Source organism: Macrosteles quadrilineatus, unplaced genomic scaffold (genome assembly GCF_028750875.1).
Source record: "Macrosteles quadrilineatus isolate MER2022 unplaced genomic scaffold, UCM_ALF_1.0 Scaffold_1__1_contigs__length_201487025, whole genome shotgun sequence".
Taxonomy (NCBI): Eukaryota; Metazoa; Arthropoda; class Insecta; order Hemiptera; family Cicadellidae; genus Macrosteles; species Macrosteles quadrilineatus.
The window spans coordinates 149002479-149069032 of NW_026542594.1; the positions used below are offsets into that span (position 1 = coordinate 149002479).

The 66554-nt window shown below is 35.6% G+C and overlaps 3 protein-coding genes across 4 annotated transcripts; 1 reads left to right on the forward strand and 2 right to left on the reverse strand.

Moving 5' to 3' along the window:
* The first annotated feature begins 908 nt into the window (after nucleotides 1–908).
* Nucleotides 909–5334, forward strand: LOC128983099 (uncharacterized). The gene is made up of 4 exons (XM_054402260.1): nucleotides 909–1044; nucleotides 1723–1907; nucleotides 2344–2540; nucleotides 5127–5334. Exons 2-4 carry the CDS (start codon nucleotides 1723–1725, stop codon nucleotides 5288–5290), a joined length of 546 nt encoding a protein of 181 aa, XP_054258235.1. The 5' UTR covers nucleotides 909–1044; the 3' UTR covers nucleotides 5291–5334.
* Nucleotides 5335–5650: 316 nt separating this feature from the next.
* LOC128987196 (uncharacterized) lies at nucleotides 5651–38430 on the reverse strand. Of its 2 annotated transcripts, none has more exons than XM_054407943.1 (9): nucleotides 37971–38430; nucleotides 28249–28545; nucleotides 26837–26986; nucleotides 26072–26185; nucleotides 25389–25613; nucleotides 19293–19394; nucleotides 16537–16651; nucleotides 13831–14050; nucleotides 5651–13106 (listed from the first exon to the last, which is right to left on the reverse strand). In XM_054407943.1, the coding sequence occupies exons 1-9, from the start codon at nucleotides 38286–38288 to the stop codon at nucleotides 12803–12805; spliced, it is 1845 nt and encodes a 614-aa protein (XP_054263918.1). In that variant the 5' UTR covers nucleotides 38289–38430; the 3' UTR covers nucleotides 5651–12802. The 2 variants fall into 2 exon arrangements, with proteins under 2 accessions (XP_054263918.1, XP_054263925.1); XM_054407950.1 differs by having other exon boundaries at nucleotides 5651–13097; nucleotides 37971–38428.
* Nucleotides 38431–45417: 6987 nt separating this feature from the next.
* Nucleotides 45418–65767, reverse strand: LOC128987212 (E3 ubiquitin-protein ligase RNF181-like). Its single transcript, XM_054407962.1, has 3 exons — nucleotides 64969–65767; nucleotides 63117–63243; nucleotides 45418–45855 (listed from the first exon to the last, which is right to left on the reverse strand). The coding sequence occupies exons 1-3, from the start codon at nucleotides 65130–65132 to the stop codon at nucleotides 45817–45819; spliced, it is 330 nt and encodes a 109-aa protein (XP_054263937.1). The 5' UTR covers nucleotides 65133–65767; the 3' UTR covers nucleotides 45418–45816.
* Between the last annotated feature and the right edge of the window lie 787 nt (nucleotides 65768–66554).

Consider the following 66554-nt stretch of genomic DNA (forward strand, 5'->3'; position numbering starts at 1 on the left):
ATATAATTGTTAAGTTTTAACGCAACTTCTAAATTCATTTTTCAAAGGAGAGATATTTTTAAATCAACAAACGGTCAATTGAATTTTGAAAGCCACTAAGCTTTACTAGCTAGAAAGGATTTGGCGCATGCGCAGAACGTTTTGCTCCTTGAAACATCAAACATCGTGCTGTATGGGATCCATTCGTCGAGCAACTGCTCAAATGTTTCAAGGCGTTTCGAGGCGCCTCGCAACGTTTGCTTGATCAGTGTGCGGCGTCCCATTGAAATACATGGGGTGCTCGTACCCAGCGAAACATTTTGCCTCGCAACACTTGCTTCAGGTGAAATGCTTGATCTGTGTGCGTCCGGCAGAAAGCGACCTCCATCCAACATTGGTTTAGCATTAGCGCGCTGGTCGTTTTCTAAGCGGCCGAACTATTGGTAGGTATCGCATCGCTTACCAAACAACCCATTCAAACAAATGTTCATTTTTGCCAAGACTCACAGAATTTTACCCTTTTAGATTTATTGTGAAATTAACTAACTGAAATCCTAGGAATTTAGAATGAAGGATTAAGTTCTTCATTAATCCATATGTCACTCCCAAAAACAATGAAACTTATGCTGCATTCAAGATATCCAAACATATGCAAACATCAAACTTCATGTTTTAAGTACCGTATGGTGCGGAGTATTTTAATCAATTATTATATCAAATGTAAAAATACACTTGGTGCTTTACCTAGCACAGGGAAATTTCATTCCGTATCCTTTGTAGTTGCATCACTGGGTCTTTGTTGTCGTCCGGTCCAGTTTCCATGCCGCTTTGTCCTTGTTCTTATTCTTCATTCCTGTAGCAGCACAGATGGTGCACAGCGAGTGAGGGAGGGAGGAACGCCATCAGTCAAGGTCATCACATATTCACACAAGAGGAGAGTGTGGGCGGTCAACGGTCAACCTCTGATAGTCGGCAAGGAAGTGTTTTTATCAGTCCTCTATTGTCAGTTTTTATTGTAAGTTGGAACCACTTTTCAATTTCAGTCTGCTGTTCCATCAAAACAGAGTAAGTTACCGAGATGAAAAGAAATAACTAGTATTAGATAAATTATATATGCCCAGTTCAGTAGGAAATTTTATTAATACAGTTAAACTTTGTTTTTATAGTGCTTAGTAATTTCTCTGTGAATGTTATGTAAATGTGTCATAACTAGCTTAAAATATTCTTTATATTTTATGGCATTGTATGATTTGTTTTTTATATTCCTTATTTGTTGTAAAATAATTTCAAATATTAAAATGTTATATATTTTTTTTATTTTACTACTTTAAAACATATTATATTTTGTAAACAGTAATCTAATGATTTTTATCCATCTACAAAATGTTGTTCATGTAAATAATTTATCTTATGTAAGAAATTTAATATTATGTAGCTATTTAATCAAATTTTAGATTTTTTAGATCTAAAATGAGTACAACTATTAAGCCTAAGTAATATCTAAAACATGTTGTAATAAATGTTTGTAGGCCTATTTTTAAATTTAGAACACAAACAAGCTTTTTCCTTAAATGGCTATTTTATAATAAATGGGTACTCAAACAGTTCTTAATTAGCCATAGCTTTCTTTTTACCCAAACTTTTTATTAATCATGAATAGGTACTTGGAACAAAAATTAGTCCAGTTTGATAAGTGTTTATTGTATTATTACAGTATTAACTATGTAGTGTTATGCTTTGCAGATGAGGACTGTGTGGAGCAAGAAGAATGTTATACTTGGGTGTATTGTTGGTTTTATCTTATGGTTGATGCTTCGAAAACAACAATACAGGGCCAAGTTTGATGCTTTAGTGAGAAATTCCAAGCCCATTGAAGTATGGGAGTATGTTGCTGACTTTAGTAACATGAAAAGACTGAATCCAACAATGTAAGTCAGTTTTAGTTAATGTTTATTAGCAAAAACTGAAATTCTATGGGTTGCGGCATTTTCTTGCAATGGTAGAAATAACAAAATCTTTTTGATTCTTATTATTTCTATTGTTTAATAATTGTTCCTCCTCTTCCTCACAAAGTGATCAACCAAAAACTTTCATCATATATGAAAGTAAAATTTCATCTTTTAAAGTCACAGTAAAACTCTCAATAGCCCAGCCCTATCATTAGAAGCTCCCCATATAGAAATAAGTATTAATTCCTTTAGGATTTGTTGCTTAGGAGTTAGGAATTTTTACCTATTGTTTCCTACAAAAATTACTTTCTTGAATTAGGCTATTACCTGTCTTGCGGTTTTGACCTATGATTTTGTAGATCTCTTATCATTGTTCAAATGGATTTTTTATTATATTGCATCTGTTTTTCTTCAGTTTAGATTTTACGATTGAAGAGGAAAGTGGAAACTATGACCATTGGAAGTACACAGTCCACTACACAGAGTTCCTATCAAATTTGCCTTTCATGTCAAATTATGCAGAGGCGAATTACCAAGTGAAACCTCTCTCTGAGGGCACCTACATCATCCAGTCAACTCACACAACGTGTTTCTACTCGTCACTGGCCTGTGGTGAGTTATCAACTGAAAATTAGTGGTATTTATTAAGACAATGAATCATAACATACTAATATTATAAATTAATGTGAAAGTTTGTGTTTGTTTGAAAAGTTCAATCACGCATAAACTACAGGTCGGATTGAGCTGAAATTTGGCATGATGGTACCACACATTCCGGATTAACATATAGACATATATATTTTTATTTCAAAAATCCTTTTGGGCTCCACCCCAGTGGCTCTGTAGTTTTCCATGTTAACCTTATGAGTATTCATATTTAAAATACGAGGTAAGTTCGGAAAGTAAGTTCCGTTTTGAAATAAAAGAATAACTAGTAGAGATACAGGAAATAAATTTATTTTAAAAATCTACAGCTCTTTCACTATTTTGCAACATACTTCCCGCGATTTTCAAGGCATTTTTTTGTCATAGCGTGGGTACAAGTTGAAATATACCCTCCTTGTAGAATTTTGCCGCCTGTGTAGTTAACCACCCAACCTCGTCTGTGAGTACAATTTTACGAAAGTCAAGTTATTCAGTAACAATCTCATAAATTACTGTTACTGAAACTTGTGGAAATTCACGTGCAAGAGCACTTATGGTAAACTTACGGGTTTCTTTAATCTTCTCAATGACTGCACTAATCAGTTCATCGTTTACCACGGATGGACGTCCACTTTGTTCCTCATCATGCACTGTATCTTGCCCTTCTTTGAAATGTTGAACCCATAATCTCACCATTGAATCACTCATTACATTGTCCCCACAAATATCACAGATTTGTCTGTGAATGTAAGTTGCTTTAACGTTTTTTTGCATTAAGAATACGAATCACCGATTGAATTCCACGATCGGTGGGTTTCTCAATTAATGCAGCCATTACGAACAAGCGCTACGAAGTGTACGACAACAATAGAGAGTCCAAAATGGCGTCATTTCCTTCCTGTTAACACAAAGTAACTACTGCGCATGCGCTAAACTGCGATCACAGCACTAACCCATATAGTAGAGGAATCGAAACTTAACTTTCCGAACGTCCCTCGTAAATTTAAGAATTTTGTCAGCTGTTCTTACTAACCAAGTTAGTTTTATGATATTCAATAGCATTAAAAAGTTATAAAGTTTACCTGTCGGTAAGTTATTAAGTTTACCTACTTTCGTATGGTGGACTTCAAAGTAAAGTATTAAAAACGCAAATTGGAATAAAAAATTTTGCAATTTGTGTTTTTACAAATTAATATAACTACAAATATTAGTTCATCAGAATAAGATAAAACATATTCAAGCATGTGCTGAAAACGTGCTTAACTGACTAAACAGCATTTATTTGAAATTTGTGACATTATTTTTTACGTCTCTACAGTTTGTGAAATACAGTAGAATGTTTGTATACTTAAACTTGGTCATTGCACGGCCGCTCCGCAAGGCACTTTCTTTTGATAATCAGAAATATACATACAATATATATATTTCAATACAAAAAATATGTATATTTCAATAGAAATAGATATACAATATATATTTCAATAGAACTAGATATACAATATATTAGTTAAAATACAGTAACAACAATCTGACTTATACTTTCTCCCATAAGCTTGTCAACAACCTTTATCATGGGCTAGCGTTGGGAGTAACTATGATATTTGATGGGGAAAACCACAAAAGTTGCAATAACTTTTGAACCGTAATTTTTACAGCAACGGAGGTTGAACCATTTTGTTTAGAATCATAAGGAAATTTTAAATTTTTATCAAAATAAATCTGATTTTCCGTTATTTTATGGAGAGAAAAAATCACAAAATTTCCAATAACTTTTGATCTATAAATTTGCACACCAATGGAGGTCAAAAGGAGTAGGCTATAACATACTAAATGTTAATAACAATCGTTCAGGCCAATCTTGATAAAATTCTATCTTTTTGTTTCATTTTTTTTTGTGGGAGAATTACCATTAAAAATAAAAATGAAAAAACCCCTTGATATACCATGGGATTAGTTCCTACATACCAAATTTTATCAAAATCGGACCACAGGTGTCGTCTGGTTAACTTTGAACACATAGAGACAGACAGACACACACACAGACATCACTTCAAAACCACTTTTTTGGGTTCAGTATAATTCCGTTGTTAGGGAATTTTATATTAAAAAAAGTTAAGCCATCATAAAAATAAAAATAAAATAAATAGGGTGTCTCTTAATAAATACATCCACCCAAAAATCAAACTCGAAAATGTTGATCTAGACAACACTTTCTCCATATGTATAGAGAAAGTAAAAATTACGCATTTGCTGAAAATGCAAATCCTTTAAACAATAAAAAAACTAAATTTAGCAAGATTGTAGAAATATGTAATATTCATGATCAGTATTTTTGTTAACAACTTGTAACGTAAACATTTCAGTGATTTTAAACAAGCCAGTTTAACCAAATTATTATATTGAATTTACATTTTTTTACTGTAATTGAGTGTGATCTTGGAAAGATGGTCCAGTATCTGATTCAAAAAAGCTACTAAATATTATAGGACATATCAGATAAGCATTGCAATTTTAAAACTCAATTAATTACAATACCTACTTGTCTGTTTTCAGTGAATTCCGTTTCATCGTTCACTTTTGAACCAAAAGCTGAGTCCACGTTGTGTACAGAAGATGTAATTTACGAATGTCCAACTATATTTTCAAAGTTTTGTGAAAGAGAAGTTTGGTTCCAACGCCATGCTATAATGGAAAACTTGCAGAAGCATTTTAAATAAACTGCTTGGGAGAAAATCTACTTCAATAAATTTATTTACAATAACAGTTAAATTTTATTGCCCTGGTGTTGAACTTGGTGAGTCAATGTTATCAATGGCGACTGTTCCTAGACACATCAGTTGTAATGTGTATTTATTCCTGAATCCTTATAAGTTACATGCTTCAGCAGCACATTTATTGTTACACAGCACTTATTGCACTTATTGTTACGGAGAATTGACAGTATTTGTTTTAACATTGTACCGTAGATCTTTTTGAGATCTGTTGGACTAAGCAGCAGCCACACAAACTATGAGGGACTTCACGGAGTCAACTATACTACAATTAATTCTCATTTAGGATAAAAAATATTGACAAAATTTACCAGATTAACATTTTATTCAGCACTTTAAAAAATATCCCCTTTCTATTCTATATAGAATACATGATTGGTCTAGTACATAAGCCATATTCCTCATACAGTATGATATGTAAGCTAAACCTATAAATACTATAATTTTATTAGTACATAGTCAAATTTATTTGGTATAATCTTAGTCTTTAGAGGTGAAATGAGTGAAATAACATTACTCCGCAAGCTTTGAGTTGCAAGCATATCATGAATTACTACTGTATTTACACATCTCTACACTGAATATGTGATTCGATGAAGGAAAAATGTACAAGGTATCTTTAAAATATGTTTTTTTTTCTTTAGTCAGGTATGAAATCTTTGCCTATCAAAATAATATTTACCATTCGTGTATTTTCCCAGTTCAGCATTAGAACACAAGAAAGTGATTAAAAGGGATGCAGATTAACATAAGGGATTTTAAACTACAAAATTATATTTTTAACTGTGGTCTCTGGCGATGTACAATCATACTAATATACATTTTAACACTTCTTAACAGTTCCAATGCTTTGTCTAAATATTGATATATTTTGAATAGAATATTTAATTTGTTGGTGTCAAGAAATTGTGTTTTTAATGTGATCTGGTGAAGTAAATTCATTGAAAATTCATCCAAACTGGAAAATTAACGACCACACGACTGCTTATAAAATGTATGTAACATGTTTGTATAATGTTTTGGAGACACTCAAACATCAATATCCAAGCTTATACCTTTGACTATTAATACAACTAGACATTCCATCCCCATGTTAAATTTGTAGACAGATTTTTTTCAAAATCGTCGTAGTTGATGTGAGCCACTGACAGATTGCGCTGATCTAAATCACTAAATTCTGTTGAATACACAAACTTTTTTACAAAGTCAAACATAGGAATTGACTTGTGGTGAGCTATAGCCACTCTTATGACCCATCAACCTGGTCAGCAACAAAATATAGAATTTTAGACAATAACGCTTTCTGTGACTGGCTCACACAACTACGTTTTTTTTTTTTTTAATGGCGTCAGCTGATCCAAATAGATGGGATGTCTATTTCAGTATCCAATAGTTAAGATTTATACTATTAAAGCCCAGCAGTTAAAAAATTCAGATGATACAAAACATAGGATAAAAAAAGAATTATTAGTTGGTTTTACATTACGGTACCCACAAAAAAACACTGTTTTTTTGTAAAAGGGAATGTAAAACCTACAGTTACAGATTGGCTACTACAATGAATTTAAAAAATATGATGAATATATTTGACCATGTTTTAAAACCAGGTCATCATTAAATAAACAGCTTTGGAGGCCTTATTTTTTTTAAATTATAGAATTAGGCTACCTAAGTTTTTAATTTTTAATACTAACTTACTTTTTTATGTTCTAAATTATCATTTAACCACTGACATCAGTTTAAAATGACAACTTCAATTTTGATGGTAATTACTTATTAAATTTCAAACAGGTGTAATTTGTTCTAAATACAGTATGTTATCTGCAATAGGTAAATTCTTAAACTTATTAATAACTAAGTGGCAGTATCCAATAGATTTCTCAAACCTTTAGCTGTCTATCGTACAAAAGTAAACTAAAATAGTTTTTTTTAAATAGGAATCAATAAGTATTACAAAAATGATAGTAGCTTTTCTTTTAAACATATGTGACATACCTGACTAGAGCCATTACACAAAAATGACCAGAAATTTTTAAAAGCAACATAAAATCAATACCGAATTGTTGCACAAAAAATGTAATACCCAAAAGGCAAATCTGAATAAGGCAAAACTATCTAAAGGAACTTATAGCCTTACACTACATTGTGTTATCAAGAACACGAGTTTTGATGCAAAATACAGAAAAAATGGTTCCACAGTAATTAATCATAACCATTATACAAAGGTTGTTGGCATATGAGAATACATTTACGCTTATACAGCTTTTCACTTGCATTATAGTTATAGTACATAGTATAATCTTTTGCCCTGTTTCCAGTCGCATAAGTGAATGCAGTACAGTGAAAAAATATTTTCAAATATAATTTTTGCTAGTTGTTTTTTGTTTACATTCCATCCTAATGCTGCCTTTATTATAACAGTGCAGACATTTTGCATGATTTGTGAACATATATAATGGTGAATTCATGATTTTAAACAATACAACTGTGGTCTCTTACTATACAGGAACTTAATTCTTACTTGTTCTAAGAGTACCAATATGATAAAATCAAACAATTATGTATTGAAGTATACATTTTATATGACCAACATGTCAAATAAATGCTCAATGCATTGTCTATTTTTAAAGTTGCAAAGCATTACAGGAATATTCGAAAAACGATTGTCAATTTTAGTTTTAACAAATGCTGGTGCAAAAACATGTTCACTTCTAGTCTAACACTGAACCACAACACCAATTTACAAAAAATGGAAATAAAAAGATTATATCTTGCGAGTGAATATAATATAAAATATTTAAGATACACCTGACGACTGATGATAATGTAAAGTACATGTATCAGTCATGTTTACACTACATTATATAAAAATAACTGCTAATTCATGAAATGCACATTTCAGATGAAACTATGTAGCGTGAAAAAGTGTCTTCAAAAAACCTCTAGTGATCTGGAATAGCTTTTTAAAGTTAAGTTACTGTACCTTATTAAATAAATAAACAATTGGAATTAGATAGTTTGCCGTTATTAAAAATATATAGCGATTGATCAGCACTCTGACTTTTTCACTGGACAAAATGGTGTGTTGGCATCATAATACAGTGAATTAGAGAGTAAAATAACTTATAATTTAGGACTTGCCATGCATCACTATGCTTGCAGCCAACTTTATTGTCAAAATTTATTATTATGAAAGTTGGGTTATGACCCTGAAGCAAGTGTACATATTAAAACATAAGTTGCATTCTACCAGACACCCAAATACATAAGTTATCACCACAAAGCAAATTATGTACAGTAAAAATGTAACCTGAAACCTCTATAACTGGATATTGCAAAATTATTAAGTGGATACTGCGACCTAAACCAAAATACATTATTTGCATATTACTTACTGATATCATCGCCATATTTCAAACTCAGAGTAAGACAATGCACATTGAGAAAATATATAAATATACATATACATCGTAATCCTGTGTGAATGGAAAGTATACAGGACTGATTGTCAATGTCTGTTAAAAGGAGGACAGTGCTGGAATTTAATATATCGACTACATAATATTTCTAAACATTATCTACATAATCAATAAGATTGCACAAAAATGGTAAGACAATGAAATACTGATAGCTAACACAGAGTGAAGGTGGAGTCATACCTTTGGCCAGTGACCATCTTAAACTAGCAGTGGACAAGTGTCAAGTTAAAGCTGATACAATCAATAGCAGTTCAACCAAGGTTCTGTCCTGATAATACTGTACAGAATTCCAAATTTTGCGAAAAATGTACAAAACCCCTTTCAGTATTGGTGACATGGCACTAAGTGGTATAAAAAATGAAAATGGTGGAAAAACTACAGGTAATTGTAACACACATTAAACATTTTTAATTAATTGGCATTTAAACTCTTAAATTTTCAGGGGCTTATGTAAGAAGTGTTTTTTTTTCTTTACAATGTAGTGTGTTATTTAATTACCGGTATTGTTTTTAGTACTGTACGCTCATTTAAGAAAGTATTAATTTCAGCAAGTCTGAAAAAGGATGTATAAAAACGGCGTTTCCACTCTGCTTTTTCAAAAGAACCTGTAGAGATTGGTAAGCAAGCCGTATTTTCCAGCATCTTGGTGAGTGATCCCAGTTCCCACACTGGAAAATTTATGACCACACCACTGTAAAAAAGTGTTGGCCAACAACTCTTTTGGTGTAGAGCTGGATGGACTTGAATGAGTTAAGTACTCTTTAAATCTAATGTTATTTAGACCTAAATGGAGAATTAATATGACTTGTTTATGGAAATGTTTTTCTTAAAATCCAATCGGACAATTTGAAATTCGCTTAGACTGCAGGTTTGCTGCATCTTGATTATTTTTCTTTAGTTATGCAGTACAATTTGTTATTTTTTCACTATTACCTATTAAATCAGCTTATTTTTTTTAATACTTTGCATTGCACATAGGGTTTATGTGGAACTATAATGTATAGTTCAAGAATAGTATAAGATTTAGTGAAGAGTGAGTGGTATTTGGCTGAAAAAATGTATATTACAGGTACACTATAGCCTGTTTTCATCTCAAGTTTTGTGTTATTTGCCACTTGAAAAATGTGATTTGTGTGATCACAACAATAATATGTGTTTCTGAAATAATGGTGTGAGTGTGAAATATATTAAATATATATATTAAATGCTTACAAGAATAATATTGCCTCTTGTTAAACGTAGTTTTACCACGAGCTATTCCAATTTCTCAAAACGCTACATAGTAAATGACTTAGGTAACTTCAACAATCACACAAGACCAATGGATGAACACAACTAATAAAAAATAAACAGAAATAAACTAATAAAATTCTAACAGAAGCACAGTTGGATCTTGTGGTAGGATGGACAAGCGCTCTAAATGTTGTTGATAATGGCGCAAAAAGTCAGTGACCGCTTCCAAATAACTCGACAACTAGGATCTAGTCTACTTAAGAGTGGAGGTAAATTGTTGAAACTTTGTACGAGTGAAGTCAACCAGTCTTGGACACTATTTTAGTTCTATAATTAAAAGCTTATTAAGCTTAAAAACTAATATGTTTACTATTTCAAATAATGTTGGCACTTTCATATGACTTTTGAAATACGATTTAAAAAAGTTTGTTCCTAGGCCTAGGTACTACTTTTTACTTTTAAAAACTATTTGGTCAGATAAGTTTAAAAATGGTAGATTTTTTAGGATGTCCTAATAAATTTTTTTTACATTTTTAGCTGATGTAGAAAAGGTTTCCCGCTGTACCGCAACGCGTTGTGCTTACATAATAACAAGTGTAGTCACTCGAGTTGAGCTATACAGAAAAGTAACTACACTACTTGGAAAAACATTGAGTACTTTAAAATGTTCTTAGTTTGATTCTATGTATTCCTATGAAGTAAATATTTTTAGTTTGTCTATAAAAATTAATATGATAGTCGGAAGTCAGAATGTATAAGAGCGTTAAGAGAGCCAAAAAACCCATCTTATGACTTTTAAAATTTGCACAATGTAAACCAAACATCGACTTCATCAATTTGAATTCAACATAGATACCTACATTATGAATTAATTTGTATCCACCCAAAAAGTTTTTTTTGTTAATTATGTAAATTAACTTTTTCTTAAAAACAGCAAACGCTAGGTAAACCTTAAAAAAGTTTGATTTAAAGGTAATTGTCCAAATCATTTATAATATTCATAATGCCAAGGCATATTGTCACACATTGATATAAATTAATATTTTATTAGTACGCCATCTTGTTGCAGACATGAGAAATTGATAACATTGCATCATGTCATATTTCACATACTCTATCTATTGGTCTAATGTGATTGTTGGGTAACATTCTCAAGGGCACATACTTAATGTGAGGCCTAAATGAAAAAAAAAATCTAAAATGCTTTTACAAGACCCTAGAGTAAGTTATCTAAATTTTATAGAGCAATCAACTAGAAAACCCCATGTACCTTTAAAATAAAATTGCAAACATCGTACCAAACATATGTGATGTGCATTAGCAATATCATAACAACTGTAATGCGACATTGTTTTTCAAGCTTCATTTATAATGGAATAAAATAGTAATCAAATATATTTCACAAATAAAATGTACATTTATTTAAGATAATTTTAAAACTATAATACCATAATTAATAATTAGTTTACTTGATTTGACATTGGTTTATAGAGATCAACATCGTTAAAATATATACTAATAAAAAGTAGTATGTAAAACAGTGCTAAAATAAATAAAATATAACTTATTTCTAATGCCTATTTAGTTTATAACATTAAAAAATACTTTTCATAATATTTTTTATAAATAAACCCACACTTAAATAAAATATCAGTGCCATTATAGTGCTGGGATAAAATATGTGACTTTCAGTGATAAATCAACTAAATAAAAATGCACAATAGGTATTCATTTATCCTTTGGATATACCTATTGTTATTTGGTATAACAAAACAGATCATTTAGTTTGATGTAAATAATAATAGGCTACACATAAATATATTTACAATAATTTATGAAAACATCTCACTAAATAATAAATTAATATAATAAATAATATAATTTGAAGAAAATGTAAGGTATTTCTAAGCCATCTCTGTTTCTTTTAAAGAAAACCTAAGAAAATGACAGTGTGTTTTCATTTCACGAATAACATTTCTAATAAAATAATTTAAACTAAATAACTTTATATAAATAAAATAATTTACTATGTCGATTCTCTGCAGTAAATGCAACAAGTTCCATTGTATCATCGAGTAACACTTTTAACAATAACAAACAAAAGACACTCCACTTTGGTTGGGATTACATTCATCATCACTTGTCATAAATGGACAATATTGACAGAACAGTATCATACAAACCTCACGCGTTTGTTCAGTCTTTCAAAATAAAATAGTCTACCTACTGCTAAATACTCTGTTCCTTACTTGCCAAGCGACTAACCTACTCTGCTAGTCTCATCTCAGCAGTGCGGTCACAAGGCTTTCATTATAAAATACAGAGGAACTGGTCAATGCGACAACACGCCAAACAGATGAGAATCATTCCAGCAATATATAGATTGACAACGAGGATACCTACACAGCTTAATGATTTGTAGAGCTAAGTATTTGGATGAACAAGTTCAACAATCAATAATAGAGTAAACTGAATACTTTTTTCAAAATATTACAAAAACAAAAATATATATATATTTTTTATAGAACATGTTAGTATGTATCGAAGAATAACCCTTCAAGAATACTTGTTTTGAATTGTTTCCCTCTTTTTATCAATACTACATGCAGAATGATTGTATTTCCAATGTAGGCAGGTTGTTACTAAACCAGACGTAAATCTGTTAGAGATAATCCAAATATGAACCACTACAAATCAATAAAGGCTAGTATGTTGATAATCCCTATGCTGGAATGACCGTGGGTGTTCATTTGTTACCGTTGAGGCTGGGCGTGGGGGCAGACTCACGTTTAACGATGGTGATGTCAGGGTTGTTGCTGAGGGCTTGTCTTGCTGATGCCAGTCGTTCACTCTCTGTAGTCTCCTCCTCTTCCTCCCCCTCAGACGAAATCCCGTCTCCCTGCCTAAGGGTGCTCAAGTAGTTGGCCAGAGTGGTGACTGTGACATTCAGCATCTCTGCTGCCCGGAACAGAGTCAACTCCTTCCGCTGCAGCTTGGAGAGAACTTCGGCTGGGCCTTGTTCCAACCAGAAGTCCCGCACTCTGCCACAACTTAAAGTAAATAAGTGGATACAAAATTCCTTGTTTCCAGAAACGATTCAAACTTCAAAAGACTTGACCTATTTTTTGGTAATAATAAACAAAAATTTGAATATGCTTAGAAAATAAATATGTTTACAAAAATTATTTTCAGATTCATGTCCTTTTACTTTCACATTGAACTCCAATAAACCTATTTTACAATATTCTGTCTATCCTTATGGTTTTGACTTAATAAATCTACTACTCCCACACGTCTAGTGTTTAGCCAAAAAACAGAACCGAGAGTTCTTGAAAAATGTCGGTTTCAATTTATTGGTTGTTGCTCAGTAATTTTGCTGTACAACATTATCGTGTAAATAGATCGTACAACTTATATTATTATGCAATGAAAATTATGATTGCAAAGAATTCACGCTTTTACCGCAATCACAGGGGAAGAATAATAACATTTCTGAGATTGCGGAAGATGATGTTGATGCAAGGAGTAAACCAACACACAACTAAATTTATAATCCAACAATCCAAGTTTAATTTTAATCAATCCTGTATGGAAGAAAATTGTAAATGAAAAACAGACAGAATTATATTGAGTATAAATAAATAAATTGATAAATAAATGTTCATACCATGCACAAACACAATTTTATCATGGATTTTGTAAATTTCTTGATAAATAGTTAAATAAAATGGTCATTTTTAAATTGTTAAAATAAAATAATATTTGGTTATTTACCTGTAAGGATGTTTAAGGCAACCATAAGCATCACGATATCTGCCATACAAAGTCCCATATGACACACCTAGGATTTCTGCAGCTACTTTCATTTCTAATTCTTTGTTTTTTATTCCTTCCATCACTCGTTTGGTAAAAATTTCATCCCAAAACTGTGGCCGTCTTCCACCATTGGCTAGATAATCATTCATTTTAACAACATCTTGATACTGGGTCATATCTGTAAGAAAAATAATTTTAAATGCTGCTTTGTCACAATAAGTTTTTTTTTTAAGCAAGTAGAACAGAGTTGGTAGCAATCGGCAATTGTCGGACACAATCGGAAACCATCGGAAGCGACGGGCTGTCATAGGACATGATCGGCAGACGTCGTTGCACCCAATGGAATTAGGTGACAGGTTATTTGAATTTTTCATTTCATTTTAATTATTTTATAGCACTGGACCATTCTAAAATTAAATGGAATTTCTGCCCAAGATTCTTTATAAAAGAATATTTATTTCTAATATTATATTTTTTTAGTTTACTTTGAAGTGAAGACCATAGTAATTATCCATGACAGTTACCTCCATGGATGTTACATTTTTCTGTTCAGTCACTTGTAAATCCTAACCTATAGATTCATATCCAGAGCTTATGTTTTCTGAAAGATAAGAGGTGTCTGTCAAATAAAAAGTTAAGGTTAAAATTTTAGCTTATGACATGCATTATTTGTTGCACACATGGAGATTACAGGTATGTACTCGCCTTGTGAGAAAGACAACCCTGTTTATTAACAGTAAGTAGGACGGATGAGCAGAAAACAATTAACAGAAACCTCAATCTGGCTGCCACCTTCTTCATCAAAACTCCACCAATGGACAGTGCTGCTCTCCAGTGAGAATTTTTAGAACTTTTATGTATGGTCCATGAAGGTTACGTCCAACCCCGTGGACAACTTGTCTTTAAGTTAAGCTAATTACTGTAGATATTTTTGTAAAAATTGTTAAGCTGGTCTTAAGTCTAGGTTATATCTTTTTTTACTGATATTGAGAATTTGTTTTATAATTCAATGATTTTTTTCATAAATCACTTGTCAGTGTTGTAGAAAACACGGGTGAGGACTGGGGACATTCCATGGTGGTTACATTTCGGTCCTTTGCTTTACAGATTTTATCTCTTAAACGTAATATTATTTTAATAAAATAACATTGGCATCTCTTAAATTCCCTCTTGCTTCATTAAAAAAATATCTAGTTTATATTTTAGTATTTTAGGTAGAAAACATCGAGGGACAACAAATTCCACTTAATTTCAAAATGGCCCCACTACTAAAATGACAGAGAGCACAATAAAATATAAAATGATGGCCCACCTGACAATTTCCATGTAACACTCTAAAATTAGTGGTATTTTTGCTAGCCTATCAATAAAGCCTATTTTTAGAAGACGTTCAGTGCACAGCTTAGGTCCCAAACGGGCCAGATTAATGAGATTCTACTGTAAATACACTCAAATTAGCAACACTATTATAAACCAACATCGTAACCACAATTAGAATACTCCAGTTTGTATTTTCTTCATTAGGGGAGAGTGGGGCACATTTGAACATGGGGCACATTTAAACGGTTTAAATTTGCCGTCATTTTTATACTCGCAGGCCATTAGACCAGCTGTAAAATGTAGCCTTCAAGTAGGACAACAGGTTGCATTCATCTCCCTCCATTTCTGATCAGTTCTTAGTTTGTTGTTGGGAAAAGAAGTTTTAGAGCGCCACAAGAAAACTTTTTTAGCAGTAGGGATTTGTAAATTTTCCACAGAAAAACTACATCACAGATAAATTTGATCCATTTACCTTATGGCTTATACATATTTAGATACGATTATGCATTTCACATTGATAAATTACAATTCAAGAAAACATAATTTAGCTTTTTGTAAGATGGTGCTTAGTGGGGTAGATTTGAACAGGAGTCTGAGGGGTACGTTTGAACAACATGTTTTCCCCTGGTAAGCATGTCGTTCAAATGTACCCCCAACTGATTATATTTATTTCCTATACAAGACAGTAATGAATAATAATAATTTAAGACTATAAGCTTCCTCAACCAACAATGAGTGTGAGAACTGCACTTGCAGCGAACGAATATAATTTTGCTATTAACTTTGCAATATCTAGCTACAAATAATGTGAATCTAAAACATTAAATGAAGAATTAGTTCCAATAGAAATAAGAACTGCTTTTATCAACTCGCATGCATAACAATTTCTGTAAAATAAAAATTTTCATTTTACTTAATTAGTGTGTTCAATTGTACCCCACTTCTTGTTCAAAAGTGGGGTACTTTTGAACGATTTGCATACCTTTGTGAAAACAGATATTGCACACTAACATGTTAACTTGGAGGGTTTAAAAAATAACTAAATTAAAGCTAACATTATGTTACAACTAAATGTAATAATGTTTTTATTTAAAACACATAAATTCACCTATTAAAAAAATAACGTTTAAAAAGTGTTCAAATGTACCCCACTCTCCCCTACTTATGTTAATAGTGGGATAAAATTTATGGTGAGTAGGCTAATGTTGGCAATGGCTGCAAAATACCTCCAGTAGAACAATAACCACCTGTTTCACATGTGAACAGGTGAGTCCCTGAGATCACCTTAAAAAGTGTAAGCATTAGTGCTGGTAATGGACAAGTTCTTTTAACAATGTGATTTACCTGCAGGCAAGTGAGATTCATTGAACACATTGACAAGTCTGTCCTCTTCATTGGTGTTGTTGGTCTGAGGCTGTTGTGACAAGTGGGAGGGAGTTGATGATGTGAAGTTGGCATTCTGCATCACAAACACAGCTGATTAGCACACAAGTATTTCACCATAAAGGATGTTGTATTTGCCTTAATAATATGAGATGTATCAACAACTGTTGGCCAAAAACCATTACTACTATGAAAAAGTGAAATGGCAAAACATTTCATAGATATTACTGAATGTATTGAAGTGAAATATAACTTGCAAGATCGGTTCTTAAGGGATATAGTTGGTTATTTACAAATAATTGAGCGAAGCTCTTATACGTCGACTTTTATGCATTTCGTAATACGCAAACTCCTCCTAGACGGCTGAATCAATCGTTTTCAAATTTTGCATGGTGATAAAGACCATACCGGTGAGTGCCAACATCTATATGGCGTTAAAAAAGTCTCTCAGGAATCCGCCCCACTGGGTCTGAAAGTTTCAATGTAATCCTTATGGAAGCAGTATTTGACACATAAACAAAGACATATGATCAGCTGTTGACTTTTGAATGCAGTAGGTAAATAAATAGCTGATAGCATTATTCCACAGTCATTAGAACATAAACGGTGGTATGGATCATAAATGTAATCAAATGACGACACTAGCTTGAGGTCCGTGACGTAGGAAGTGGTGAAGGAAATAGTAATTGTGAGCAGTCTGGAGTGTGGAAACTGTTTAAGACGATTAGATTTAGGTAGGTATCTGCATTCCTAAAATTCTATGGGAAGGGAGGAAATCGGGTGCGTGACGTAGGAAGTGGTGAAGGAAGTAGTCAAGGCGAGCTGTCCGGAGGGTAAGAACTGTTTATGACAATTAGATTAAGGTATCTGCAATCTTAAAATGCTATTGGAAGGGAAGGAAACAGGTCCGTGACGTACTGTTTATAACGATTAGATTAAGGTATCTTCATTCCTAAAATTCTATGGGAAGGGAGGAAAACGGGTCCGCGACGTAGGAAGTGGTGAAGGAAGTAGTCAAGGTGAGCTGTCCGGAGTGTGGAAACTGTTTATCAAGATTAGATTTAGGTATATGCATTCCTAAAATTCTATGGGAAGGGAGGAAAACGGGTCCGTGACGTAGGAAGTGGTGAAGGAAGTAGTCAAGGCGAGCTGTCCGTAGTGTGGGTACTGTTTATGACGATTAGATTAAGGTATCTGCAATCCTAATATGCTATATAAAGGGAGGGAAACAGGTCCGTGACGTATGAAGTGGTGAAGGAAGTAGTAAAGGCGAGTTCTCCGGAGTGTGGGAACTGTTTATGACGATTAGATTAAGGTATCTTGGTATCTACAATCTTAAAATTCTATGGGAAGGAGGGAAACAGGTCTGCGACGTAAGAAGAGGTGAAGGAAGTAGTAGGTGAGCAGTGTGAGTTTGTGAACTGGAAACAGTTTGTAGCAGTTAGATTAATGTATCTGCAATGCTGAAATGCTATGAGAAGGGATGGAAGCATGCCCATGACATAGAAAATGGTGAAAGAAGTAGTAAAGGCTAGCAGTGTGGAGTGTGGGCAATGTTTGTGACAATTAGATTAATGTATCTAAGATACTAAAATGCTATGGAAAGTGATGAAAACAGGTCCACGATGTAGGAAGTGGCTTAGGAAGTAATGAAGTATGGACATATTGTGAGAACCGTCTGTGGCAGTTAGATTAATGTATCTTCGATCTTAAAATGCTATGAGAAGGGAAGGAAACAGGCCCCACGACGTAGGAAGTGGTGAAGGAAGTAGTAACGGCTGGTAGTGCAGAGTGAGGGAACCGTTTGGGCAGTTAGATAAATGTATCTAATACTTAAATGCTATGGAAAGGGAAGGAAACAGGTCTATGACGTAGGACATGGTGAAGGAAGTAGTAAGGCTTGCAGTGCAGAGTGTGGGAACTGTCTTTGGCAATTACAATGTCTGCAATCCTAAAATGCTATGGGAAGAGAGGGAAACAGGTCCACGACGTAGGGGTGGTGAAGGAAGTAGTAAAGGTTGGCAGTGTTGAGTGTGGGAATGTATTAATGTATCTGCAATGCTAAAATGCTATGGGAAGATACTGGTTAAAATTATTATGAAGCACGAATCGTTACATATTTCGATACGTATTCAACCGTTTACAATATAAATTTACAACTGAGTTGACAACAGCTGAGTTTTACTCCATAGAGGCTAAAAACGAATTTTATTTCCTAAAGAGTAAAAATGCTACTTTTTACTCTTGCTACTTTTTTAGACCCGGAACGCATGCATGCATCAATGACAACTGTTTTTACTGCAGTATGACAAAAACAATATAATATGAACCCTTGATGACTCCGCTCAATTTTGTGGATGCATCTGCGAACGCCACCTAGTTATAAGAAACTAAGTCAAGACTAAGGCATGCAAAGTCCCTTGCTATCGATAATATATTCCTAAATAAAAATTAGAAAATTAGTAAGTTAATTAGACATATTGACATCATGTGAAAAAATATTCTTCTTTATTAAAATATTTGAAGTGAAACTTGATTTCATCAAATTGAAAGGTAATTTCAATTTTAAGAACTTATTTAAGATAATATTTAGTAGTACATTTCTGGTTTACATTTGTGAAAATATTGTACCTAAGCTGAATTTAAAGGAAAAACTATTGTAAGTTGATGCAAATTAGGCAACTTTATTTTAAATTTAACGTAATCTTGTGACTTACAGGTGGTTTTGGTGATGTCTCATTTTCATCCTCAAACTCATCCACAGCTGCTTCTGGCTCCCACATGGTCACCTCTGGTTCAGGAACTGGCTCATTTTGTTCCTTCAAAACCAAACATTGTACACACATCAGCAAAACATAACTGTTTAAGTTTAAGATTTTGATTAAAAATCAATTATTTTAGTTATCTTACATATTAAACTGAAATCAAAGTAGAAAGCCCCAGTTTAGAAGAGGTCAGTGAAATAATTAAAGGACTGAAGAATTACAAGGCCAGGAAGAGATGGAATAAGCTCCGAAATATTAGCCTAAAGGCTGGTGGCATCAGGGTAGCATATCAACTGCATAAGCTCATAGAAGATATGTGGGAGAAAGAAGAAATGCCTTGGGAATAGTATGAAGTTATTGAGCGGAGCGAGCGAAGCGAGCGAAGCTCTTTGGGATCAACTTCAATGCAAACAATATAACCCCATCACTCAATAACGGCTGAACACATTTCAGCCAAACTTAACAAGACTACTTAGACTAATAATGAGATGGTTTGTAAACAAACAAATTTCAATTAGATAATTGCTAATGCAATTTAAAACGAACTTAAAATTTCAAATTTTTAACATTAGGCTTATGGGACTAAAGTAGCTATGACAGTTTTTTTGTTTACAAGAAAAATGTAAACAAGAGAATCATAAGGTATTTCTGAACTTTCTATACTTTTCTTTTAAACGTTTTTAAACCATTCCTATGATTTTAATAAACAAGAAAATGCCGTTAAAACATTGTTTTAAGGCGCAAAATTCACTGAAAATCGAGAAAATATACGGAACTACTTTCTCAATGCGCGGAGCATAAACAAGAAGCGGAGGGATACGGACCGGTGACTACTTTCTTGGGAACCTATTTGTGTTGCCAGCTGATTAGAAACAGCCAATGTTAGAAATCAGGATTTAATAAGCGATATATCGAACCGCATCGAAATCGGTATTTAATCCGATAATACCTCATAGGTTATATTATGTTGAATTACATCGACGTTACAGTAAGTTATTACACTTATTGATAAAACGCAGATTGAACACTGATCTAATTTAGGCATCTGGGGAGGTAGGTCGGGGTTTATGAGTATTCGTGACTACATTAAGTGTTTTGAAGTAAGGTTAGCTTAGGAAGGTAAAGTGTAGGTTATAGGTAGGTGATCGGGTTGTTTATTTGTGTTGCTCCATATAATTTTACCGAATTTCCCATATAGGGAATAAGCTATTACCGTAGTACTCATGGTAAGACCTGGACGCGGGACCGATTTTTTTTTTCGTTTCGAGGTCCCTAGAGACCAAAAACACCATCCGTTCAAATTCATATATATATATATATTTATATATATATATATATATATATATACAGGGTGAATTTTAAATGAGTTCCCCCCCTACTTTTTTCTACATTTCTTAAGATATCAACTTCGGACCACGTCAGATCATTGTAGTGTAGTAAGTACTTCATTTTGACTGGGTAAACATTTTTGGCCGCCATCTTGGATCCTCCATATTGGATACAAAAATTTTTTTTCAAATATAAAGGTAGGGTTGTGGCCCATTGTTTCAAACTAGAATTTTACGCTGATTACAATGCCGCAATTAGTTTTTAAAAATCTTTATCTGTTCTAAAGTTATAAGGACTTTTTATAACTTTATTTTTAGCTCATTTTAACATTGTGCATTTACAAACTAAGGCCATAATCTCAAAATAGTGCTAGATAAAGATAAGTATACACCACCATTCATTGTCGACCTATTATCACTTGGTTATGACGGATGTATTTTTTTCGGCCGCCATCTTGGATCTGCCATTTTGAAATGTGACAAATTAATTTGAATATGAAGGCAGTGTTGTGACCCATCATTTCAGACTACTTTTTTATTCTGAACTCAATGCCGCAATCCGTTTTCGTTTCTCATGCTTTCTTGATGAAATATTAAAATTATCTTACTTAAATTTCCAATATTTCAACAAAAAAAATATGGAAATGCAAAATGGATTGCGGCATTAAATTCAGCATAAAAAAGTAGTCTGAAGTGATGGGTCACAACACCACCTTCATATTTAAATTAATTTGTCACATTTCAAAATGGCAGATCCAAGATGGCGGCCGAAAAAAATACATCCATCATAACCAAGTGATAATAGGTCGACAATGAATGGTGGTGTATACTTATCTTTATCTAGCACTATTTTGAGATTATGGCCTTAGTTTGTAAATGCACAATGTTAAAATGGGCTAAAAATAAAGTTATAAAAAGTCCTTATAACTTTAGAACAGATAAAGATTTTTAAAAACTAATTGCGGCATTGTAATCAGCGTAAAATTCTAGTTTGAAAAAATGGGTCACAACCCTACCTTTATATTTGAAAAAAAATTTTTGTATCCAATATGGAGGATCCAAGATGGCGGCCAAAAATGTTTACCCAGTCAAAATGAAGTACTTACTACACTACAATGATCTGACGTGGTCCGAAGTTGATATCTTAAGAAATGTAGAAAAAAGTAGGGGGGGAACTCATTTAAAATTCACCCTGTATATGTGTCCGTTAGCACGATAACTCGAGCAAAAATGATCTGATTTTGATGAAATTCGGTACAAACGTGTAAACCTACGTTTATTCGAACGAGTTCGCGATCCAGCATGATCGGACCATGGGAACGGGGGTTTACGGGGGTTTTATGGGGTAAAAATAGGTTTTTCGCATTTTTGACCCAAAAAACATAAAATTTAGCAATTTCTTTCCAAACCATTTTGTAGAGCTTAAAAAAACAAATAATTTAGTATATTGAAGCGTTATTATGCGCCTAATGGTTACGGAGAAAATTCCAAAAAATTGTAAATTTAAAATTCCCATGTTATTCTTATGGAGAATAAGTAAACTGTTGTAGTTTGCTTGTTTATGAACATATTTTGATCAAATTTGAAAAATGTTTTTATTTCTTACTAACTATTAACATAAAAAAAACAGTTTTACCTCCCTGATGCAGCAAACCTAAGTACTTGTTAAACTAATTCTATTTAAATCGGGGAAAAAATGTTATATTTTTAAGTAGACATTTCAGTGTAAATCAAATGGAAATTCGCTTAGTCTGCAGGTTTGCTGCGGCAGGGGTATTTATCTTTTGGAATGGAATAGTTGGTTAAGGTTAAACGGGGAAACGATTTCAAAAATGCTTGCATATGGTCTTAACTTAACAAACCATCTACAGTATTCTAGCTTTGACTTTATATAAAGTCAATGATTGTAGCAAATTATTACATACTGACCAAAAGAAAAGAGAACATTTGGATTTGGACCTTTGACCATAGCAAAACTAACATATAATTTATGGAATGTGAAAAGTTATATATCATTATATACTATTCTGTAATAATAATAATTGTTCGGCAAATCCTCATTTTAATGGCTCGGCTGAAAATGGAATCTGCATTTTGTGAAACAGTAATTTGGTAACAATTCAGTCATTTCAAATGTTGATAAAAGTAGCCTATCCTATATAAATACTGTTATTTGATTGCCAAGCCACGGACTATACATACGTCCAGTTACAACCGTAATAAGTAAACCTGGGCTTATAGAAGTACACTTTTAACCACGGTATGGATAATTGTCTAGGCCTGTCCAGAAGTAGGCTACTAATTTCTAATTATATTATCTACATTGTTTTTGCAGTTTTTACGTTTTTACACATTGAAATACATGACTGATAATTTAGTTTATTTTAGTCTTTTAAAGGCGTTTTACATTTGAGTCTTACATTAAAATAGCCCTACATTTTTCGTAGGCCTGTGTTTATCTTTGACTATCAATACAACTAGACATTCCATCCCCATGTTGAATTTGTAGCTAGCATTTTCATCAAAATCTACTGTAAAATGGCCAATGGTATTATTAAGGCCAGTATTAAAATGCCGTCGCTAAATGGTCCTAATAATGGCAGAAGACCTACATTCCAGTTACATTACAATCATATCCTCCATCAAGAATACTTGGTATTAACAATCATCATTAATTATTTCCAGCAAAGAAAGCTGAGTTTAACCGATGTTTATGCTGCACAGTTGAATTTAAATGTCACATTTCCTCTCCTGTTGTTGTACAATACTCGTTTTTTAATAGGTACTGTTTTTTTATACTTAACTACGTTAACCAATTGTAAGGGTGAAAAATGAAGTCCAATGTTTTTGTTGTAGGCTACAGTTGAATTTGAATGTTAAATTTCCTTTCTCTTTTTTATACTTTAATGCCCTTTTTGGATGTTAATATCAGATTCCAACTACTGTATTATTTTCCTGGTCAAAACTACCATAATGCACTTCTCGAAGAGGTAAATTTGAATTGTTATCATTTTAATCTTTAAAACCAGCATTAGTAAATTGACCTTTTTACATTTAGTTACTTGACTTATACAAATATCAAATCACGTTTGTTCCGCTCAACTGGCTTTCACCTCTCTGAAAGCAACCCTAGTAATAGTAGGCCTACCTATGCACAAAAAGGGAGACAAAGAATATCCAAAGAATTACAGATGAATCTCATTATTGAACACATCATACAAGATTCTACCAGAGTAAATTCAGAAAAGACTAGAAGTGTACTCAGAAGAAATAATTGAAGATCTCAAATATTAATTTGAGCTGGATTTCAAAAAGGGAGGTCCACAACCGACCAAATAATTGTTCTTACAGAAGCAATATCCAAGTACTAACGATTAAATATGGTCTACACTAAGGAAGTAGGGGAACTAAAATTTGTATCATTTTCACTGTAAACAATAACCAACATTTTTGTGTTTTGTACAATTAATTTTATAACAGTTAGGCCCTAATGACGTCCTGGTCAGAAAACAAAACCTATTCTCTCACTCTCTTTCGCTATCTTGTCAAGCGATTCTCGACCTTCTTCTGTTCTATAACACCAAACTAAAATTTAAACCAAAATTTTAAACTAAAATGCCGTGCAGTGCAAGTAAAGTACGGTAACACAAGATATTCGCCCTTCTCATATTTGACATACAGTTCATATTGGACAAGCACAGTTTGGCAAACGCTGCAGTTCAAGCGATATTAGACCTTCCGTCGGTTATCACACCACCGGCAACAAGCCTTAAAATACTTCATAGAGTGTAGGATTAATGAACAATTATTACATTACATTCATACACTAAACATACAAAATTGATTAATTAAGAACAGACACAACATCTTTTGTCAACGGATGAAACCGTGAAATTATGTAGCTACATAATTTCACAGTTTCATCCGTTGATCCCAGAAAAGTTCCTGCACATTACTGCCATAATCACAGAATTTCCGTATAATTCCCGCATAGTTCCCGGTGTCATGATATTCCCCTATAATTCCCGCTATGCCCAGTTGCCGGACACTATAATTGTTTACTTTCATAACAGCATAGTTTTACTCATAACAACACGGGTAACGGACCAATGAGGTTCAAGGATTGAGAGAAAAGAAGTAAAATTGTAATGATTCTAACTAATCAGCTGTTCAGGCCAATTTAATTGTTGAGTAGTGCAATAATTAGTGTTTGGTACAATATTTCGTTGCATCACTGTGTGTTGTTTTGTTGTTGTGTGTGTTTGATGTTGTTGATGTGGGCAATGAGAGGTTATAAACGAAAACATAACCTCTCTTAGAAGGTATGAGTAGTGATTTTTAGTAATTAAAAAAACACTGTGGTAGGTAAAGTGGTGTGCGCAACTCATGTAAATAGTGTTAACGACACTCGTAGAAGTTCTTAAGGTACGAGCCTTTTCTACTCGTCTCCTTAACACTGTCTTTATGCAATCGTTGTCTAAACTACTACTTCCAATTTCAGTGTTTTAGGAGGTTTCAGTTTTTAGAGATTTGATTTAGCATAGGGACTAAAATAATAAGTTTAAGTTAGGAAACAATTTTGATTTAAGATCTTACACTTTGATCTTAGCCAACAGGCAAGATTGACTCTTTGCCAAACACAATCTCCTCTGAAACAGGATAGTATGTAAAATATTGGCTTTATAAGCTTACACTTTTCCTATTTCTAGTCTATACTCACAGTGAACTCCTCCTTAGAACCAACACTGCCCTGGACACTGGTGACCTTAGGACTAAAGTGTTCCGCTACAGGTAAGGGTAGTGTGTGGTGAGGCAGCAGTGGTGGAGGTGGCTTCATCTTCTTGGGTGGAGGTGGCTCAGGTTCTGAGTCCACGTCTTCTCCTGCATCTACAAACTGGGGAACTCTCTCAGCCCCCCACCTCTCAACACCTCTCCGCTCCACCGGCTAACAAACAACCGGTTAACAACCGTCACTACTGTAACTGTACCAGTATTGTTTTTGCCAGATTTGTTCAGAAGCATTACCACTGGCTCAGAAAGTTCACCAAACAAACCTCACATTGGATATTTAGATCCTATGATATGTGATTCTTGAACTAAGTTAATAACTAATATAATAACTACGTTCTAGTTATTATATTACTAGAAGAATGTCGAAAAGTCATTTATAACTAAAAAAAGTCAGCAACTTACCATAAAATGTGTTTTTTCAACATATTGTTGAAGTGTCAAATTGTAGGCCTACTTTTTGAAATATTGGTTTTAGTTTACAATTTAACAAATGTTTTTGTCATTAGTTTGTTTAAACAAAAAATATCTTTTCTTTTTTTAACATTTCAATTAAACTAGCACAGTGGTTACTACTTTTTAAGTTATCGGTCATACTGGATTTGTTGACTGTACCTTGCCCCCTTCGACACTTCGCCAGCTGCCTTCACCCTCAGACCGCCAAGACACCTCCGCTAGGCCCTTTATCCTCAGCTCTTCAGCAGTCTTCAGCAGTGAGGACAGGTGTGACTGCAAAAAAGTCATGAATATCTACAACTACTAACTTCAGAGTTGTATACAGGGTGTATACTATGTTTCTAAGTGAAATTCCAGGTTTTTCCTGGTTTTTCAAAACTTTTACAGGTTCCCGTGTGAATGTTTAGTTCCACTTAAACTATGACCAATTTAAGACTTGCAGCTTATATATCAATATAAATCACAGTTGTAGATTTCTAATTGTTCAGTGAGCTAGTGTAAAAAATCCCTTATTTATAGTATTCATTTTCATTATCATCATCACTTGTAAAAACATTGACTCTCTCGATACTAACAAAATTCTGAATATTATGTCCATTGTCCATAAAAGCAATGATACTCGACGTCAAAATCCTGAAGATCTCCAGTGGTTGTGTGGTCACATCATACGGTGACGTAAACATCATCACAGTCTTCCGTAATAGTGGACAAATCCTGGACATCTGATTTGGTTTGTAAACATTATTGTTGTCTTCCGCGGTCACGGAAACGTCATCATAGTTTTCCGCGGTCGCGGCCAAGTCCTGAACATCTTCTGCGGATTTTAGAAATTGTCATTGGATTGGTTGATAAGGTAGGGATTAAACAAATTGATTATAACAAGACCTAATAATGTAATTATTTAGGTTAATGGTTAATACTTACATTTTCTACATTAATTTCTCCTTTATACATAAATTCAACTAATGCCTTGATATCAGCAAAACGAACATCTTTCAAGATAACGATAGGATTGTTTTCTTCATGTTGAGAGAATATTGCATCAAAATAGGTGCTGCATGCAGATAACATCATCTGGAAAAGGTAACACAGTTTAAATTCTAGCCCCATCAACTCCTAAACAACAAATACTACTAAAAACTAATACTGCACTAAAAAATATGACTAACTAATGGGGCAATAGCAATTGAGTGTTGTATGTTTAAAGGAAGACTTATTTTACTTTCTTGTGATATCTTGTGGCATTCAAAATCACTAATTGCAAAATTGTTAACCTCAGAGGGCTCTCAAAGCTTCCATCTACATAAACAAACCCCAAAGATTGATGTATCTTTACGACACAGTCACCAAATAAAATGATGCTGGAACGAGTGATGGAAGGGTTTTAGAATAGGATTTAACACTGCATCCAGGAAAATGATACCTTCCTGTCAGTAAGTAAGTATCTTCCTTAGGTATTTCCTAAGGAAGATTGGCGTAGAATAGCAAACTTTATGAGAGAGGCATGGAGAAGGAGGTGGGAGTTAATTAAAGAATTTAATTATGAATAAATCAAAGTGAAAAAGTTTTTTTTCAAAATTCAAAACTGTTTACTTCTCTTTTACAATTCTAAATTTTGAAAACAAAATTCTAGCTAAACAATTATTATGTCAAAAAACTTGTCAGTCTGTCTTCTATATTGAATATTCATAGTAATTTATATGGATTTTATTTATGCATAAACCTATTAAAACTAATTTTGAAAATTTTATACCTAAATAAAATAAAAGTTATGTAAACCATTATGAAATAGGTTTTTTTAGTTTTGTATAAAATGGATGTAGTTGGGTATTTTATTTGTGTATGTTGCGGATTAAGTGTATTTTGTTTTAATTTATTTTCAGAAATGCGTTTCAACATTCAGGTGTGCCAACCAGACGGTCGTAGACCACTGTTTATGCCTAATTAAGTGTATGCTTATGTTAAGAGAGGAATGTTTATTTAGAAATAAAGCACTTTATTCATTCAGTCATAAATTACTAAAACACAGTAAAAGCCAAACTGGAATTTTTTTTTTAATTAATAGGAATCCTAACCTTTATTCAAGAAGGTCCAATTCCTTACGGAAAGGACTACGGACGGAGACATCCTGCATCATGTACTGGTTAAATCTAATGTTATTTAAAAGGATTATAAATATGTGTTGTTTATGGTTCAAATGTTTAAAATATCCAATCAGACAAATTGAAATTTTCTTAGTCTGCAGGTTTTCTGCGACAAAGGTATTTTCATATTTCAGACTTAACTTATTTCTAGAAAAGTCATCAGCAAATAAAACAAAAAGATACGGTACTAACCTTATGTGCTCTAAGGGTCTTTCCTTCACAAGCCAAAGTAACATCACAAAAACTTTCCCTTTCCAGAAGTTGAGAAAACATTACTTGAAGATTAGAATGATGATACTTCCATCGCAAGCAATACTGCTGAGGAGTATCCATCTTGCCAGGGGAGGCCATGGCGATCGGATGCATTGAGCCAGCCGAACTGTTATACGGTTCTTCAGATTCACTCTCCTCAGATAGTTTGGTAACTTCTGTCGGGATTTCACTGGAATCTTCTCCTAATAGTGTTTCTTCTGAATTTTCATTTGGAGTCTGAAAAATATAATAAGAATTTATAGCTTATAAAACATCAATTGGCATAACAATAAATCACTTTTTAGTGGACTAATATTTATAATTTATTTGCTATTCAAACAACTAAGGAATATTACAATAAAAAATAATTGATTAATAGATTTACCAAGCATAGACTCCCTGATGTAACGGTTATCAGAATCTGACACACTTTCTCTTTTAGCCCAAAACATGGAAAAATGTTATATTTTTAAGTAGACATTTCAGTGTAAATCCAATCAGTCAAATGGAAATTCGCTTAGTCTGCAGGTTTGCTGCGGCGGGGGTATTTTAATTCTTGTCTATTAGTTTTTATTACATTTGACATTAAGTTTGACTTTTATTCTTTTGAGTTATGTATAATTTTTTTTGGAAATGCTAGTTCAAAGTAATAACTGAGAACTCCATTGAAAATACAGTAGAATCCCGCAAACTCGGCACTCGATAACCCAGCAGTCTGGATAACTCGGCCATCATCTGGCTCAGAAAATTTGTGATTTTTTTGAGTCTGAGTTAAATGACTCAAGTCATTAAACTAAATGGACTCAAGTCAAATCATTCACAACTCATAACTCATACCAAGGGTTTGTTGTACTATATCTGATGACTTGTAATATAAATATAAATAAAAAAGGCGGTTAAAAAGCTTAAAAATGTTATTGTTCTTATTTTTAACCCTAGTTCCTGATAACCTGGCATTTCACAAACTCGGCACCCTTCCAGTCCACATTACGCCGAGTTTGCGGGACTCTACTATATTATATTTTTCATCGACTGTGCAAAATATTCTCTTCCCATGTTACATTTTTTAAAGGCCTGAGAAGTAGGCATTGTTTTCCGGAGAAAATGTAGGGCCTACATACGTCCTACTTTATCATCATGCTCTTTGGTATTTTTATTCATATTTCATTATACTTTACAAGTGAAGGGTTTATTTTACTTTTTTTTAAGTTTACCCATATGAAGGATATGCTAATTTATGAAGGGTATGTTTAGTTGGGCTAAACAGTTCAAGCTCAATGATCAAGAACAGCTGGGTCAAGTTTCAAACCATTCAAACGATGTTGCCTTGTCTTATGGTTAATACCGTAACGTTTGATCTATAGTCAAAGCTGTGGTCCCTTGCACAATTTTGCCACATATGGTTAAACAATTTAAGGGTCAATTGTTTAGTGTACAGTAGAGTTAAGAAGAGCAAGAAAGCTTTCACACAACATGGTTACGACGACGGCAGAAATCCATACCATCCTCTTGCAGCCGTCCACTGCCACTAAACCAGACAGTTATTGAACCATGGCCTGTGTTAATGGTGCACACTGTACTTAAATACAAGCTTTCACACTGCACGGTTTGTTGTCGAATGGTAGCCAACCAGCCAGTGCAATTAGATCAGCTGTTGTTGCGCCGTTTTAGCAAATTTCCCATATAGGGAATAAGCTGTTATCGTAGGTCTCAAGGTAAGACCTGCACCCGGGACAGATCTCTTTTTTTCGTTTTGAGGTCCCCAGAGGGCAAAAATGCCATCCGTTCTAATTCATATACATATATATAGCCTATATTAAGTTTTATATATATATATATTTCTATATGTGTCCGTTAGCACGATATCACGAGCAAAAATGATCCAATTTTGATTCAATTTGGTATATAAACGTGTAAACCTATATTTATTTGAACGAGTTAGCGAACCAGCATGTTCGAACTATAGGATCGAAAGTTTATGGGGGGTTTTATAGGGTAATATTGGGTTTTCCCATTTTTCACCCTAAAGACATAACATTTTGCAATTTCTTTTCAAACCATTTTGTAGAGCTAAAAAAAACAAATAATTTAGTTTAATGAAGCATTGTTGTATCTAGCTAACTGTTAAAGACAAAATTCCAAAAAAGTGTAAATTTAAAATTGCCATGTTATTCTAGTGGGAATAAATAAACTTTTGTAGCTCGCTTGTCTATGGACATAATTATTTTAATGAACCGAAATTTGGAAAGATTGATTAAACTTACTAAATAACAAACTAAGCTATCAACTTAGCTATCAATACACACCTTAAAATATTATCTTCTCTGTAGCAGCAAACCTAAGTAGGCTACTCATTTAAATTAGGTAATGATATTTAAATAGGAAATAAATCCGACAATTTTAAGGGAATAATTTAGTGAAATTCCAGCACTAGGTACTGTAAATCTTAGTCTGCACATTTGCTTCGGCAGGGGTGTTATTGTTAACAAGCTGGCTACAAGGCCTACAAAATAGGTACCTATAATTATTGTGTCTTTTAGCGAATTTCCCATATAGGGAATAGCCAAAAACACCAACCGTTCAAATTCATATATATATATATATTTATATATGTGTCCGTTAGCGCGATAACTCGAGCAAAAATGATCCGATTTTGATGAAATTTGGTTCAAACGTGTAAACCTACATTTATTCGAACGAGTTCGCGTACCAGCATAATCAGACCATGGGAACAGGGGTTTATGGGGGGTTTTATGGGGTAAAAATAGGTTAAAAAATTTAAAATTAAAAAAATTAAAATTTTTGCAATTTCTTTCTCAACCATTTTGTAGAGCTTAAAAAAAGAAATAATTTAGTAGGCCTATATTGAAGCGCTGTTTTATGCCTAACGGTCACGGAGAAAATTCAAAAAAGTGTAATTTAAAATTCCCATGTTATTCTTATGGAGAAAATGAAAACTATTGTAGTTTACTTGTTAATGGATATGTTGATAAAATTTGGCAAATTTATTTATTTCATTCTTTACTGACATATGGTCAAAAAACACTTTTTACCCCGTAGCAGGAAACCTAAGCACTGGTTAAATCTAGGCCTAATGTTATTTAAATTGGGAATAAACATGTCTTATTTATGGAAATATTTTAGTAAAAATGTAATCGGACAAGTTGAAATTCGCTTAGTCTGCAGGTTTGCTGCGGCAGGGGTATTTTGTGTTTTTCCAGAGAAAATTTGATTGTGATTATTTTAACTCTTTTTCAATCAATATACCTAAGTTAAATAAGTTTGGTAAGTTTACCCTTCCAAAACCTTTTAGAATATAAGTTACGGTAAGTTTTTTAGGTAGGCCTACACTTAATAAAAGTTTTATATGTTATTATAAATAACTTACTTTAATATTGGGAAACATTTTGATCTGACTCCATCAGCATTATTCTTACAATCATTATACATAGAGGGTGATTACCGAAAAACGCATATTTTTCAAATAACGAGTACTCAGGTGATTCAGAGCAAAAAATATATTCATGAGTGGAAAAAAAGTGTACACAATGTGCAATTTAAGAATAAAATTACTTAAAACTTAGCGTTTAAAAATTTCATCTCTAAAACTCTAGATTTAAAAAATCTCCAACAGAAAGAATTCTGGAATTGTAAGATCCAGTGAGCGAGAAGGCCAAGTGAAATCACCAAAACGTGAGATCACCCTTGTAGGGAATTTTCGCTGAAAGAATTCCATACTAATGTATGGGCTGTTGCCCATCTTGTTGGAACCATACATTACGTATCTCTACACGTTGATGGCGCAGTTCTTCCAACATTTTCACATTTGTGCATTTACTGCCTCTGCTCTGCCGTCGTTGTCTTTAAAAAATAAGGACCAACGATCCCTTTTTCACTAACCGCACTCCACACAGTCATCACTATGAAGAGGTTTCTCAGCTACGTTTTGAGGATTTTCTGCGCACCAAAATCGTAAATTCTGTTTGTTGACTCCTCCGTCCACGTGGAAATGCGCTTCATCACTCATAAGGACAACTTCTTCGTCTTTTTTTCCAAAATTTCACTCATTGTGATTGTGTTACAAACTGTAGGCCTACACGTGTCTCTTATCTGCTTGACTCAATTGATGACATACCGATACTACCAGCTTGAACAGATGAAATTTAAGATCTTTGACTAAAATATTTCTCACAGTGGATGGGCGAAGTCCAAGAGCAGATGCCCGCTACCGAATTGAGCGGTTAGGCGGACTCTTAACTGTTGCAAGGCGCACTCTTTAAATTCTCTCAGTGGTACTAACTGTCCTTGCCGGTTCAGGAGGTTTCTTCTTAAACAAAGATCCAATTGTGTTAACATTATGTATCCAACGCAATATCGTGTTACGATCAGGGATAGCACCATGCAAGTGGACCAAATGTGCACGAAAGTCTCGCCGAGACTGAGTGACTGATTCACCATTTGCGTAATACCGTTGCATGTAAAATGTACGATGCTCAAGGTTCCACATCTCGGCTACAACTAAAACTGCACACTTCCCCCACCACAGCAAAACAACTTCCTGCCGTAACCGAACGATTTTCCTGGTATACTTCTCAAGTCAAAAACATGCGTTTCCCAGTACCTAATCACCCTATGGTTTTTGGCTACGCTTAAGTTTGGCTATCTATTGAATCCGTAGGCTAACTTACTTTTAACTTATGTTCATTAATAGGGTGGAATCCAATATCAAATTTTTACCTGAGAACATTTAGCCATTTAGTCTGAGAACATGTACCTGATAGGCCTATGGAGTTTTGTGGATGGGTTGTAACCCCAAGAACTATGTTATAATAAAGACATTGCTTTAAACCAATCACGAGAACTATAGTAACTTAAGTCAGTTAAGTTATATTAGTTTTCGTTAAATATTTATAAGTTATCTAGGCTACCTATCTATATTAACTTAACCTTTTTCAGCGAGAAAAATTTTTACAATGGGAATTTTACAAAAAATAGTAGAGTACCTACCGGTACCTACAATCAGAATTCAAAAATTAATTTTTACACAAAAAAAATTTGGAATCCCAGCTCCATCTTCAATTTCCCTCCCTGACCGCCATTTCTTTCTACTTCGTCTCAGACACATTTAAGTTAATGGTTGCCCTTAAAATTGTACAAACTGTTCATGAATGTTATTTGCTTTAAAATAATACCTGTAATACTTCGCATGTGCTCGAATTCGAGCAATAGTAGGCCTAAGTAGGCCTACACACAAGATTCTTTAAATAACTTACTTTAAAAGTAGGGCGGCTTTAGACAGATCATAGTAAAATGAGGCTGAGGGCCTATGTTAAGTTAGGCTAACTAAACTCATAATTAAGGAATAAATTTTAACTTAATTTTAAATTTTGTAGGCTTACTTTTTTTAGGCCTAGGCTAAGTAGGTACTTAAGTTAACTTACAAAATAACTTATGCCAATTTATTTGTTTAACTTAAGTTAGACATGCTGGGATCGCCATGTCCACTCTCTCTGCAACAAAGCCTTACGCAACCTCGGCCTAATTCACCGAATCTCATCAACCTTCAATAGCATCTACTCGTTAAAGCTGCTATTTCATTCCCTTGTGAGACCCCACCTGGAATATTGTGGTATTATCTGGTCCCCTCACCAACAATATGTCTGAAGGACGAGCTGGAGATTGTGCAAAGAAGATTTGTGCGCCTCGTGGGTACTCGCCTGGGATACAGGTTCCTTGAGGCTCCTATTAATGATCTGCAATCCTTCCTGAAGCTGCCTTCACTGGAACTGGAATCCCGACGCTTCAACCACGACTTACTATTCCTCCAGCGTCTGGTCACCTTTTAGCTCAATTGCCTCGAACTACTCCAAAAGGTCAACTTCAGGGTTCCCACTGGAACTCGCTCCACTGAACTCTTCACCAGGGTAGCAGCTTCCTCAGATTACGGAAGTAACAGTCCACTTGTGAGACTTCAAAGGCACGGGAACTTAATACCTGGAAACCTCGACATCTTCTGCTGCAGCTCATCTTTAAAAGAAATTTGCTCAAGGCGCAAGTTAGTGATGGTGTTCAGTGATCGGTGGCTCTTAGTGATGTGCAATGGGTCTCATCGCCCCGGGTCGATGTTCTGAATATGTCTTTCTCTCATTTCTCTCTTTCTTTTCAGCATGTGATGGTTTTTCTTGTTAAATTGAGCATATTATAAATTATAAGGTATTGTTTGATCGTGCAATAAGTTATCTGTTTCCTTGTAACTTAATTATTTTCTAGTCAAAACTTGTGCTAGGCCTATTTCTTACCCATGTTTCATACTAGTCCTATTAGCCTATTTGCATTAAGTTACTGTATATTGTTGCTGCCTAGAATAGAAAAACTCACTGTTCCTGTTTGCTTAGGCCTAGATCTTGTTAGTGTTTATTATGGAATTGTAAATTAATTTATTGTTCTGTTTTTGTTCTTGTTTCAATTTTTGGCATAGTTATTGTATGTATTGATATTTCTCCAGGGGTGCCCATCCCCCCCTAGACTCATGACGCACCCCCCCCCCAATTGAGCAACAGCCCCCCCCCCCCCATAAATGATGTACACAACAAATGAGAAACATTATTCCCCCGCCCAGCACTATTTGTAAAACTATAAAAGAAGTTTTATAATTTTTTTTAGATATTTAAAATTCAAACCCAGTTAATCTATATCAATAAAGTTATAGTTTTTTCTGTACATTGCTCAGAATTATACATATTTTGGGTTATTTATGTTTTATACATTGAAGAAGTTGAAACATGTCTTATCTCCATTTATGTCCGTCTGTGACGGCCCAGAAGGCATTTTATGCAGCCTACTCAATGCCTACTCTAAAGAAAACTAGAGTACCGATTATGATTCTAATGGTTTAATTGTATCCACAGGATTGGCGAGAGAGTCCTTATAGCCATTAAAATATGGCCTCACTATTTTGGAAATAAAATAACGGACGATCAAAAATACAATTTTGTGTGATTTTTCTAGTTTATTTTCTCCATGTTTACTACATACGTCATTAATTTATGAAATTCTAATAATCTGTTAAGAGAACACGTCATATATGAAATTACGAACAGCTGTTTTGATAAAGATTCCTTTTCCTAGCTGTCACTGATATGTTTACATAAATGTTCTTTAAGAATACTGTGTAGGCCCTAACCATTTCCGATCACGTTTGTAAGCAAATCCAAAACCAAGTGAGATTAATAACCGTGTGGCTTTGGCTTATATAACGGGTTTGATTTATAACGAGTACTAATATGTAACTGTAAATTACATTAAATAACTAGCCATCATCCAGGTCGGGAACCGGAGATTCTGTGTGTATCAAGTTGTACTTGAATTTTGATTACAGGGAAAAGACCGTGAATCAGTGTTGTACAGGACTGGAATACTTATCTTTCTATATAAATAAAATTAGAGTTTTATAAGTCACCTCAATTTAAGGAATTTTGTATTGGCAGATTATCCATAACGAATTGTCAGCGTCTTTCTCGAAATAACGATCCCCTCTCCCTCCCTTTAGAAACATCACAGCTCCTTTGATGAAAATGAAATGGAAACAACGCTTGCGCCAACAATCGTCTGCTCCGTTATACACTTCTGTCTGCTGTGCGCTATGTTACAACAGATTTTAGTCAGATACAACAGCTGGGGAATGATGACGGTATAATGCTTAGAACACTGTGATTGAGTGATAACCATGGTAACTTTAGTAAGGCTGTGATTGGCCAATGAGTAGGCCTAAATATGGCGACTTGTTGAATTTGTGTATGAATTGAAGAGAAACCTTGAACAGAAGAACAAAGAAAGAGAATAACAAGATTGTTCTCGTTACATTCTTTTTTAAGAGTGTTTTAATTATCTCTAAATATAATTTTACACTTTTTTATTACTTATCTATCAATTCCTATGCTGTGATACAGCACCTATCGGTAGCCTATCTGTCTATCATGAGCAGTACCTTATAACACTTTCTAAAGGTTCCTTTAATATTTACGTTATTTATAGCAATGTAATGTTTGGCTAGTGATTAGTTGAGTTTGAGTTAGCTACAATTTTAAACGTAGCCGTTTGTACAACTGAATCAAGATAAAATATTTGAAATTTACAATAATAATGATTGTGCAATATTGAATTTCGTTTATAAAAATTTAATCGTGACTTAATGGCTGTTTACAGCGTTTTAATGAGTTTGTCATCTGTTTTTATACTATATTGGATTAACCGTATTTTTCATCCCCCCCCCCTCTCCCTATTAACTCAGGTAATCGAGTATACACAATAGTGTAAAGTATTGTAGCCTATGGTACTTGCTACTTGATTGCATTTTAACGAGCTTTATGTCAACAAAGCATTCTGCTGTGTAGCTGTCTGTACCACGCGTTATCTTTTATCTATCACAGCAGTTGAGCCATCCCGTGCGCTCCCTCTCTTAGATCTCACGTCTTGCTAATCTTAAATAATAACTTTCTACACGAATCCTAAACTATCCTAAAATCCTATTTTAACTAATTTAATTCAATAATATAACTATTGTCTTATCCACTTTCTATCTGGCGATTTCGTAATGAATTTTGGATTGTCGTCACGTTGAACACTGTTGCAATTAACTTTAGCCCCCCCCCATTTGAATTTTTTGAGCCCCCCCCCAGGAATTTCAATGACGCAGTCTGCGTCACGGCCCCCCCTTGTGGGCACCCCTGATTTCTCGTTGACTGATTGTTTCTTTTGTTGTATTGTTAAACATATTGTTCTTTGCTTTTGCTTGTGAATTTGTTGCACAGTTAATCATGTCTATTTTGAATTGTCCATGTATAAATTGGCAATTTTGCCGTTGAAATAAATTAAATGTTAATTTTTATATAAGTTATAAAGAGGGTGAAATTCAATGTCAATAAGTCATTTATTTAACCAAAATGTGATCTTAAGTTAAGTAGGTTAAGTTAAGATCCTGTTTCATCTGACCGATTATAAAAATAACCTAAGTTAAGTTATAGCCTAGGCCTAATTAGTATTCCAGTTAGTAGGTAGCCTAACTTAGGACCCTAAAAATAGATTAGAATTAAGTTAGGCCTTATGTGTTCTTCCCTAACTAACTTAAGTTAAGGCTGATTTGTTTAGATTAATTTTCAATCAGTTACCTTAAGTTAAACTGTTGATTTAATATCAATTAAGTTAAGTTAGCCTATTTATAATTAAGTTGAGTTGACTGACTTAAAGGACTAAACAAAACTCAATGTAGGGTTTTCTCACTCAGGCCTACTTACTTTTCAACTTACCCTAATTGAGACATTAGAGTTAACTAGAAGTAAATTAAATTTATCAGATAAAATGATTTAAAAACTTAACTGTCAAACTAAAAAGTCTAACTTGTGATCATAGATAATCAATACTGAGAAATAGATTGGCCTACCTTGTGACGAAAAGTTAATGCCCTCAATTCGTAATGCAAAATCGAATAACAAACGGTACCTCTGCCATGTAAGCTAATTTTATAAAATGTAGATCGTGATATTATATTATATTAATCGAATCACCAACGAAAATGAATAATCGCTAGAAACATAATTTGATACTAAAATCAACACTCTAAACCAGCTTTAACGTTAAAAGAAGCTTAAAACTATGCCACTTACCGAAATAAAACTATGTTTTGAAATAGAAGGGTTGAGGTAATGAGATTGGGATTCTAGCGTAGGCCAGAGCTGCCCTCCCGTTCCCGTTGTCGATGCTCTATTTTCTTGCTGTTGTAGTAGACTAATATGTCTTTTACTTTTAGCATGCGTCTTCACATCATGCAAACCTCCATGACTAACGGGAAATATTTTCCTGCACAATAAACAGTGTGCTTTGTGTTTGTCTTCTGTCACTGACACTAACCACGGCGAAAATTCACTGCGCTTAGTCCATTCTGTAACAAACTTGCAAAGACGGCGTTTCTCGCGCAGCGCCATATTAGTTAATTAATATATCGTCCAATGATGGAATGGCTTTTATTAAAACTAGTTAACAGCTCTCAACAAGACAAATAGAGGAAAATTGGAAAGTAGAAACGCCAAAATATACTATAGAGTTTAAACTAACTAATGCATCTCTTCATTTTATTAATAGCCTTTTGATAGTTAGGAGTTTATGCAAGTTCTGCACTTGTACTGTAGGCATATTTGCCAATTTATTTAAGACACTACAGCAATTAATTTAAGTTCAAGTTTTCAGGTACCAATAATAACAAACGAGTTTCTAGAAAAGTGCTTCTCTTCAACCAATAACTGAATATCTCGCCAAAAAACCCAATGAGCAGCCTGTTTTGTTTATAAGTTAGAGCTTCTATCAAAAATACAGTAAAAACACAAACAATATGCCCGTCCTATTATTAAATTATATCAAATATAATTTGAACATTACGTATCAAAACGTTTTAACTACAAATCAGCGCAGTGTAAACCCTTGTTTCCCCTTCACAGGTTATTTAGAAAAATAGGCTCACCATAGTAAAAATTCTATTTGATAAAATAATCACTGGATCTTTTGATGATATCCCTTATCAATATAACCTCAAAGTGTGTTGAACGAAAGCTACGAAGTCATGACATTTTGAGCGTGGATTCGTGGATAAAGTCAATGGTGGAACAGAGGCCTGGCTTAGCCAGCTTCCGTACTACACTAAACTAACTTAACACTGTGACTAGTGTGACTGTAATAATTTAGTTTACTATGGAAGCCCACGCGACTGGAATTGTTGACGTGAAAGGAAAATATTATAAAGCTTGCTTGCTTACTGACTTTTCTGTCTTGCTTGAAATACATGAGTGAAACAGTAAAAATATTATGGATACTGTACCGGTACACAGTATTTATGATTGGAATTTAAAAATATTATTTCTCATTCCATGTACAGTATTTAAGTTGGGATTTAAGCCACTAATTTTAAGTTAAACGGTATTCGAATTGTTAACAACGAAATGTAAACAAAGAAAGATCTATGAAAAATAACAATGCAACAACCATCTCTGTTACATGTTCCATATGATCAGATTATATGCATACCATGGATGTAGCTTTCCATTGATCTTAATTTATTAATTAAATACCCCCGCCGCAGCAAACCTGCAGACTAAGCGAATTTCTATTTGCCTGATTGGATTTACACTAAAATGTCTCCTTAAAAATATCACATTTATTCCCCATTTAAATAACATTAGTTTAACGAGTACTTAGGTTTGCTACAACAGGGAGGGTATAAAAAGGTGTTTTACTTTCTCCCCCTATACCATAGTATATGGAGAAAGTATTGTTTTCGTCAAAATTTTCGAGTTTGAGTTTTGAGTGGATATATTCGTTTTGGGTCCCCCTGGACCCAAAAAAGTGGTTTTCAAAGTGATGTCTGTGTGTGTGTGCGTGTGTGTGTGTGTGTGTGTGTCTGTGTGTCTGGATGTGTACAAAGCTAGAGACTACACCTGTGGTCCGATTTCGATGAAATTTAGTATGTAGGTTCTAATCCATTGTATCTCCAGGCGTTTTTTTTCATTTTTTTGAAATTTTGATTTTTAATGGGGATTTTCCCATAAAAACCCATAAAAAACTGGAAAAATCTGATTTTCTCAAAAATGGCCCGAACGATTTTGATAAAAATTTAGTATGTTGTAGCCCTTTAAATTCTGAATAAAATGGTACAAATTCCATGTCTGTAAAAATTACGGTTCAAAAGTTATGGTCAAGTATGTTATTTTCCCATAAAAACTCCATAAAATAACGAAAAATAGGATTTTATGAAAAAAATTCTATTTTGATTTAACATAGTATGTTATAGTCCTTACAGTTTTTATAGTTTTTTTTTTTTAATTTTTTAGACATTTTTATTTTTAATGGGGATTTTCCTATAAAACCCCATAAAATAACGGAAAAATATGATTTTCCCAAAAATGACCCGAACGATTTTGATAAAAAATTAGTATGTTATAGTCCTCTATATTCTGAACAAAATGGTACAAATCCCATATCTGTAAAAATTACGGTTCAAAAGTTATTGTAAATTATGTCATTTTCCCATAAAACCCCCATAAAATAACAGAAAAATCGGATTTTCCCAAAAATGGCCCTAACGATTTTGATAAAAATTTAGCATGTTGTAGTCCTTTAAATTGTGAACAAAATTGTACAAATCCCATTTGCGTATATTTACTCTCACCACTTACATATGATAAAGGTTTTTGACAAACTTATGGGAGAAAGTATGTGTCAGAATGCTGATACCGTTTATTTTGTAAAATGTTAGTAGTTTAGTATGAAATGAATGCATTTTCCAAATTTGATCAAAATATGATCATAAACAAGCAAACTACAACAGTTTACTTATTCTCCATAAGATCAAATATATGGGAATTTTAAATTTACAGTTTTTTGGAATTTTCTCTGTAACCATTAGGCGCATAATAATTCGCTTCAATATACTAAATTATTTGTTTTTTTAAGCTCTACAAAATGGTTTGGAAAGAAAAATGCTAAATTTTAAGTTTTTAGGGTCAAAAATGGGGAAAACCAATTTTTGCCCCATAAACCCCTGTTCCATAGTCCGATCATGCTGGTTCGCGAACTCGTTCGAATAAATGTAGGTTTACACGTTTGTACCATATTTCATCAAAATCGGATGATTTTTGCTCGAGTTATCGCGCTAACGGACACGGACACCTATATAAATATATATATATATATGAATTTAAACGGATGGTGTTTTTGGGGACCTCAAAACGAAAAAGTAGATCGGTCCCGGGTCCAGGTCTTACCATTAGTACTACGGTAATAGCTTATTCCCTATATGGGAAATTCGCTAAAATGTAATTGTTACCTATATTATATTTAACTAATAATTAGTTAAATAGGCTATAATAAAATCGGTCCAGTAAAGCTGTAGATTTAGTTGTACAAGGTCCAACAAAAATATCTCTAATCATTCAGTTTTCTCGCCACTATAAATTTGGAGGTTGCCTAGCTTTTTTGCTAGGGAAAAAATTAAAATATTATTAGTTTTGTTTATCAGCTTTTTGTGCCTTTCAAGACTCCTTTGAATAAAATTATATAAAATCTAATCTCTACAGTACCTCTTAAAGGAGCGTTGTCAGTAAAAATTTAAAAACAAAATTGTTTAATATTTCTGACCTTATTTACTTGAAAAGGTTAAAATATTGAAATTACACATATTTTATTGTTAAAAACTGAGATCATATTTTACAATATTTTAACTAAGACATAGGCTTGCAAACAGCCTGCGCTGCAATCCCGTAGGGAGAAAGGGGGCCTTCCCTGGAAATTTGTTACAGTGAACTTCCTTTAGCTGAAAACAAGTGTTGAGGTTACTATAGTATGCTGGTTTTATGCTGATTGAAATTTGTTTGTTTATACTTTCTCCCCCCATACATTGGTAAAAGTATTGCTTTTGTAAAAACATTTTTGAGTTTGGGAGTGGATATATATTAAGCCGCTTTTACACCAAAGTTAACAACCAGGTTTTCCACTAGTTGCGGAAACTTGCTTTTTCTACAAAATGCAGCGACTTTTTCTGTCGTCAACTAGTGGAGAGACAAGTTTTCCACTAAATTTTGGTTTCCCGCAGAGAGTCGGTGAAGATCAAACAAAGTTTACAATAAAAAGTGGAAGAATAGTTGCTACGCGCTTTGCGCAAGCAACTTGTGGAAAACTAGTGGAGAACTATCCCCCCCCCCTCCACGCACCTAAGATGTGACGTCGGGATGAAGATACTCACCCCATGGGCCCACGACGCAATGACCGTGCATGTGTGTATTTTCAGCTCCAGGTTTTCGTCAGTGATTTCTTTGTGTTTACTGTGTTTTTGTCGTGATGGAAGCTTGTAGTGAGTACGAGTGGTCCAGGACCAAAACCAGCGAGCTTATTGAACTGTACCGAAGCAGAGAGGTTCTCTGGAACCCAACCCTGCATTCAAGGACAAAAACTTAAAACTACGCCTGGGGGGAAAAATTGCAGCCCAGCTGCAAGTTGATAAATCTGAAGTGCTGAGTAAGATTAAGAACTTAGTTACAGTTTTCCGAAGAGAATCGAAGAAATAGAAGAGTGGTGCCGATGCTTCCCAATCTGTGAAATGGTGGGTGTTTGAGTTCCTACTTTTTATGAAGGACAAAACTACACCAAGAACCATCACAGAGGCCGGGATTAGCAGAAATGGAGGTATAGATTGTGTCTTCTTCGTCCGACAAACACACTAGTCTTCTTCTAGTCTTGACACTACTGTGTAACTGTACTGATAATTTCGCGTCTATTCTTTGGCAACAAGTTTTCCATTAGTTGCTCTAAATTAGTGAAGAGCAACATTTAGTAGTAAACTTTTGGTTGTCAACTTTGGTGTAAACACTTTGACGTTTGGGTCCCCCTGAACATAAAAAACATGGTTTTTGAAGTGATGTGTGTGTCTGTCTGTCTATGTCAGCGAGAAAGGAATACCAACCAGTAGACAGGAATGGTATTCCTTGCTCGCTGGTCTATGTGTGGATTTGAGCAACAGACCACAGGACCACACCTGTGGTCCGATTTTGAGGAAATTTGGTCTAATCATGTACTATAACATTCATGGTAGAGGAAGACCCTGTGCCCTCTGCGATAGGAATTTCTTCAAATGCTCAGACCCTTCCTTGCTCATCTCAAGTACATTTCGGCCCAATATACCAGAGCTGAAAATTCACAGTAGTCCAATAAATGGGTTTCCTCTGTACCCAATTACTTCTCTGTTGTTGCTTACAGTGCTTTTGATATTTTAGTTACCAAATTACTTTGGACATACCAAGTCACCTTGAACAGTTAGATAGAACGCTGTATATAACACCTACAAGAAAGTACATCCATACCCACAGCAATATTCACTAGGTACACTATAGTCCTGTCATAGTTCTATACATGGAAAAACAACAGCTAAAGCCGCAATTGCGGCACTTAACAATAAAAAAGGCAACACTTTTATTGATATTAGCTGTTGTCAATGTAACATTTTGTCGTAAATGCTGGTGTAAACAAGGTTTTTGACCACGTATTGTCAACGCATGTTATCCTCAAATGTTTACACTACTCTTTCATATGTTGTCGACTTCTTGTGGATAGCATAATTCATGTTGTGAACACTAGAAGACTGTTTAAAACATTATTTTAAATTTAAACTCCTGTGTAAATGCAGCCTAACTGATACACACATTGAGGCTCCTGTGAAATGCCTTCTAGCAAAAAAAAAAATTCAAGCTTTTAAAGAAAAAGTAATTGTAAAAATAAAAAAAAATAAATAAATAGTAAAAACGCTCCTTGAACTGATGTGTAATTGTCACTTAAAGTACACTCCCCTTCCTTAAACTGTGTTTACAGCTCGCGTTTAAAACAAAAGTTTTACAATCTAAACAGTGCTAGTCTTCTAATGAATACATGTTGAAATCATCAACAGTTTTTCAGTGTTTAGAAACTCAAATTTAGTTTTCCACATGAAGTTGAAACTTATTTTTACACATAATTGTTTTAAGCCAGCTAAATCATAGACAAAAAGAATGAAATATAGACCGTCAGCCGTGCTGAGGTTACCATAGGTTCTGGCGCACACCACTGGGAGCGCCATGTAGTTACGGCGTGCATGCTACGTAACTACAAGGCGCTCCCAGTGGTGTGCGCCAGAACCTAAGGTAACCATGGTAATCGCAGAACAGCTGACAGTCTATATTTATTATTTTTTTGTCTATGACTAAATCTAGACCCAAAACTAAAGCCTTACCTTATCCAGCCCTCAGGACATGAAGAATACACTCTAAAGCACAAGTTTACCTCAAAACCACTGGAAAATACCAAATAACAAACACCAATGTAAGCCAATAAAACCACCACAAACACACTGCTCTTGTTCCAAACTGCAATGAGTACAATTTAAACTAACAAAATCTACCGTCAATTTACACAGATGGTTCCAAAACAAGCTCTGGAGTTAGAAGTCTAGATCTTTTTAGAAGGCAGCAACTCAGGTATTGGTCTTAACTTAACCTTGAAAGCCACAAAAATAGTGATTAACCTCATTGTAATAAGATAGAAAAGTAGGCCTACCTACCCCTACAGTAACCTAACATCCTGACAAAGCCCAGGAAAAAATTACTCTAGGATAGTGATCCAATTAAAATAGTGTGGCTGCTTGGTAGTTCAATGGAGCCAGCTTTTTATGAGTAATGGACACAAGTCAAAATTAAGCTGACAATTTTTTAAAGTCAGCTTTTATAAACTGATGCCTTACCTTGTTTCACAATGATAATGCCATAGGAGAGCATTACTGCTTGTTTTTTATCTACTAAACTTCAAAAACAGTTAAATTGATCTAAAACACACTATATTGATAGAAAAATATTCAATTACATCCCTTAGTTTCATAAAACTCTCACATGTCAACCAAATTTTGACAAAACAATAAAAAATTAATTTTAATGTAATATTGAGTAGAAAGAATTAGGTGAAATTATAACTTTATTCAGGAGAGTGATTTGTACTTGGATAAGTCCTTTTCCAAGTAAACCCTCCTGTTGATGAAAATCTACTTTCCGGTGTAATGACTAGCTGGTTGATCAAAAACTGCTAATATGATTTATTGGTTTTAATTCTAACTTGCGAATTTGCGAGTTGACACGTTGTTTTGGCGTCTTGTAATGTTTGGGCCCACATGAGGCATGTTGGCATGTTATCAGTAAACCCTTCTTCTCTATAGAGATATACTAAAGCAGTGGTTCCCAACTAACTGGGGTCCATGGACCACTTGAAATGACAGTAACAGTATCGCAGACCACCATTTGCTAGATCCAAACAAAAACTTAACAATATTATGAAAAGGCAATAAAAAGACAAACATAATGTCAATTATTACAATCTTTAAAACGGCAATTTGGGTGCATATGGTGAATGTGAATGCTACGTGAGCGTAATGGAGTGTGTAAATATACTCAACCAGCTAACTAAATCTTAACCGAACCCTAAAAGTCTAGGTTTTAGATGAAATAAGGAAATACAAAATTAATTAGTAAGATTTTGTTATAAAAAAACATTTATTTAGAAGTTTGTAGTGAAAGTTAATAACAATGTACCTACATTAACAACAACAATTTTGCTTACTAACATTCTTATCTCATTTAAATTGTAAAAAAATGCTTAAATATAAACACAAGTTAATGTGCTACGGTATCTAATATTGTCTTTTTTCACTACATCTAGACAAAGTAAGTAAATAAATAATCTTATCTCAATCATCTAACAAATAAAATGTATTGCTTAATCTGGTGAGGGACAGCAAACTCAAAGTCTTTTCTAAATCATAACAAATAAAATGTATTGCTTAATAGGGTGAGGTACAACAAACTCAAAGTCTTTTCTAAATAATTTAACAAATAAAATGTATTGCTTAATCTGGCGAGGGACAGCAAACTCAAGGCCCATAAAGTGTGCAACTCAAGCTGGGCGCCGACATGTAGGACAAGTTCTTTTTTCCTAAAAAAAAAATTAAATTAGTGTAAATTAAATAACTTCTTGATCAGCATTGTACGTGTTATTAAATTTACGGAAAGTAAATAAAAGAAATGTCTTATAACACTTAAAACATATATTTACGCTTATATTGTTACTCACAAGACTGGTAAATATACAAAAAAGATGGTAAGTGGTGATCGATTTCGATTGGACACTCCAATCATCATCAGACCCAATAGGCGAACGACAAGAATCTTGAATGGCGTCCCTACTTATACCCTATTGGCTACCGGAAGCACCGGCCAATACATTTTTATAGGTACAACTGGAATCGAAATTTACTTGTTCATTAATCAACTTATTTCTATTTTTACATTTTTCCTTATAAATATACAGTTCTTCCCAAGCATTCATTACATATCCTTTCATACAATTCTTTAAAATACCTAGACTATCCTCCATTTTTCCTATTGAGTGGCCATTTTGTGGCCAACATTAGAAGAGATAAAAGAGGAAAACACCAGATATGTCACATTTAGCTACACGGGGACTACAACACAAAGGACTGCTAACAGATTCAAGAAATACGTAGTTTCAATAGCCTACAGGACTCAGAACACCATGAGTCTGCATCCAAAAATAGAAGATTGTAACAAATTTGACGCTTTGGGCATCTATAAAATCAATTGTAACGATTGTGATAACTTCTACATTGGACAGACGGTGAACTTCGTTAACCGCTTCAAAAACCACATATCTGTGTGGAGGAACAACAAACCGGAAAGATCAAATGTCGCACAACACCTGTTACAAAATGGCCACTCAATAAGAAAAATGGAGGATAGTCTAGGTATTTTAAAGAATTGTAAGAAAGGATATGTAAGGAATGCTTGGGAAGAACTGTATATTTATAAGGAAAAATGTAAAAATAGAAATAAGTTGATTAATGAACAAGTAAATTTCGATTCCAGTTGTACTTATAAAAATGTATTGGCCGGTGCTTCCGGTAGCCAATAGGGTATAAGTAGGGACGCCATTCAAGAATCTTGTCATTCGCCTATTGGGTCTGATGATGATTGGAGTGTCCAATCGAAATCGATCACCACTTACCATCTTTTTGGTACATTTACCGTCTTGTGAGTACCAGTATAAGCGTAAATATATGTTTAATAAGTGTTATAAGACGTTTCTTTTATTTACTTTCCGTAAATTAAATTTTCAAACATGTAACAATATTCTTAATAAATGATTAGTAAAGTTTGCTTCACACTTCTAGAAGATTTCCCATGTAGGGAATAAGATATATTACAATGGTAATTTTTTCATATGGCTCCTTAGTTTGTGTGGTCACCGCAATGAGGCTCCTCACCAATTACTGGCATCATTTGTGAACAGAATAATACCATTGCAACTCTATAGCTGACGTGTACACTTCACTGTATGTTTAGAAATATTTTTCAAATAAGGGCAGATATGTTTCTTTATTACAAGAAATATATCCGATGCCGACATTCATCACCAGATAACTGAAGCTTATGGCCCTAGTGCAATGAGTGAGGGTAAAGTGCAGAAATGTGTTATCACTCCTTACCGAAAGTAACTATTTTCGATAACAGCTGATTTGGAAGAAAGTAGTTGTTTCCCAATCTCTAATTTAAAGCGAGGGAAAACGATTAGCTGATTTTCCCTCGCTCTAAATTTACTTTCCCTCGCTCTCAATTAGTTTTCCATTTATCCACTATGCGCACTAGTGTTTTGTTAGGTTTGTTTTAATGATTTAAATCGGCTGTTTTGATTGTTGCACAATCTAAATCTATACAGAAACATGTATAGTTTTTTGCTGTGTTTTTAGCATAGTGCATGTTTGAAATTGCTCAAAGTATTTCTAAAATTACTGATGATTTGATGTAAACAGCTTCAGGAGTAACTAATCATCTTCCACCAGATAAATCACGGGAAAGATAAGAAGAAGAATACAGAAAGCTTAGAAGCTGGTGGTACAAATTACAAAATGTTAAGTCAATTAAAGTAAGTGACGAAGTATTTATTAATATATTTATCTAAAGAATCTACAATTATGAAACCATATAATATGTTCGTTGTGAAGTGTATTTTCAATGATAAAGAGTAGTCTAAAACTAGTTAAATACTACTGAGATATGTTATTCTGTATGTGTGTATTTTTGCGTCGTGATGAAAAGTATCGTTCATAACTCAAATCAAATCAAATCCATTTATTGCCATCAACATTATAAATACATGTATAGCAACATCATACAATTTCATCACAGTATATCTATTAACCTATTTAATATGTTCTACAAATTCTTTGACCTTATACACACATAAATCACACAAAATCTTCCTAATAGTAAATTTAAATTGTTGTATTTCAAGACATTTAATGTGAGCAGGTAACATATTATACAATCTTTTGCCAAATTCACTTAAGTTATTGATTGTGGTCATAAAATTACATTGGTTTGGACGGAGAAAAGTGTTTTGTCTGGTAAAATGGTTATGAACCGAATCATTTCCGGTTTCCTTGGCTTCGCCTCACACTTGAAACTTGAGCGCGCGTCAGAAATGCCAGTTTCGGTCCTAGTAATGAAATATACTATTCCTTTATGGTCTTCTAAGTACGCACCAAAAACACAATTCTGTTCTAAATGAACCTTTTCAAGACTATTTTTAAATTCTCTAGTCTGTTTCCGCACTTTCCCAGCTCTATTGCCACCAACTAAAAACTTCAGTCATATGGCGATGAATGTCGGCATTGGAAATGTTTCTTGTAATCAAAAAACGTATATCACTGACGTTATCTTGCACGTGGCATGAGACTTGACGGTTTGAAATATGTTTTTATTCACAGAGAATCGTACACGTCAGCAACAGAGCTGAAAATAGTTCTGTTCACAAATGATGCCCAGTAAATGGCGAAGAGTAAACACGGTAACTATGGAGCTGAACGCAAAAACAGCCTTTACTTTAAAAAATAACCTTCTTATTTGATTGCTGGTAAATGAAGTTAAAAAACTCAAAAGCCATTTATTTTAAACAAGTGGCTTTGTCCGAAGAGAAGAATTTATGGATTCAGAAGAGTCTGTTTTATCAAGCCAGAATATCTGGGTAAATTTAACAAATGGTTGGGCTGTGTCTCGTATGAGGTCTGTTCCCTGCACACTGAAGAAATCCTAATTTGCTTTTGCATAAATCAAGCAAAGATATACAGACAAACAACCATATACAGGCCCTACGATGTCAATAGTAAAAATAAATACCTTTGATGGTGTAATGATTGAACTCTCAAGGACAGATCACACAATCATATCTAAATAATAAATATGATTGCTGTCAAACAGTTACGACAGGTGTTGGAATTTATTACTTGCTTGTTTTTGAATTAGTAGAATCAGAATGTCATTAATTTGCGAGGATCAGCCTAACACCACAAGACCAAATCTCATATGAGATTCTAAGAGGCTTAGGGCTGACTCCTAAGGTAAGTTAGCTAATGGACCGACAATTCCTCGCGAAGGTCTAATCAAGAGAATCTACAAGTTCCAATGCTTACAGATTGGGTTAATTTTCTAAAGGTTTTTCAGGTGAGTTAAAATATCCCAAGTGGCTGACACACATCAGACAGCAAGCCTACTCGTAATAATGATAATGATGATAAAAGGTACCAGTAAATAGAGAAAAAGTTATATAATCTTATATTTATTTATTGACGGAAAACTCCATTTTATAAATGCAAACAAATAAAGATGGCAAAACATTACATTTAAGACTTGAAGATAAGAACAGAGAAAAATTACTTGTATAAAAATTTATCAATATCATAAGTTACTACAATCAAAAACAATATATAACAATCAAAATGGGAAACAGCAAGTTTTGTAATTAGTTAACAATAATGAAGGATCAAAACCAAGTAACAGTATAATTATTCAATAAACAATAATAAAAATCATCCTCAACAAACCTAAATCAACATAGTACAAAACAAGAAAACATGTGCAAGGCTACGTAACAAGTAAATAATTGTGCAAAAATACATAGATATTAACAAACAAAGAAACATAACAAATTGCAAAGTAATAGTGATGACAGCTAAGCGGAGAATTTCTTCAGCCAATTACGAATTACAATTGTACGAAAATAAAATCCAAAAACAGTGTTCCAAACACAACAAATCACATGGCTTAGCCTAAAGTAAGACAAGGAATAAATATAATATGGAATATAACACTATAATAAAACACCTTCCTTATCTTTATTTTTATTTTTTTTATTGATACCTTGCCCTGCCGATGGCTAACATCAAGGGAAAACACTATCACTGCCAGTCCCAGTAGTGCAATCCAAGGTGTTAGCAAGAGTTGTCTGATGCTTCCCCGTAGTGCAGGGTGGGAAACGCCTCTTAGGTTGGCTTGGAACTTATGAGGTAAGCGAAAGGCAGGCAACTCGAGCCCGGTCCTCCAAGGGCTTGTGGGGGTTGGGCGTTGGGCCAACAACCCGCCCCGGAAAACATACCAGTGTAACCGAATTCCCAACTCCATTGATCAAAAGGGTGAAGCCCTTGGAAGCGCAAAATCAATGGTGGGATTCCGGCACAATATTGCTGAGGTGGAGGACCAACAATGACAACACAAGAGCTGGCTGGACACAAATATAAATTTATTCATTCAAATATATAGGAAAAATATAACAATACAACAATAAATAACAATTAATGAATAGGCATTGCCCTAGCCAAGACAATAATTAAAGCTTTTAACCCTAAACATGGAAATTGGCTCAACTTTCAATATCACTTGTACTGATCAAGTTAATTCAACGAGGCATGCACATTGTGTTATCTAGTGGACTCGAAACTCTCAGAAAACAGTACAATAAACATCAAAATGACTCTATAAAACATTTCTGAACAATAGTGAAACAGTGAAAAATGAAACAAAATGAAATAAGCGAGGATTAGGCCTGGCGAATTCAACTTACCCGTGGTATGAAAACTCTACTCGCAGAAATGCTCCATACTGAGCTGTGTCACAAGGGATCTATGAAAGTAAAAACTTCAGGGTTCACGGAAGAAAACCCCGTAGTTTTGGAACAATCTCAAACCCAAAGTCTGAGAAAACGGGAGCCACAAAGTCACCCGAACGAAACGTACAGCAGACGCAGCCAGTAGTACCAACCACGCAACAATTTAAACAGTGCCGTTGAGCATTGAGCACATACACACGGCACAACCTCCCCCACGAAAACCTAACCTCCCGGGGCAACAACAGAAAACCAGGTCAACGACTCTGTCTTCTGGAAGGAAAACTCACTTCCATGGGATGATTTTGCTGGGCCCAGCAATGGCAAAGAAACAAATTCGACACAACAGAGCAGTTCACATTCCTACACTGCAGGGTGATCAGGCCTACAGGGCAGGAACCTAACCTAACCTAACCTAAGATCTGGTTGTCCCCGAAAAGCCTTCAATTGGGAGATGTGGGCCTTTCTGAAAATGACCCCAGTGTCGGGGTGAGCAAGCCTCACGGTGACAGGAGACAAAAATTTCATGATTTTGTGTGGACCAGACCACCGATAACACAACTTCGCAGCACGCTTGTCTGCAGCACAACTGATTGGATGAGTTTGACAAAACACTAAATCACCAACCTTGAAAGGATTTGCCTTGCGTCCTTCATCGTACCGTTTCCGCACCCTTTCCCTGCTGGCAATGAGATTTCTCTTAGCAGCGTCCCATGACTTTCGGACGTCACTAACGCCAGGAACAGGTAACAACTCCGCCACTCCCCAGAGATTTGAGAGTGGAGAAGAGGGTGGGTAACCAAGGAACAATTCGAAAGGCACGGCTTTGTGACTCTCATGCCGGGCAGAGTTGAAAGCCAACTGAAGCCACTCAAGTGACTCGTCCCAAGTGGTATGTTTTTCTGCATGGTAGGCAATCAACGCAGCCTTCAGGTTGCGATTGAAACGCTCGGCATGAGAACGTTGGGGATAATACGGAGATGTGGTGATATGTTCCACCCCAAGTCCGAAACAAAAACGGTGAAACTCCTTTGAGGTGAATTGAGGACCATTGTCAGTGACAAGTTGGGTGGGAACGCCAAAGTTTTGGAACAGACGGCTCTTCAAAGCCTTGACGGTGAGGCTGGTGGTCGCTTGACGGAGGGGAAACAACCAACAAAATTTTGAGAAGGCGTCAACGCAAACAAGTAGGTAGGTGTTACCTGACCTGCTACGTGGGAACGGGCCCACATAGTCGATGAAAACCTTCTCAAAGGGTCGGCTGGCGACCTCCGAGGCCAACAGTCCAAGTTTGGAGTTTTGTGCGGGCTTGCTTAGACAACAAAGCTTGCAAGATCTCACCCTTTCGGCAATGTCTCTGTCCATTCCCTTCCAAATGAACTCCTTGGTTTTGTGAATGCCCAGGTGCCCACCTACAGGAGAAGAATGGAAGTAGGCAAACACCATGGGAACCAAAGCACAAGGGAGAACAATGCGGGTACCGCCTCCATACCTGGGACGACAACGGAGGACTCCCTTGGAGAGGGAGTACGGGGGCTTTGGGGTGCCAGACTCGATGCCTTGCATGAGGGGACCGAGCTCGGGATCAGAACGCTGGTGCGGAGCAATGTCTCCAAACGCCAGGGGAAACTCCAACAGCACCGCACCACAGCTGGGATTTTCTCCAGGTGTGGGAGCGTCGTGATACATCCGAGACAAGGCATCGGCGATGATGTTCTGCGTACCCCGCACATGCTGTACCTTAAATTTTAAGGCAGAAATTTTGACAACCCAACGCCCTATCTTACCAAGCTGGCGAGGGTGCGCCAGCAGCCAAGAAAGAGCCTGGTTGTCTGTCTCGAGGAGAAACTCAGCATGTTCAAGGAAACGCCGGAACTTGTCAACACCAAACACCACCGCTAAGCACTCCAGTTCATAGACAGACGAAGCTTTCTTTTCTGGAGGTGTAAGGGTGCGTGACGTAAACGCAATTGGTTGTCTGACACCATCAATTTCCTGGGAAAGCACCGCCCCAATGGCACAGGAGGAGGCGTCCGTCTGTAAAACAAACGGCCGAGAGAAATCAGGCATCCTGAGCACCGGTGGCTGCATGATAGCCTCCTTGAGACGCTCAAAGGCCGACTGCTGCGCATCTCCCCATTCGAACCTTGCTCCCTTCTTTCTGAGCGCATTGAGAGGAGCAGCAATTTCAGGCACATTGGGGATGAAACGGCGATAGAAATTCACCATCCCCACAAAACGAGCGACACCCTTTGCGTCCCGAGGGGCGGGGAAATCCCGAATACCTTGTGTCCGGGCTGGATCAATGCGTATTCCTCTGGAAGAAACCATATGCCCCAAAAAGGAAATTTCATTTTTTTTTTTTTTTTTTTATTTACACAATACGTTCTTTATAAAGTACATTTCATACATAAGAACAGGTGTTTCGTCATAGTGATGTATTATATAGTAAAATTAATAGTTAAAATAATTAAAATAAACTCATGTAGGATATCAGAGAATTTTTATCTACATTATAGGGTTCTCCAAAAATTCGTCAAGTGAATAGTAGGCTTTCTCAATTATTTTATCTTTTATTTTATCTTTGAATTGAGTAGCATTTAAATTTTTAAGATACAGGGGTAATTCATTGTACAATCTAAGTCCCATATATTGAGGGCTGTTCCTAAAAGTCGTCAATTTGTGATGTGGTAATCTGAAATTATATTTATTCCTTGTATTATAATTATGTGTAAATTTGACTGCATCTGACAAATTTTCCTTAGTGTTATGTATCCAATTTAGAATTTCATTTATGTATAATCCAAAAATGGTGTGAATTCTAAGATTTTTAAACAGGTTTTTACATGATTTTCTCCTTCTTGATTTGGTTAAGGTTCTAATAATTTTTTTCTGTAAAATTAGTAGGGATTTCACTTCTGTTGACACTCCCCACAGTATGATTCCATACCTCAAGATGGATTCAACGTATCCATAGTAAACTGTGATACATGTATCCTGAGGTACACAGTTTATCAGGTGAAAGAAAGCAAAAGAAATAGATCTTAGTTTGCCTTTCATCTTATCTATGTGAATCTTCCAATTAATATGAGTATCAAGCAATACACCCAAAAATCTATGAGATTCTACTAAATTTGGAATTTTATCGAGAATTACATTGTTTTTTAAAGAAAATTTAATTATATGAGTTTTGTTAATATTCAGCTTTAAACCATTATCTGTAAACCAATTTTTCATACAATCCAAAGTGTTTTCTATTGATACAATTAAGTTATTTACTGAATCCTCTCTTATGATTGCTGTTGTATCATCAGCAAATAAGATTAAATCTCTGCCAATAGCTTTTGGAAGGTCATTAATAAAGATCAGGAAAAACAGAGGGCCCAATATTGACCCTTGAGGTACACCATAATTAGATAAATTCCAGTTTGACATATGTTTCACACCGTTTTTGGTCACTATTGTTCTATACTTTCTGTTCTGTAAATAAGAGTCTAATAAAGAAAAACTTTTACCCTTTATACCGTAGTCTTTTAATTTAGAAAGCAAAATTGAATGATCCACACAGTCAAAGGCTTTAGACAGGTCACAGAAAACACCAGCAGTAGTTTCAGACCTGTCCAAAGCCCTTGTAACATCATTGATAAATTCAATCAGTGCACTGTTGGTGCTGAATGTCTTTCTAAACCCAAACTGTTTTTCATAAAACAAATCATTGCTGTTAAAATAGTTTACTAGCCGGAAATTGATAACTTTTTCAAATATCTTTGAAAAATTACTTAAAACAGATATTGGGCGGTAGTTATTTATATCGGTTCTAGCCCCTTTTTTGTATATTGGAGTAATATGAGAGTATTTCAATTTTTCCGGGAAAATACCACATTCAAAACATTTATTAATTATATCTGAGAGGGGTTCAGCAATTTTATTTGCTACTGCTTTGATGAGTGAAATGGGAACTTCATCCCAACCCACCGATGTCTTATTTTTCAAAGAAAATATTATTTTTAAAATTTCATTTTTGTTGGTTGGTTCAAAGTTGTACAGTGAACACCCCTTTATATCCACAGATATTTTCATATTTGGATGGACACCCTTTACAATAGGATTTGGCAAGTTTAAGCTATTAACAACATTTAAAAAAAAAGAATCCTTGCTCTAGTTTCTTGGTAACTTTCTTGGTAACTTTTGCCATTCTGGGCAAAAGTTACCTTCTCAGGGTTTACTGTGAGTCCAGCCTGTTTGAGCCTAGTCAACACGTCCTCAATGTGACGCAAATGATCCTCAAAAGTTTCACTGTACACCAACAAATCATCGAGGTAATTGAAAACAAACTTGAACTTGACATCATGGAAAATTGAGTCCAACAGACGGGTCAGTGTTTGAGCTCCTATGGCAATTCCCATAGGCACCCGCGTGAACTGATAGAGATTCCAGGGAACACAAAAACTTGTCAAATGTCTCGACTCTTTCTTGAGGGGAATTTGGTGATAGGCCTGATTGAGGTCGAACACAGTGAATAACTTGGCCTTTCCAAACCAGTCAAAGGCAGAGTGGAGATCCGGTAAAGGCACACTGTCAATCTCAATTTTGGCGTTCAACCTCCGGTAGTCAAGAACCATGCGAGACTTTCCATTTGGTTTTGGGACCAAGAAAGCCGCACTTGAGTATTGAGATCTAGAGGGTTCAATGACCCCATCCTTCAACAGATCATCAATAATGGCTCTGAGAGCTTCCATTTTTGGAGGCGCCAACTTGTAAGGTTGACTGCGCACCGGAGTGTTGTCATTGAGCCGGATCTCGTACTCAATCAAGGTGGTGTGGCCAAGTCGCGAAGTGAGAACCTCAGGGAAACGAGAACACAATTTCTGCAAGGCCTCTCTTCGTTCAAAGGGCTTCTCCTTGTTTTTGGGCCCTTCTTCTAGTGCTACTTCCTTGACCATGGCACGCCCATTGGGCCCTGCCAAAGGCACAAGCACGTTGCGCTTGAACTTGAAATAGCAGCACTCACGTTGCAAATCTACAATCAAACCGGTCTTCTTCAAAAAATTTGCCCCCAAAATACAATCTATCCCCAAATCCTTGGACACCAAAAATTCCCAAATCCAAGAAAATCCCTCAATTTTGAACTTGAAAGCCACAGACAACTGAACTTCCATGGGAGCATTACTTGCTGTGAGACAAGTAATAGAAACCTCCCGAGTTCTTCTGATGGCGCCAGATTCAAGCAAAATCTGATGAAAACCCGAGGAAATGAGACTCACAGCCGCCCCAGAGTCTACCAGAGAAGGGAACATGGAATCTCCAACAGTGACGAAAATGTGAGGACAAACGCTTGTGGGAGCACGGATGCCAAGAGGCGCGACACCCACTAAGCCCTTGGCTAGAGGTTCGCGAGGCGAAACAGATCCCGGCAGCTGAGGTGGTGGAGAGCGGGGGTTTACCGAGGCAAACCCCCGGCATCCCCGTTTTTTGGAACGGCGGGAGCTTGTTGCCGACAAAAACGGCGGATGTGACCACGTTTTCCACACCCAAAACATATGAGAACAGGACGACGGGGCACATCTCCGCTTCCCATAGAGACCTGACCCACCAGAGCTCGAAGCGTGCGCTGGTTGGCCTCCCTAGTCCCTTCCACCCTACGTTGGTCGATGAGCTGCACATTTCTGGCGGTGACAACCAGCTGGTCGAGCTCCGCAAAGGTGACAGGTTTGGAACAAAATACCAGGCGGGAACGCTCTTCCGGTGTTATCCCGTCCAGAATGACCTGCACCACCTCCTCCTCACTGAGGTCCAAACGCAACACACGACTGGCACTGCGAACCTCCGTGCAATAGGCAGCGAGGCTTTGACGAAGCCCTTGCGACCTATAAAACATTTGCATTTTGAGGTCCTCACGCATCCTCCCAGGAACAAAAGTTTGAAGCGTTTGCCTGTGAAATTCCTCAAAATTTCCCTTCTTGGACAGAACCAGATTCAACAAATCAGAAAGTGGAGAACGGCAATATGGGATCAACAAACTGAGAAGCAGTGAGTCATCAACACCCGGAATTTCCCTAATTCGGAACAAGTCTGCAAAAAATGTCAACAATCTGTGGACTTCCAATCCATCAACACAAGGCAGAGCCTGCAAAAGAGGTGTCAAAGGGTTGGGAAGCTTGTTGTACGAGGCAGAGGCCAAAGAGCCAGAACACTTGGAGGTGGGCTCGGTTTGTTGAGCTGAAGCGCACGGAATGGGAGAGCAAGAAGCTGGAGCCGGGCCAACTTCGGTCGAAACCTCCTTGCGACTGACCGGAGTAACCTCGGTCGCCACGTTCGGTTCTTCCGAAGTGCGTTGAGTCTTAGGGCCAAGGGCCGCTAACATCTCATCCAGGCTCCCAGAAACTTGTTTGAGCCAGGCAAGGTCGTCCCCCTTGAGTGAGCCTACGGTAGCCAACAGGCCAGCGCGTCCCCTCAAATGTCCAATGCGAGAAATCGCTCGGGACCTCGCCCTACCGGTCAAGGGCTCATCTTTCAGTTCCTCGACACGACCATCCCACTCCTCAAATTTTGACCTGCAAGCCTCCAACTCATCAGTGACCACTAAGGTGGGTGGCCACGATGTGACAAACTTGCTCGCTGTCAATCCTCGCAACTGTGTACGCAAAGAGCTCACATCAGTCGCAGGTTCAGCTCCCCTAGCCTTCACCTCAAACACAAGCTCGCCCTTGAGCAGAAACTCGGGAATCAAAGAGCTAGACATTCTGACACCTAACACAAAAATTGACACTTTTCAGACACAACAATGCGACAAATAACAATCACTAACTTCCTAAGACCTCTAATTCACAGATGAGAACACAACCACGGGGCCAACAATCAACATCAGCCTGCCACCAACAGGCCAAAAATCAGAATCATGAGACGACCACAAAAACCAATAAATAACTAACAGACAAAGAACAAATGAACCACTATGATTAAACACAAATGCCATGTCCTCCTAACCTCAACAAATATCATTTGAAAAAATTACCAACTTTATTTACTGCGCTCGAAATTTTTTTTGTTTTTTGTTTTTTTTTTACTACTTTAATCAAACTACTGCACAGTAAATTGGACCAACCACGCTCTGCTACCATTTGTAACCGAATTCCCAACTCCATTGATCAAAAGGGTGAAGCCCTTGGAAGCGCAAAATCAATGGTGGGATTCCGGCACAATATTGCTGAGGTGGAGGACCAACAATGACAACACAAGAGCTGGCTGGACACAAATATAAATTTATTCATTCAAATATATAGGAAAAATATAACAATACAACAATAAATAACAATTAATGAATAGGCATTGCCCTAGCCAAGACAATAATTAAAGCTTTTAACCCTAAACATGGAAATTGGCTCAACTTCCAATATCACTTGTACTGATCAAGTTAATTCAACGAGGCATGCACATTGTGTTATCTAGTGGACTCGAAACTCTCAGAAAACAGTACAATAAACATCAAAATGACTCTATAAAACATTTCTGAACAATAGTGAAACAGTGAAAAATGAAACAAAATGAAATAAGCGAGGACTAGGCCTGGCGAATTCAACTTACCCGTGGTATGAAAACTCTACTCGCAGAAATGCTCCATACTGAGCTGTGTGAAAGGGATCTATGAAAGTAAAAATTTCAGGGTTCACAAAAGAAAACTCTTCCGGAAGAAAACCCCGTAGTTTTGGAACAATCTCAAACCCAAAGTCTGAGAAAACGGGAGCCACAAAGTCACCCGAACGAAACGTCCAGCAGACGCAGCCAGTAGTACCAACCACGCAACAAATTAAACAGTGCCGTTGAGCATTGAGCACATACACACGGCACACCAGTTACGAAACGTAGTTACCAAGCCTCGGAAAAGGAACATACCAAAAGGATAACAAATCGGATACGCACTAAGGACTTGAGAATAGGATCATGGAATACTAGAACTCTTGCTGTACCAGGTGGCTGTGACATTTTAGCAGAAGAGTTCAAGAATTATGAAATGGATATTGTAGCACTTCAAGAAATAAAATGGCCATATGCAGGAAAAATCAACACCAAACAGTATGTAATATACTGTAGTGGGACTGTGGATGGAAGGCATTATGGAGGAGTGGGTTTTGCTGCAAATAGAAAATTAGCTGAAAGTGTGATAAGCAGGAATGAAAGAATATGCAATATTAGGTTGAGAGGAATATTCAAGAATATTTCACTGTTAAGTATATATGCACCAACAGAAGACTCCGAAGATGAAGAAAAAGATTTATTTTATGAAAATTTAGAAGAGGAATTCAACAGGTTACCATACTATGATGTCAAGTTAGTTATTGGGGATGCAAATGCAAAAGTGGGAAAAGAAGATATTTGGAAAGAAATTGCAGGAAGTAATAGTTTACATGAAGACCAGTGCCGGATTTACCACTAGGCCGATCAGGCCGCGGCCTAGGGCCGCAAGCAAGAGGGGGCCGCAGAGGATTTAGAAAAACATTTTTTTAGATAAAAAAAATGTTAAACCACCAGTTTGCCGCGATCACAGGTGACCATAATGATGTCTCAGCGAACCGAGGGACCGTAACGATGTTCACGGTTTTGCCACGGCCGCGGGTGCCGGTGATGATGTATTATCGAAGTATATTTTTAATATACTTCGATGTGATGTACCCGTGATTGCGGCCCCGGGAAATGTTCACGATTTAGCCGTGGCCACGTGTGCCGGTGATATGATATACCATCGTAGTATATTTTTAATATACTTCGATGTGATGTACCCGTGATTGCCGCCCCCGGGAGATGATAACCTTTCGCTAAAGATGTCCTGTTGATGGCTTCCCGAGGGGAATGTTTACGATTTTGGCAAGGCCGCAGGTGACAATGATAAAGTTGCTTATAATTGCAGTCCACGGGAGATGTTTTAAACACAACTTTGCCGCGATCGCATGTGTCGAGGATGATGTCCCCATGATTGCTGCTTCGTGGGAGATGTTTACGATTTTGTCACGGTCGCGAGTGTCAATGATGATGCCCCCGTGATTGCGGCCCGCGGGAGATGTTCACGATTTTACTGCGGTCGCGGGTGACGGTGATGATGTCTTCAAGGTCACAGCTCACGAAATATGCCACGGTCGAGAGTGTTGAGGATGATGTCTCTTTGTTGCAGTCCGCGGGGTGTTAAAGATTTTGCCGCGGTTACGGATACCTATGATGGCTTTGACTTAGTTTAGGAGAAATGTCCACGATTTCATCCACAATCACGGGTGTCGATGATGATGCCACCTTGATCCATAGGAGATATTTACGATTACTTCCGCGATCGCAAGGAATTTCCACCACAGGGGGAGGGCCGCTCAAGTAATTTGGCCTAGGGCCGCAAGTACCCTAAATCCGGCACTGATGAAGACACAAATGACCTGCAAATGACAAATGGACTAAGACTGGTCACGTTTGCAAGCGCAGTGGACATGAAGGTTTGTAGCACAATGTTTCAAAGAAAAGACATTCATAAAGCAACCTGGATGTCACCAGACGGAAAAACCGAAAATCAGATCGATCATGTTCTGGTGGACAGCAGACACATCAGCAGTGTTACAAATATAAGAAGTGTTAGGGGAGCCAAAAATGGAACAGACCATTACATGGTACTTATAAAAGTAAGGCAAAGAATAGACACTAAAAGAAGGGGAGTTGTAAAAAAAGAAATACTAGCAACAGAAAAAATAAAACTGAAGGAAATTAAAGAAGAGTTCAAAATTAAACTAAAAAATAGATTTGAAGCTCTATATAGAGGAGAAGAGGGAAGAGTAGTACAAGATGTTGCAGAACAGGAACAAGAACAAGAAATAATAGAATCAAAATGGAAGAAGATTCAAGATAGTGTGAAAGAAGTGTGTGCAAAAAAAGTAAAGAAAGTGAGAAATCAATGGTTTACAGAAGAGTGTCAGAAAATGATAACCGAGAGGAAGAAGCTAAAAAAATTGTGGCTTCAAACCAGAAATGGGGAAGAAGACCAACTAAGGTTAAGAAATTTTGAAGAGCTAAGACAAAAATATCAGGAAGCAAACAGAATCACCAAACAAACGCTTATAAGATGTAAAAAAGATTACTTAAATAAAAAACTCAGAAAAGCAGAAGAAGATAGAACAGCCAATAACACTAGAGACTTTTATAGAACTATAAGATTCTTCAAAGGAGGATTTAAAGCGAGAACATTTGGCATAATGGATGTAGAAGGAAAATTTACCACAGAAAAAGAGAAAACACTATGAATATGGAAAGACTATTTTGATGGCCTGCTAAACTGCAAGAACATTGTCGTTAATACTCCCGATGAAGATACAACATTCGATCATGTACAGCCTCATATAGACCCACCGTCGTTAGAAGAGGTGAAAATGGCAATCAAAGAATTAAAATGCAACAAAGCTCTGGGCGAAAATGGGATCACAGCAGAAGTAATCAAGAGTGGAGGAAGCATATTGGAAAATGAAATCCACAACCTAATCACAACTATATGGCAACAAGAAAATATACCTACAGTACTGAATGGAAAACGGCAACAATCATTCCTCTACACAAGAATACAAAACGGGGACAATCAAAACTGCAAGTACAGAGGAATTTCTTTATTAAATAATACATATAAAATACTTTCAAAAATCCTTGTCTCAAAACTAAACCCCTATGTAGAAACGCTAATTGAATAACAACAAACTGGATTTATGAAAGGGAGGTCCACGATAGAGCAGATTTTTCTTCTAAAGCAGGCAATTTCAAAATATTGGGAGTTCAACAAGAATGTTAATGCAATATTTATAGATTTCAAAAAAGCATATGACAGCATAGACAGAATCAGCTTGGGGAAAAGTTTAAAAAAGCATGGTTTGCCAGACAAATTAATTAAACTAACAGAAATGTGTATGAAATACTCAAAAGCCAAAATGAGAGTGGAAGGAGATCTATCTGAGGAGTTTTCCATAAACACCGGTGTAAGACAAGGAGATGGCATATCTCCCATACTATTCAACTTAGCACTGGAAGAAGCCCTGCAGAAAACAAAAGAACTTGGATTGGGTGTTAAGCTAGGAGTAGATCTAAACATATTGGCATTTGCTGATGATGTAGTCATTTTGTCAGAAACAGTTGAAAACTTGGTAAGTTTGGCAGAAGTACTTATCACAGAAGCAAACAAAATAGGATTGCAAGTAAATGTAGAAAAAACTAAAACCATTAACTTTGGAAGACAAGCAAACAATAGAAACAGAATCATACAGATAAAGAACTTAACTATAAATTGTACTGAAAGTTTCAAGTATTTAGGAGTAACTGTAAATAGTAGAAATTTAGAAGACGAAGACAAACTAACTAAGTTATCAAATGGCAATAAGTGTTGGGGAGCCTGCAAGAAGTTGATCTCATCTAAAGTATTATCTCACAGAACCAAAATACAGTTATATAAGACAACTAGCTGTACCCGCGGGCTTTGCCCCGTTTAACTTCATTAGTATTCGCATGGCTCAATCATGTCCTGGTTGAAGTTCGTTCGCTACGCTCACTCACCTTTTGGTTGCAAATTAGATGTTGTCATAAATATAAAAAAAATAATAGTGCTGTGCACCCTTTTGGCAATCCTTGTAACTTTAATGCTATTGAACATAATAGAACAAAACCAACTTGTTTAATTGAAACAACTGTTAAGATTCATTAATTCCTTTTAAATATGAAAAATCATAAGGTTAACATGGGAAACTCCAGAGCCACTGGGGCGGAGCCTGAAAGCCCGATCAGAATAAAAACTACTTAGTTTTCCTATTTAATGCCCAAAGAACCGGTGTACCGAATTTCAGCCTCCTAGGTAAATGGGAAGTGGGAGAATTAGTGATGAGTGAGTGAGTGAGTGAGTGAGTGAGTCAGTCAGTCAGTGAGGGCTTTGCCTTTTATATTAAGACAATAATTCAACCTATTCTGTTATATGGTAGTAAAACATGGGTATTGTCCAAGAAAAATTAAAACCGACTCATGGTGTTTGAAAATAAAGTCCTAAGAAAAATATTTGGTCCAGTGCAGGAGGGACAAATGTGGAGAATAAGAAAAAATAGAGAGTTACTGTAATTCAGTGTATCCGCAGCAATGTTTACGCAGCGGCGAGCGTTAGTTCAGCTCCTGGCGCCGTCCCGGCATCTAGCGGTCAGCAGCGAACGTGTTAATAAAGCTCAACTGAAAATGATTATACTCACCCGAAACCACTGAGTTATACAAGACGCATGGAAGAGGTGTTCACATGGAAGATTTCTACATGCTTGACCTTTCAAGGGTTCTTTGCAAATAGCACATTCTCCTTTTTCTCGCCTCCTTCGTCTTGAGCTAAATGGGCAATGTATTTTTAGTTAATGATATAACAGAAAACAACTTGGGTATAGACTACATCCATCTTAACTATATCAACAGAATCAAAGAAGCAGCATATTTTTAGGGATTTCCACTGGACGACAGTGGCGCCGAAGTTACCGGGAGGTCTGATCAAAAAGAGGGGTCCGAGGGTTCCTCCCGGAAATTTTTGCATAGTTATACGTATCTTTTAATGAATTTTTTGATTATATTTGATTGTAAATAGCCTATATAATGTCACTTAATTATGAATTATAGAACGTTGTAACAGGCCAAGGCTCCATTTACAACCTCTTGGGCAAAAATCATAGCTCAATACTCTAAAATATTTACATAATGTTATTTTTTAAATTCTGATAGGCTACATTTAAAATTTGAATCATTAAACAAAATATGCCGGCACCACCCATAGTCACTGGGCGACACTTGTGAATCCTACAATCTTCGATGAAACTTCAATGCCATTGCAGAGGCCTATTCAACTAAACTCGTCTCAGACTGATAAAGGTGCAAAAGGGAAAAATCTGCATTATAACTTAATATCATAACCTCTGGGTTTACGGATAAATAGGCTAACTTAGTAAGAGGTTTTCTGGACCACTGCTGAACTCCAAAATAATTTGAGAAGTCTCATAGGCCCAGGGATAGTGTTTTTTTCTCCTTTCTCACTGGCATTTTTAATTTAAGTTGAAGTTAGTTTTAGAGCTTTCAAGGGAAAGCGGTCCAAACCCATTAACATTTTGTGGATATAGCTTAAGTTAGGTACCAGGAGTTTAGCCCGCTCCACCAAAACCGAAGTCCGAGACGATAACCACTAGGACCCACAACACAACACACCCTCTACCAGTTAGGATGTTCCTATTTTAACACTGTTCTCAAGTTACAACCAAACCTCTGGTTTGAAACTTAACATATATCCATCGGATTATCCGTGGCACAGTAATAGGAGGGGTCAAATAGCCTATAGTGAAGAGGAAGTGTTTGGCAATGTTATGTGAGTAGGCTGGGAGTTGTTGTTTAAACAATAACTTGTTGTATCCTGACCTACAAAAGGCTGTGGCTTCAAGTAGGTCAGAGTACTTGATCAGGGGATCAGTTTGGTGTGTCGTGGTGGTGTCATGTACGGTTCATTAAATATAACCTAACCTTCACCTTCCTAATCTAACCTCACTTCAAAACACTTAATACAGTCACGAATCCGCATAATACCCGACCTCACATGCCTAAATAAGAACTGATTATTTGGTTTCAAAACGAATTGATTTCATTCAGCATTAAGTCTAGCATTAACAGCTGTTTGCTCTCCTGCTCACTCAGTCCACATACCGACCCATCCAGACCACGCCATACCATCAGTATAGCTCAATGAACCATAGATTTGTAATTCTAAACCTTCGTTTTACAGCCACTTATGAATCGCTCCAACAAAAACAGATTGCATTTTTGGATTCAGCGTGAAAAATACTGTAAGTAGACATCTTTAAATATCATGATATCGCATTGTAGATAAATCAAATATTTGCCGCAAATACTAGGCCTATGTAAGATACTGTAGGCCCTAACTTACCAGTATCAGTTTTAACTTTCTTGTTTCCAAAGAATTTCATAGATTAACATAAGTTAGTTTTTTTTTTTTACTTAAGTTTAATACTGAGGCTAGAATAAAAGCCACAAGACATTCAACTTAGTTTTAAGACATACTCATCGTCCTCATCAGTCCAGGTGTCTCGAGGTCTGTCATAGCCAGGTCCAGGGTTAAAAGTATGTTCATGTATCTGGGGAGGTGTTTGTGTCCAAATCGTCCAAATCAGGAATCCAAGGGCAATGGCACCCCCGATTAAGCCTGCAGCGACATAACTGGGCATATTCAGGCCTTCGGCTAAGGTAGTAGGCTAGAGTAAGTTAAGGCTTGGACTGAGAAAATTTAATCTAGCTTAGTAGATTGTTTTTAAATGGTTTTAACCGTCAGCACAGTTTGGACCCTGGCCAATTACAGTATCATTTTTCCAGTAATCTTAGATGGACCTCACCAAACTACACTAAGTTAACTTGAATGTCATTAATGTAAGAACCAACAAGATCAATGGGACTAACTTAAAACTGTTTTGGGAGGGGATTTAAGGCACTAAAATACTGTACTTTAATGTCTATTGTGTTACATGAAAGTTACTTCGCTAAAGCGATCATAAAGTCTATAAGGGATCAAAAATAATTCTCAGTGTATGATATGTTAGATAATGATGCACAGTAAAATGAATAGCACCCATCCAGCTGTCAAAAAGCCAAGATTCTCTTGACTAATGAACTTCAAAATCAAGCCAAGAACGTAAACATTGCTAATTAATATGTTTTGATATTAATAAATTTGCATGAACAAACAATCAAGATAATAATCACAGAAAGCACACTACACCGACCCCGTCCTCTGTCGTCCTAGACACCACAAGCAAGGCACAAGGCACAAACAACAAAACAACAAAACAATAACAACAAAACAACACAACACAACACAACACAACGACACCAGCAGACAAGAAGACACAGAGGTTACATAAAAACAAAAACAAAAAGAGAAAGCTGGTGACTAGAATTCAGGTACATGTACAGTACAGGTACTGAAATGAGACGACCGTCCCGCGTCTCACCGGTACGATGTCATAGCTTATAATGTCAAATGTCATAGCTTATAACTGCGAATTTGTTCCATAGCTCTTCTCCTTTCTTATCTTGAAAATATGACATAGCTTATAATGGGAAATTTAAATTGTTCCATAGTTTATAATCGTAGAAATGAAGCATAGCTTATAACGGTTTTCTTAAAATGTGGCATAACTTATAATGGCATAGCTCAAATGTGCTGCAGCTTCAAGATTTTTTCATTATCAGCAAGTCTGGTTAGTTTGGTTTAGAGTATGACAGTTTAACTTTATAATTAATTATAAAATTAGTTTTATAATTTGTCTTAGTTTTATAATTAACTATTACGTCATGGATCTTACTGACACCATCAATAATGAAGTTTAGAACAGTCTCATTTCATTAATCAGTATTTAAGTTGCTGGCTGAGAGCTTTTTCTAGTGGGGCCTTGGCTGAAAACGTGACGTTTATTCCATCCATTTCGGCTAATGAGGTTTAGAGGTATGGTACTAATACTCATAAACCTATGCTAGTATGTTCTTAATACTAGGTTTTTTTGTATGCAGTTCTTAAACAGTTATAAAAGTAACTGGATTTGGAACGTAATGACGAACGATAGACTGGAACGTAATATGGTACCATTTGGAAC

Excerpts from the sequence above, each read along its gene's own strand:
- LOC128987212 (XM_054407962.1), bottom strand. The coding sequence starts at position 65,132 with ATGCCCAGTTATGTCGCTGCAGGCTTAATCGGGGGTGCCATTGCCCTT. Across the intron at positions 63,244-64,968 it reads TGGACTGATGAGGACGATGA|CTCAAGACGAAGGAGGCGAG; the intron begins GTATGTCTTAAA and ends TTGCCCATTTAG. Across the intron at positions 45,856-63,116 it reads GTATAACTCAGTGGTTTCGG|GAAAAAAGAACTTGTCCTAC; the intron begins GTGAGTATAATC and ends TTTTTTTTTTAG.
- LOC128983099 (XM_054402260.1), top strand. The coding sequence starts at position 1,723 with ATGAGGACTGTGTGGAGCAAGAAGAATGTTATACTTGGGTGTATTGTT. Across the intron at positions 1,908-2,343 it reads AAAAGACTGAATCCAACAAT|TTTAGATTTTACGATTGAAG; the intron begins GTAAGTCAGTTT and ends GTTTTTCTTCAG. Across the intron at positions 2,541-5,126 it reads CTACTCGTCACTGGCCTGTG|TGAATTCCGTTTCATCGTTC; the intron begins GTGAGTTATCAA and ends GTCTGTTTTCAG.
- LOC128987196 (XM_054407943.1), bottom strand. The coding sequence starts at position 38,288 with ATGGCGCTGCGCGAGAAACGCCGTCTTTGCAAGTTTGTTACAGAATGG. Across the intron at positions 28,546-37,970 it reads CAAAACATAGTTTTATTTCG|ACTCCAAATGAAAATTCAGA; the intron begins GTAAGTGGCATA and ends TATATTTTTCAG. Across the intron at positions 26,987-28,248 it reads AGACCCTTAGAGCACATAAG|ATGATGTTATCTGCATGCAG; the intron begins GTTAGTACCGTA and ends TACCTTTTCCAG.